Source organism: Hibiscus syriacus, unplaced genomic scaffold (genome assembly GCF_006381635.1).
Source record: "Hibiscus syriacus cultivar Baekdansim isolate YM2019G1 unplaced genomic scaffold, ASM638163v2 tig00110114_pilon, whole genome shotgun sequence".
Taxonomy (NCBI): Eukaryota; Viridiplantae; Streptophyta; class Magnoliopsida; order Malvales; family Malvaceae; genus Hibiscus; species Hibiscus syriacus.
The window spans coordinates 2,167,190-2,225,639 of NW_024062594.1; the positions used below are offsets into that span (position 1 = coordinate 2,167,190).

Genomic DNA, 58,450 nt, shown 5'->3' on the forward strand with positions numbered 1-58,450 from the left:
GAGTCGAGGGTGTACGCGGTCCTTCGGGACATATATGTATTCTTTGGAACATGTGTGAGGTCTTTTGAGACACATACTTTATCCTTGTCATATGTATATGATTCTTAAGGAATTTTCTACGTGGTCCTTAGGGATAACCTTATATGGCACTTCTGTGCATTTCTACGCGGCACTACGGTGCAATTATACGTGGCACTTCGGTGCATTTCTACGAGTTGTGGTGACAACATGAGTACACAACCTCTATAGACTCACATATCTATAGTTCTCACATGTGTACATGGGCTAATAAAGAGATAATTGTGAAATCAAAGTATGTGATATATATATATGAATTGCATGATATGATATATGTGTGATATGGGTTATTGTATTTGTTACATGAATATATGTTGATGTATATGTGAGTGAGTATAAATGACTTATATATGATGATATAAGAATCTGTTATAAGTTATAGAATATGAATGTAAGAGATCATATGAATAAGAAATAAGAGATATGAAGTATAATAGTATAGGAGCAGGATAAAAACATAAATGATGATATGTATGTAATTGTTATATGAAAAGAATATGAGTGAGATGATTTGATATGATGTATATGATATGATAATAACAGTTGTTCCTGCATGATTACAAGTTAGAGTTTAAATTATATATTTATTCGCCTCACTAATTCATAGACTTAGCGTGTGAGTGTTTCACACGCAGGTTCTTACAAGTTTATGGATTGTTGAGGTTCAAGTCAGGTCAGCATTTTTCCTTACAAAGTTTCAGATCAGAAAATAGATGATTTAAATGTATTTTATGGTATAAAAGTCTAGTTGGCATGTATTTAAAAGATTTGAATTGTATAAGCTCTGAATAGTTCTGTAAACATTTTGAATAAGGTATATGTTATAAAAGTTTTTAAATTACTCACTATTTTATACAAGTAAATATTTTAAAAGTCAATGTGACACCTCAGACTCGGATCCAGGTCGGATTCGGGTTGGAGGTGTTATAGAGCTGGAACATTATCGTCTCTCATTCACTCCACAATCTTGGATGAGTTGAGAGTTTGATGTATCCGTCTTCTATGATATTCCATGCTCCCATGTCACTTGTTTGAATAAAGTACATCATTCTATTCTTTCAATATGCATAATTAGCTCAATTGAAGAAAGGAGGCTTGTTGACGGGCAACGAATCAAGACCGAAGTCGTGGTTTGAAGTGGAGGCCATTGATGACTTGATTATCGATGTAACTCTTCCCGAATCGACTTAACATGCGATTAAAACTTCAAATGAGTGAGGCTCTGATACCAATTATTGAGTAAATCGATCGATGGAATCGGCCAAGAGGGGGTGAATTGGCAATAAAAATTTGATGGAAGCTTTTGCAGAAAATTGAAAATATTTACACAGCGATTTAAAGTGGTTCGACTTTCTCAACCAAAGTCTACGTCCACTACCTTAGCTATCCATACTAAGGATTTTCCATAAATTCACTAATTTGTCTTTCTTTTGAGAACAAAGAGTAACCTTACAAATCCCTCAAGAATTATACCCCAAATTCTTGAGAACACTCTCTCCCAAAGAGAACAATACAAATTTTGCAAACTTACAAGAAAATCCTCACAAGGAAAGATGTTTGCACAATTCTAGAACAAAGAAAGAACACTTAAGAATAATACAATTGAGCACAATAAGTGTTCTTGAAAGAAAAATTAAATATTAAATGTAATAGACTTGAAAATGCTCAAACTTGAGGTTTGATGCTTTCTCTTTGATTCTCTCTTGATTCTTGATAATTGTTGTTCATCAATGACTTCTAAGCTTGTTTAAATACTCCTTAGATCATTTTTGAACGTTGGGGATCATTAGTGGAGTTAATAGAGTCGTTATTGTGTGAAAACAATTAATAAAATAGCTTGGAGCGTTGGGGGGTATCGGTACCCCTACATAGGGTATCGGTGTCCTGCTGTGTAAAATTCAAATATTTCGACCGTTATGAGATGGGGGTATCAGTACCTCCTGTGGGTATCGGTACCCTCCAAGCAATCTGTTATTTCTCGGAGCCAAATCTTACATAGGGGTATCGGTACCCTCTTGGGGGGTATCGATACCCTCTGGGCAATCTGGTTTTTCGGTTTAAGATTTATTAAATAATATTTTTGGCTCGATTAAAGACTCAAAATACTTTGTAAAATTGTTTAAAGGATTAAAACACGCTTTTACACTTGAGTAAGGATTGAATTTGACATTTAAAAAATTTGGAGTAATATTTTGATATTCGAATAGTTTGATCGAATATATATTTTAAAATGATTAGAAAATCATGGAATCCAACAAAATTTAATTTGTTATATCGAAACATCAAAATGTTTTCAACATTATCACATGCCCTTTTTATGTCTGGTGGTGAAAAACCCGTTGGTCTTCCCGATATTATTGAGGTAATTACAATATTGATTTCGTATATTAATAATTTTATTTAGTATATAATATAAATTATTTCATTGAATAGGTGGTCTACTGCAAGGAAAGATAATTGGGATTTACCTGATGAATAAGAATAAATTGGGCTACTCATTGATCAGAAGGCTGTCATAGAGGTATTTATTTAAATAACAAAATGTACTTTTAATTATCATTTTGGTAAGAATTAAATATATTTGTATGTATTTCATTACCCACCTAAAAATCTCGACAATTTATTTAAATACATACATTACACATTCAAAACGCACACATCGATAGATTCATACATTTCATTATTTTTGTATTTACCAACAATTGTAATTTTTATTTAATTATTTACCTTTTATTACTTAATTTATTTTGTTTGTTAATTTTTTATTACTTAATTCAAGCAAATGCTTTTATTATTTAGTGCTTTTTAAGCCATTTTGTTGTATCGTTTTATTGTTTAACTAATTAATGATGCTCAAATGACTTTAACTTAAAGTAAATGAAAATTAAATTACAAAAAATTAGCTTTTGTAAACAACAACTACATCAAGCACAACATCAACAGTTACTTGTGTAACATCCCGAAATTCAGGGTCAGTGACTAAATTGCAAATTTTGAAAACTATGTGCTTGATTTTGAAATAAGTTAAAAGTTCATGGATTTAATAGTAAAACTGGAAAGTAACAAGCGTATTATGGTCTTTTCTAAGAGAAGATTTTTATTCTCTCTTTTTAAGGAATATAAAAACGTAGGAAATGAGGAAATCTATCCAGAGTCTTCTTCTCTAGCTTCTTTTTCTCCCCGTAAGCCTCAGTTAAAGGTGAGTTTAATTTCAGCTGTTTAATTCTTGGATTTATAAGTTGATTTTGATTCTTTGAGTATTATGTAAGCTTAAGGAAAGCTTATATAATCTTTAAACATCAAGAAAAGAGAATTAAAAAGGAAATTATATGAAGGGTGTAGAAATGATTATAGAAAGGTTTTTGAAGTTCTAAAGATGGATTTGACTTGTCAAGGGTCTAATTAAGAAGTTAGAAGCAATAGAATTGAATTTGGAACATGTTGAAAATTTAGTGTAATTCTTGAATTACATATAGAGAATAGGATTTTTATGTTAAAGAGGTGATTAATGAATATAAACGAGTTTGAATATGAGTATGTAAGTTAAGAATAAGAAAGAGGATGATATATGAAGTTATTAAGCTGAAAAGAGTAGATTTTCGGGCATAAAAATGAATTATGGGCTATGTGCATCGATGCACATTCAATGTGTACCGATGCATCACGGGTATTTCCAAAAATTGTTCAGTGTGTATCGATGCACCCATTAAAAATGGAAACATCGAATGCAGTTAGTGCATCGATGCACCCCTTTAAAATGAAAACATCGAAGGTGATTTGTGCATCGATGCATGGGTAGTGCATCGATGCACAAGTTAAAGAATGCCTCGATGCACTGTAGAATGTATCGATGCACTTCAAGGGGAAATTGAAATAGACATTTCTTTTGGTCTAAGAAATGATAGATTAGAGTATATCAATGGGATACTGATATGTATCAACGTATGATTATGTAGATATCGAACATGAACAAGATTCGGAACGATTATCGAGTTAAGCTTCGATCGAAAGAGAGGAAATCATAAAAGTGGATTGGAACTTAGTGAGGCCAAGGTGAGTGCATTTTATTTGTATAAGATTATACGGAAATTGAACTTGTGATAAGTTTATTTCCTATAGTAATATCTTATTAAGTCTTGATTATAAGTATGTTAACAATATGAAGTGTATGTATGTTTGATTATATGAATTGATATGTTTTTGTATGTGCTATGTGGTTTATGTAAAAACACTATTAAGTGTTAATGAGAGAATATAAAATAAGTTATGAAATTATAGGAATATAGAAGATAAGTCAAGAGATGTATGGAAATGGAAATAGATGTTTATGAAGAGTCATAGGAGAACAAATATAGGTCATATGATAATGAAATATAAGACTATGTGAATACATGGTTATGAGATAAAATATGTAATAATATAAAAATATGATGAAAGTGAGTTCATGAGAAGTGATAGGAACTAGGTAAACATGGGTAACAATATATGCATAATGGAAACATGAGTTGGACAAGTACATAGTGGTATGATCCATTATGAGAATTAGTATAATAGAGCTTTTTGATTTAATGAGAGTTAAGGGAACTAAATAAGATTGAATTATAGAATTAAATGGGAATATTATATCAATTAGGAAACTTGAATATAAAGGGACGATACGAATATGAAAGATAAGTTATATGCTAAATATCTATGGAGCTATATGAAAAAATTATAATGAATATATGAAATTGAATTAAGTAAATAGATTAAATTAATACATAAATAAAAATACTATTAAATGATATATGTTTAGAAATACGACATAATTTATATAATCTAAGGGAATATAAAGAAATGGAGTATAAGGTAGATTATATGATATAAGTTATTATATACATATATGATATATGTTATCAAGTAATATGAAAGGACTCTGAAAATTGATATAAGCTATGTGAAAGTGTTCTAGGTGTTTCTATGTGTTATATGAAGTATATATGGTCATATGTGAACAAGATATGATATGTATGTTTACATGAATACCTGAGAAATGATCTAAGCTATATGATATGATATACGTGATTATATGCACTTTGGATATATGTTATATGACATGGATCTATGTGACTACGTGAGAAAGTATATAAACTATGTGACATGTAAATGTGAATCATATGAAAATGTTATATACGTAAGTGAACTATGTGTATATATGAGTATGTGGAATGAAATAAATGACAATGCCCATGTTATGTGTCTTGAGAGCTAGAGGTATAGTTGGCATGCCAAGAGTCGAGGGTCTACGCGGTCATTCGAGACATATATGTATTCCTTGGAACATGTGTGATGTCTTTTGAGACACATACTTGATCCTTTGTATATGTATATGATTCTTAAGGAATTTTCTACGTGGTCTTTTGGGACATTTTATATAGAACTTCGGTGTAATTCTACGTGGCATTTCGGTGCATTTATACGAGCTGTGGTGACAACATTAGTGTACAACCTCTATAGACTCACATATCCATAGTTTTTACATGTGTACATGGGCTAATAAAGAAATAATAACAAATATATAGTACATGTGACTTGTATGCTTTTGTGCTATGAATGATATTATATGATTTATATGATGATATGTGGATTGTATGATTAAATGAGTCAAATATTGGTTAAAAGGCTAGGTATAATAGGATATGTATTAAGTGATATAAACGATAATAATATTGATAATGAAATAAGGCTAATGATGAAAATGATGGGTGATGAGTAAATGTGTGTGTATATGTTCTTACATGTAATGATATATTGCATAGATGTTATAGGGATTTGTTACATGAATAAGGGTATAGGCGATAGCAGTAATTGGTCATACATGATTACAAGCTATAGTTTATATTATATGCTTATTTGCCTCGCTAAGTCATAGACTTAGCGTGTGATTATTTCACACGTAAGTTACAGAAGTGAGCAGAGTAAAGAGCAAAGTGGAGCAAGACAGGTCAGTTACTTCTTACCGAATATCAGATCAGAAAAGATGTCTTGAATTAGATGTATTATGTACATTGAAAATAGTTGGCATGTAATTAATGTTTTGAATTGTATATGCTCTGATCGGTTTTGCAAGAACATTTTAACTCTGAATAGTTCTGGAAATCTTTTGAATAAGTTACATGTATAAAAGTTTTAAATTACTCACTATTTTATACAAGTAAATATTTTGAAAAGTCAATGTGACACCTCGGACTCGGATCCGGGTCAGGTACGGGTTGGGGTGTTACATTTAATAGTATCAGAGCTAAAGTTTAGCCGATTCTAGGCTTAAACCGAAGTCAACTGAGGTTTAAAAATGTATACATGCCAACTAAAAGTGAAAATTTCTGATCTGATAGTGTAAGAAGTATGTTGTCTTGCTAATATAATAAGATTTGTATGATATAGTAGAAATTGATTATAGAAATTGTCGAAGTAAATCGATAACTGACAAATCTAATGGTGATAGCAATTCACGTGCTCTGGCCATGCAGGATGAAGAGAGGAAGTCTCAGAAAGTGTCTTATAAGATTAAAGGTTGATTTCAGAATGTTGAAATCATATCTGAATAATGATAGAAAGTTTTTCACTGTTTTGAATCGGAAAAGTGATATGGAGTAGTTTTATTATTTCATGGATAAGATAGAATATGGTGAACAAGTGTCACTATAAGAGCGTTAAAAGATCAAATGATGCAGTGAGAATTGGTAGAAAGAATAAGTGTATCAGTGACAAGCGTATAAGATATAGAAAGCCAGAGTTTATGTGTTGAAACAAATAATAGTGTTGTACATAAGCCAAAGTGTGGATATGATAAGAGATTGTATTTTAGAAGGAAAAAGTTAGCGTTGGCTAACAAGAATATGTGATGGGAATGTAATGGAAGTATAAGATTATAATATATTTTCAGGATATGATAACCAAATATGAAATGGATCTGAATACATTTGTATATTTGAGTAAAGTTACGGATTGATAAGAAGAGTTTAAGAATGGGTATATCGATGATCAGTTTATAAGACAAAGGAAGTCAGAATATTTAGTTTGAGCAACGGAAATTACAGGATGTATGAGAATAGAGGTGAAATTGATAAGCTAAATAAACTAATTTTGAGATAATTCCGATTGGAAAGGATGTCTATGATTGGTTGACTAGGGCTTGTGCCCTAGATTGAATAGATGTTATTGACTAGTTGCTAAAGTAAAGGTGATAGAGTTATAAGATTTGAGGAAAAGATAAAGTTGAGTTAATTGATTATGAAGTGAATCTGAATATAGTTGTATATTCTGATTAGATGGCTATGATGTAGAAAAGGAGATAAATATTTGCATGGAAACTTAAGGAAGAAAAATACAAGTATAAGAAATGATAAAGAATGAAGTTCTATATAGGTAAATGGGTTATCAAAGTTATGAGGATGCAATGAAGATTGGTACATAGAGATGAGTATAGATGGTAAGACAAGAGTATGTGAACATGAAAGGAAAGATATGATTTGGGTATAAGGAATAAATAAAGGAATAATGGAATAAAGAAATGAAAGAGATGAGTTCAAGGATCAGATATGATAAAGGTTATATGGAAAGTGTATATGATAATTTTGATATAGAAGTAAGAAAAATGTGCAAGGTGATGTGAAAAGACTCTTTAAAGTGTATGTTGAATCATATTTAAAGAAGATTTAAGGTCGTGTTCTTAGTTAAATGATGATGGAAAAAAGAGTTTGGTTATGGTTATAAGGTAATTAGAGATGGATGTTACTGCCTACGTGATTAATGACATTATTTGAAATTTCAGAAATAGTCGAAGGAAAATGCATAATGGAAGGAGATAAAAGAAAGAAATGGATTAAAGTTACTAGTTATTGTTTATATGATAAGTGGCAGTATATGAATGTATAAAGGAAAAAGACAATTGAAGAAATAAAGGAAGGAAAGATTAAGTAAAGGACGTAGCATGAGAACATTAGAAGATATGTTCTTATTGATATGTTCAGTGAAAATTCGAGGACGAATTTTCATTAAAGGAGGGGAGATTTATAACATCCTGAAATTCAGGGTCAATGACTAAATTACAAATTTTGAAAACTATGTGCTTGATTTCGAAATAAGTTAAAATAGTAAAGCTGGAAAGTAACAAGGGTATTATGGTATTTTCTAAGAGAAGATTTTTATTCTCTCTTTTTAAGGAATATAAAAATGTGGGAAATGAGGAAATGTATCCAGAGTCTTCTTCTCCAGCTTCTTCTTCTCCCCGTAAGCCTCAGTTAAAGGTGAGTTTAATTTCAGCTATTTAATTCTTGGATTTATAATTTGATTTTGATTCTTTGAGTATTATATAAGCTTAAGGAAAGCTTATATAAGCTTTAAACATCAAGAATAGAGAATTAAAAAGGAAATTATATGAAGGGTGTAGAAATGAACTTTTGTTATATAAAGGTTTTTGAAGTTCTAAAGATGGATTTGACTTGTCAAGGGTCTAATTAAGAAGTTAGAAACAATTGAATTGAATTTGGAACATGTTGAAAATTTCGTGTAATTCTTGAATTACATATGGAGAATAGGATTTTTATGTTAAAGAGGTGATTAATAAATAGAAATGAGTTTGAATATGAGTATGTAAGTTAAGAATAAGAAAGGGGATGATATATGAAGTTATTAAGTTGAAAAGAGTGGATTTTCGGGCATAAAAATGAATTCTGGGCTATGTGCATCAATGCACATTCAATGTGTACCGATGCATCAAGGGTATTTCCAGAAATTGTTCAGTGTGTATCGATGCACAGGAAGTGCATTGATGCACCCATTAAAAATGGAAATATCGAATGCAGTTAGTGCATCAATGCATAAGGAGTGCATCGATGCACCCCCTTAAAATGAAAACATCGAAGGTGATTTGTGTATCGATGCATGGGTAGTGCATCGATGCACATGTTAAAGAATGCATTGATGCACTGTAGAATATTCGATGCACTTCAAGGGGAAATTGAAATAGACAATTCTTTTGGTTTAAGAAATGATAGATTAGGGTATATCAATGTGATACTGATATGTATCAATGTATGATTATATAGATATCGAACATGAACAAGTTCTAGAACAATTATCGAGTTAAGATTCGATCGAAAGAGAGGAAATCATAAAAGTGGATTGAAACTTAGTGAGGCTAAGGTGAGTGCATCTTATTTGTATAAGATTATACGGAAATTGGACTTGTGATAAGTCTATTTCCTATAGTAATAACTAATTAAGTCTTGATTATAAGTATGTTAACAATATGAAATGTATGTATGTTTGATTATATGAATTGATATGTTTTTGTATGTTCTATATGGTTTATGTAAAAACACTATTAAGTGTTAATGAGAGAATATAAAATAAGTTATGAAATTATAGGAATATAAAAGATAAGTCAAGAGATGTATGGAAATTGAAATAGATGTTTATGAAGAGTCATAGGAGAACAAATATAAGTCATATGATAATAAAATATAAGACTATGTGAATACATGGTTATGAGATAAAATATGTAATAATAAGAAAATCTGATGATAGTGAGTTCATGAGAAGTGATAGGAACTAGGTAAACATGGGTAACAATATATGCATAATGGAAACATGAGTTGGACAAGTACATAGTGGTATGATCCATTATGAGAATTATTATAATAGAGCTTTTTGATTTAATGAGAGTTAAGGGAACTAAATAAGATTGAATTATAGAATGAAATGGGAATAGTATATCAATTAGGAAACTTGAATATAAAGGGACGATACGAATATGTAAGATAAGTTATATGCTAAATATCTATGGAGCTATATGAAAAGATTATAATGAATATATGAAATTGAATTAAGTAAATAGATTAAATTAATACATAAAAAATACTATTAAATGATATATGTTTAGAAATACGACATAATTTATATAATCTAAGGGAAAACAAAGAAATGGAGTATAAGGTAGATGATATGATATAAGTTATTATATACATATATGATATATGTTATCAAGTAATATGAAAGGACTCTGAAAATTGATATAAGCTATGTGAAAGTGTTCTAGGTGTTTCTATGTGTTATATGAAGCATATATGGTCATATGTGAACAAGATATGATATGTATGTTTACATGAATACCTGAGAAATGATCTAAGCTATATGATATGATATACGTGATTATATGAACGTTGGATATATGTTATATGACATGGATCTATGTGACTACGTGAGAAAGTATATAAGCTATGTGATATGTAAATGTGAATTATATGAAAATATTCTACGCTTAAGTGAACTATGTGTATATATGAATATGTGAAATGACATAAATGACAATGCCCATGTTATGTGTCTTGAGAGCTAGAGGTATAGTTGGCATGCCAAGAGTCGAGGGTCTACGCGGTCCTTCGGAACATATATGTATTCCTTGGAACATGTGTGATGTCTTTTGAGACAAATACTTGATCATTTGTATATGTATATGATTCTTAAGGAATTTTCTACGTGGTCCTTAGGGACATTTTATATGGCACTCCAGTGTAATTCTACGTGACACTTCGGTGTATTTATACGAGCTGTGGTGACGGCATTAATGCACAACCTCTATAGACTCACATATCCATAGTTCTCACATGTGTGCATGGGCTAATAAAGAAATAACAACAAACATATAGTACATGTGACTTGTATGCTTTTGTGCTATGAATGATATTATATGATTTATATGATGATATGTGGATTGTATGATTAAATGAGTTAAATGTTGGTTAAAAGGCTAGGTATAAGAGGATATGTATTAAGTGATATAAACGATAATAATATTGATAACGAAATAAGGCTAATGATGGAAATGATGGGTGATGAGTATATGTATGTGTATATGTTCTTACATGTAATGATATATTGCATAGATGTTATAGGGATTTGTTACATGAATAAAGGTATGAGTGATAGCAGTAATTGGTCATGCATGATTACAAGCTATAATTTATATTATATGCTTATTTGCCTCACTAAGTCATAGACTTAGTGTGTGATTGTTTCACACGTAGGTTACAGAAGTGAGAAGAGTAAATAACAAAGTGGAGCAAGACAGGTCAGTTACTTCTTACCGAAGATCAGATCAGAAAAGATGTCTTGAATTAGATGTATTATGTACATTGAAAATAGTTGGCATGTAATTAATGTTTTGAATTGTATATGCTCTGATCAGTTTCGCAAAAACATTTAAGCTCTGAATAGTTCTGGAAATCTTTTGAATAAGTTACATGTATAAAAATTTTAAATTACTCACTATTTTATACAAGTAAATGTTTTGAAAAGTCAATGTGACACATCGGACTCGGATCTGGCTCGGGTACGGGTTGGGGGTGTTACAACTTGATGACAAAAGAGATGAGCATTTTTTCCTACTGTGTCCTATATTTCTATAATGGCCACATCTTTTGTTTTCTCTAGATTTTTCTCGAATATCCAATCACAATGAATTCAAGTAGATTCTGGACGATTGTGCTCCCTTAATAAGGACGGATCTGGTATAATCGGAAGCCAATTATGAACCTCATTAGGGTTTTTTCTCATTACCTATGGGGGAAACTCAAATTCATATACCTTTAACACTTCTGAAAGTAGGTATACGGGATCCACAAAATGGTTATAGTCTTGACGGGTATGTGAGCAAGTTGTTATGACATGAGAGCATGGATAATTTAGAGCTTGAAAAAACCCACAGTCGCATCATCTGTCTCGTAGATTAACTCTGAATGAGTAAAATTGAATCCCTTGAAGAGGTCGCGAAATCTATGTGACACAAAACAATTAATAAGCTTTAGAGAAGCTTGTTACTGATATTCAATTTGATGCATCATTTTTTTTAGATCTGTAACTAATATAGGGTGATAGACATAACTATTTTGCATCCTAGTTTGAGCTTGTCCCCCGAGCTTGGCAAAAAGCGCTCCCAAACCAAAATATGCCGTTTTACCAAAGTCAAGTTGGTTGTAATGTGTCCATATCGATATCCACCATCATATGCATTTTTTCACATTTCTTTATTGATGAGGTTGATGTAATCGCATCCTTCCTCGTTCTTTCCTCGCAACTCTTGAAGCATGGACTCAAATGTTTGAGGTAGTAGTTCATAACCTGAGCATCAAATGTAGAACTTACTAACTTTGTTTCCATAAAAATGCAAATGATTGACAAATAAAAAATAGCATTTTGAAATACCCATACGCACAAGTAATTGGCGTTAATCATTCTTCTTAAACATTCCATGATAGTTTACAACAATGTGTCAGATACAGTACCGATGTTGGACATAGGGTGGTTGCCACATTGGACCCAAAGAATTCATTGTTGCTTTAATCCCAGCTTCGCGATCTGAAATGACATAGATTTTCCCTCGTGATAACATGTAAGCGTAAGTTTATGAGAAAAAAACAAAAGAATTTGTATCTCTCATTCAACAAAGGCAAAAACAACTGAAAGTATGTTGCGATTATCATCTTGGACAACTGCCAATAGTAAAACTTGCTTGTATTTTTCATACAAGAATGTCCCGTTGATTTGGACCACGGGCTTGCAGTATTTCACAACATTAATGCACTATGGGTAAGTCTAAAAAATCCCGTATAATTGGCATTGATCACGAAGTACTCAATCATTATTGTATGCATGAAAAGTTTCGAAGTCGATAATTGTCCCATGATTCAATCTATGCAACATCCTAACCCAACTTGGTAGTTCGTTGTAAGATGTATCTCATTCACCGTAAAGTTTTTAATGACATTCTGCTTTGTATTCCATACTTTCCTTTACGAGACGGTATACACATACTACGATTGTATAGCTGAAATCAGCACAACAATAGCTATATAGGAGCTTGCTTTTACTATGGGCATGATGGCTTGGCAGATTATGTTGGAGTCCAAGTTGGGATGATCCTGGTTGATCCCTCCAGTACAGTGTGTGAGGACCGTTATATATTGTTAGTTCTCATATATTATTTTTCCTTTTCCTCTTCGATATGCGAACTATCCAATTGTATCCATTATCACGTTGGACACAGTGGCAGACATACTTTTTGGTAGTAGAGCGGTCGACTCTAGACTGGACAAAATTACGAATATTGTAATTCTTAATTGCCATCACCGCTTCTTCTTTGCATGAAAACTTTATTCCTTTATATAACTCACAATCATTGATTGATGAGTTAAATTCATAGTCACCGACATTAGGCATATCCATAAATTCTGGCCCGTACATTGCACGATAGTCAGCTCCATATATGTGTGTTGGAGTTTCAGTGTGTACTGTATTTGTCGGAACTTCATCTACATCATCATCATCGGAGTTTATGTTGAACTATGGTGATTCTAGGTGAACGAATAGTCTAGTATCAGCACCATCCGTACCTGGCTCACGAAGAGGTTCTTCTGGTGGAGATAAGGGTTCCTCCACACTGTCGATATTTAGGTCGAACAAGCTGGTAGTTGCATGCCTTCCCCTTGAACTTGAAGGCATCTCAATATTGAGGTCGAAGAAGCTCGCAGTTGAATGCATCCCCTAGAGCTTGAAGGCATCATGTTAAATGAGTATTGCACATATTGCTGCGTCAAGGGCATCTCCATATTCATGTCAAAGAAATTGGCATATGAATGCATTCCCCTTAAACTGGACGCGATGTTTTCATATGAATATTTGTGGAGCCACCTCGGTACAGATCGTAAGAAGTTTATGATGAATGTCTCCCCATTGAACTTGATGGGATGTCACCATGATGTGAATTTCCCATTAACGATTTAAAATCATTACATATTACTTGATTTGGGCTGTCAACTTGATCAGCTTGTTAAGCCAGCCAATAGTGGGAGCATAATGACATACCACGAACATCACACACTTCAACAAATTTCGCATACATCTCTATATTGGTGTCTGCATAATGATTTTGAGAATAAACCATTATTGCAACATCGTCATCCTTCGATAGTTCGAAAGATGTATAAGTTAACGGAAACACCGATGTTGGAAATCTGTACTGAAGTGAGGACAGTCTTCTAGTTCTTCCAACACGAACCTTTCATGAAATCTTCTTTATCAGCTCCTCAAGAGTTATGTTTATCTTGAAGGATATTTTGACATAATGATTTGATGCGAACACGACACCGGTTTCATCTTCCCGAATTTCTCTATCATAGAAAACAATAGTTGAAATACGCATCATTTCGAGAGTTTGAAAGATTGAGAGTCTTATATCTGCAAAAAACAATAGCTAAAATACACCTAATTAAATAAATAATATATGAATTAAAATATAACCTAATAAAAAATTTAAAAATTTTCATAATAATTTAAATAATATAATTTTATATTGTTACCTTATCTATAAAAATGTCTCGACGAATGATCCGACTTTCTAATTTTACAACCGTAAAAATAATAGAAAATAATTAGTACAATAATTTTTTTCCAAATAATCATATATAAAATAAATATAATATTTAATCAAAAATTTAACTTACAACAAAAAATCGAAGGAATTGGTGAAGCAAATATAGAAGGAATTGATGTGGTGATGTTTACGGTTGAAAGGGTGTTATTTATAGGCGAGGGGAGAGTTTAAAGGTCGAGATATTCGGAACCAATAATGAAAGGCGCCTTTTATATACCCATAAAGGAGTGGATGAGGATCCGCGCCTGTCATTACGTGCCGCCAGCTCGGATAAGGCGCGGATGGTCATCCGCATCTTTCATGACGTGGTGCCAACTCAGACGAAACCCCGCAAAGGCACGGATAGTGATCCGCGTCTTTTCAGAAAGGATGCTAAATCGATAAAATTTGGCAAAACGGTGCCTGACATATAATTATTTACTGTCAGGATGATTTTTGGGTAAAAGCGCCTACATTATTCTCCTTCACCTTTTTTTTATTCAGAATAATCATAATCAAATTATTATTTGATATATTAACGATATAAAATTTATTTTATACAATAGTTTTATTTTAATTTTGAATTTTATAAACTAAAATCCAAACCTTAGTTTCTAAATTATATAACCTAAAATATTAAATCTTAGATATAACACATAATATATTAAATTATATAACACATATACAATCATAATCGTAAATTAAACACATAATTAGAACAATTTCCTATAATCATTAAAACAAAACTAGCAACATAAGGACCATACAAGGAAAAATTAAAAATCTAACTAAGAAAACTAGAATAAATATATATACAAACAGATATGATCGTATCGACAAATGAACCATAAAAGGGGATCAAGTTACTGAAAGATCACCAACAAACCGCAAATCAGAATCAAGTGACGTGAAAAGTTATCAACGAACGCATAACGGATATCCAAATCCAATCCGAAGATCCAAAGCATGGAAGATCAACAATATATTAGATACGTATCATATTGATCAGTCGTGGCAATGTCTAATTAACCCTTAAAAAAATAAATGAAAACAACGAACAAATGATCGAAAAATGTGCCAAAAGGCATAAGAAAACATGTCATAAAGACAGAGAAAAATGTGTCATACAGGAATACTTATTGAAAATAAAAAATAAGAGAAAATAAAATGATAATAAAGAATATCAAGAATCGACAACCAATTAAAGTTGGTGTCACTGTCGATCAACAAAGATAAAAAGAAAAAGATATAATTGGCTTATCAATGAGAGAAAATTGAGAGAGAAAATGAGATATAACACATAATATTAAAATAAATAGATTTATATAAACAAAATTTTACATAACATATATATTAAATATTTTTCAATTATAATTATAAATGATATTTTTTTATATAATTATAACTAAAATCAAACATCATAATTTATACATAGATAAATTATAATATACAATTAGTTGGACCGGATAAGAGACTTTTTGTTAATAAAAACTTCATTTCAACCAAAAATACTTTTAACCATTTTATCATGACCTTAGTTGACCACCCATATCATTTACACATAACAAATTTAAATATTGTATTTATTTATATAAAATTATTTGATATATAAATATTTAAATTTTACAAGTTTTTTACTAGAATTTTTTAAAGTTTAAGGGTCCTATCTAAAATTTAGAGGTTAAAATTTAAAGTTTAAGATTTAAAAATTAAACTTGTAAATTTTAAAATTTAAGATTTAAGATTAAAATAGATAAATTGAGTAATAAAACAAAATTTATATCATTTATATATATATAAAAATTATCTATAGTGATTTTCTTATATATTTAACCATTTCCCTATTTATATATTTTGTTTTTTATTTTTGATGTAGGAATGGGGGAATATAGTATAATCGTAATAAAGCGTGTTTAGTAACTGTAAAGGACCAAAAGAAAAAGGTTTCACACGTGACTTCCTTGCCTTTTTACTAAAATATTATATATTAAATGATAAGAAAATTATAGTTAATGTATTCTTAAATAAATAAAAGTATTTTATTTACCGTATAATTTTATGAATAATAAATTAATTTAATGAGAAGAGACATTAGATTTTTAAGTAAAATTAAAGATTCGATTAGATCAGAGTAAATTAAAAAAAGTCACCTTCATAATAAGATTTTACAAAACTTGAATTATATGGTTTATCAATAGATTTGATTGTAGTAATTAATTAAAAAAATCCTAAAATTTTTAATAGTAAATGAGTAATCGCTCTAGGCGCTGGCCTTCATACACTTGTAAAGAGCGGCTTTTAAATATTTTAATTATTTTAATAAAATAAAAATTTGAGAGCCCAAATAAATTTAATAAAAACTTAAGAATTTAAATTATTAAATTATTAAAGTTGAGATGAAAAAGTCATTACTTATATAAAAGCAGCTTTTACTTCTGTGTAAAAATGTCGTTTAATGCTTTTTAATTTGATGATTATTTAAAAATATGATTCTTATAACATGAATATACCACTTTCAAGTCAATTACGTATATATTCATTCATCTATTTTTGTAGTTTTGTTTTAATTATATAGTGTTTTTAAAATTTATATTTAACGTTACGTTTAAAGATCTATCATTAAAAAAATTAATAATGATATTAATGTGTTATTATAAGATAATATCTCATCATTATTAAAAAATTAAAAATTTTAACATCAATAATTTTGTTTATTTTGTAGCTACGAATGATAAAATATAACAAAAACATAACATTTGATATGATTTAAAAAAATAATAATTAAACTACTAAAACAAATTACAAAAAAATATGTAGGTGATATAATACGTAGTTTACATCTTGTAATTATTTATATGATTACTTTAATTTCGATATCCATTACTTTAAGTTCACAACTTGATAATTACTTTTGAATTTTATATTCAATTTCTTATTATTGATAGGGTTTAGCATTACTACAGTAGTTTTTAAGTTGCCTCTTTAATTTTACATACATGGACGAATATAGATTTTTTTTATAGGGAGAATTTTTAAAATTTTAGGAAATAAAAATAATTTATTAATAAATAAATTTAAAATATATGATTATTTTAATTTTTCTGGATCCTTTTTAGGTATGTATTCAATTTATACATAAGGAGTTAGGGGTATTTAATCGGCTAATTCGGTATAGAACCGAACTATCCAAGATATATTAACCGGAATTTTTTTTTTCTTTAACCGTTAACCGAATCGAAATTTTTTCGAATATTTTTAACCGAACCGAACTAAGTTCGGTTAATTTGGTCGGTTAATAGAAATTTATATATAATATATATTAAGTATTAAATATTTTTGGTTAATTCACTTACAACCAAAGTTTAAACATCCCTAAAGCTAAGTAATATATAAATAATATATTAAATATTTAATAATTTCGGTTAATTAACCGATTTCCAATCGAATCAACCGAAAGCTAAAGTTTGAAAAAAACATTAATTGTTAACCAACCAAACTCAAAATTAATCAGCCAATTAATAAAAAAATCGATTCGATTGGATAATTCAATTTTAACTGAATTATGAACACGTCTGTAAGGAGTGCGATAGGTGCGAATTTTAATTGTTGAAAATTCCATATAAAACTTCAGACTTTCATATAATATGTCGTCTAATTTAACGTGTTGAATAATATAAAAGAATTAGAAACAGTGGATCTACTTTCCTTAACAAAGAAGTTCAATTCAGCATTTTCCAAACCAACAAAAGAAGAAAACTATGAGCAAATTCTTCAACGTTCACTTGACCAGCCATTCACCAATCACCATTAACCACGTCCTTGCATTATAAGTGATATCTATTATTTCTTAAGGTTTAAGAATTACTTTAGCTCTTCCATTTTTTTTATTTTGACCCTTTCACTATTTTTAATTAATTTTAATTATCAACTTTCAATTTATTATCACTTTTAGTCTCTTAATTTTAAAAATATTCATTATATGTGATTAAATTTCTAAAATTTTAGAAATAGAAGAATTTATAAAATTCTAAGAATTTTTTTTCAATAGAAAATATAAAAAAAAGTTAAAATATACGATAGTTTTAAAATTTAAAGGGTAAAACTGCCTTCACCCGTCCTCATTCGATACATCTCTGACTATATTAGTCGAGTGTCAGTATTCTTCAACGGATTCACTCGGAAGATATAAAAGTATATAATTACTTGTAATTAGAATGACATGTTTAAATAATTATCATAATTAATAAATTTTATTTAATTAAATATACTCTAAACATTCAAATTATATTTTTTTTCAATTTTTAAAATTGAATGTGAAATTAAATAATTAATTAAAAGGAGAGGGCATTAGCCCCGAAGGCCATAGATTCATTCAAATTCGACGGCTGTTGAAGGGAAGGAGAAATAATATAGATTCCCAAAATTGAAGGGCAGCTCCAAAATTAAAAACATGGGGCCCATGCTTTCTCATAATTGCCCAAAGTTTCATGCCTTCATTTAGCCTTAGACGTAGGGGTTGGTGTGCTTAGATTAGCAACCTTTCCCTTTCATTTCTAGTTTTTCCTTCCATCAATTATTTTCCTTTTGAATTCGCTTCTATTTCATTTTAAAAATTATAAATTCTTAGATAAAAATAAATTTCTTTAAAAATCTTCATTAAAACACACTTTAAATATAAATTCCTTTTTTCTTTTTCTAACACTTGCCAGTTGCCTGAAAGATTAAAAGGAAGATCAACTAATTCCAAGAATGTGCTTTTTTTTTGGGGGGGACCCCTAAAACTGAAAGAATTATTGACTCCCTCGTAAAATAAATATAAATATAAATATAAATAAATAATTGACTTCGTCAGAGGTTTTTTCATCTTCATTAAATGACATCATCTTCCAATAGTATAAGAAATAACTAATAAAAAATAAAGGACAAGTGGCAAAGCACTGTGCATTAATCCAATGTCCAAACATAGCCTAAATATATATTTTAATATTAAGTGATTATAAAATTATAACTATTTATAATGTTTTTAACTTGTTGACAAAATTCACACTATAGCTATTTAAACTCATGTCTTTAAATAATAATAATAATAATAACAACGTTTCTTTATATCATTGAAATCACTAAATAAATTCTCAATTTCACATACTTAAATGAACAAAAAAAGTTATATACTAAATTAAAATGTTCAAATTTTAATATTAAATTTTAAAAAATAAGAATCAAATTTCACATAAAAATAAAGTATAAATACTAAAATAATATTTATTTATTTCACAAAACAGCCCATATTTTTTAGCATGGTTTGTTCAACAAATCGAATCCCTTTAGATTCATGTTAAATTTCGAATGGAGGTAATTTGTAGGTAGTTCTGTTGACTCTAGCCCCTCACCTTGTAGTTAGGTGGAGGAGATATCGAGAGGGTTAGGCCTTGCTACACTATCATTACTTGCTATTATTATCAAAATAAATATATAAAAAGTTGACAGTCATCCTATTAATACAACGGTTTATAATATTATCACGATAATTTACATTGAGTGATGATGTAATAGAGGAAACTTTCATATTCATATATTTAAGTGAGAGATGAAACCCAAATAAGTTTAAAAATCCAATAAAATAGTATGATAAATAGACCGTAGGTGCCAAAATAAAATAAAAATATATCAAAAACATATGTTAACATAAACATATATTGAACCGAACAGATTACGATGCAGCATAAATCTTACTTTCGATCACTTAAAATTATATTTAAACACTAAAAAATATATGTATATTCGATTAATATAAGATATATTTCTTTTTATTACCAACGTATGTATACACTGCACAAAATTCAATTACATTTTCCTGATATATATATATATATATACACTTGTTCAATATATACACATATACTACACCAGAATACAACTATACAAATTTACCTCAAAGTCGGATACTGATACATGTATTGATAGGAGCATGGACTTCCAAAATAAGCCCTACTTTGTGGAATACCATGCGAGTCGAATCACACGAAAATACTATCCTACTTTTATTGTTATGCCTCTTGACTAAGGTTGTTTGTGTCGGATAATGCAGAAAAGGTTGGAAGCCATAGTTCTACACGAGTTCCACCTGCTCCAAGCGCAGCATCGGTGGTCCGGGGTGATATGACACGGACAACACAGCCGTAACTTTCAAGTATTTCACGTGCCACAGTCAGTCCGGCAACAAAATTCCATGTCATGTTGTCTTCAATCATGTTTTCCGAGAAGAGTTCGGCACCAAATGGTGTGAGGGAATGCATCTGTGTCTGCAAATACATATAACAGCAGAACAAATCATTTATGGTGAGCATGAGATAAAACACAAAAGCAAGAAATATCGTCTTCTCAAAACTTAAAAGCTTTCAGATTTCACAGAGGCATCCTAGTGGAGGAACTACAGAGAATAAGACATCATCCAAAATAAGACAGAAAAATAATCAATTTAGAATCTTGACTAGCAACAAAAAGGAGGTACCAATTGCATTCCATAGTATCTAATCTGAACAAGAAAACAAAGGCTATCACAGAGGAAAAGAAATTCCGGCAATACCATATAGTGCATATCTGGTCCGTCGTCATCAATTACCAGTAAAGCACCACCTGCTGGTGCACTGGTTGAAACAATTTCAACCTTCCCCCCAACCCGGGTTCGTAATAATGCACCCTCTATCAAATTGCTCAAGGCTTGGCGCAAAGCAGGTTCTTCAATAGTCACTTGCAAAGGCTGTGAGAGTTCCCTAAATTCCACCAAGCGTTGCTGCATATGAGCAAGAGGTCTCACAGCATCAACTAAATCAGTGAGTACATCAGAAATATTGCAGGAATTCCTGACAAAAGAGAACAAGCATAATCAAAATAATAATAAAAATACTGCTAAATGAAATCAAAAGTAGAAATATATTGCATGTCCAATAAGGGATGGGGCCGGATGGCATTCAATTGAAATGCAACCAAGTAATCTATTCTCAAGGCTATTTAGAGGAAAGATAAACAGTTTAGCCTATATTCAGCTTTAGATTACAACATAGGCTCACAATATGAGTTCAGGCTATAATTTCTATAGTATCCAATGATTAGCATCATAAACAATTTTCTACATGATTTCTAAAATCAAATTTGAACAGTAAATGAGGTGTCTACAACTGGAATATAATTGATATATTAAGCACTATTCTAGTATTCCTTTTTTATGAGGTGATGGACAAGTAATTTCCTGAATGATATTCCATACCTGATCCCATTTTCTCGTAACGGGGCAAGAGCCAATGGTGGCATTGGCATCTCTAAATCCTTGCCTGTTGTACTTAGAGATAGTAGTAAACCAGAGGTTTCTGACTTATTGCTGGAACTATCCCCGGAGAAATCATGCAACAATTGAGATCTCAGAGGCTCAGGGCGGGAATGAGTAGAATTACGCATCTTTTTCAAAGATTCTTCATTGTAGCGCATTATATTAGCCTAAAGAAAAGTTGGATGGGAAAGTTAATAGAAGTGCAAATGTTGCATTCATATAAAAATAATATATTAGTAACACAATAAAAATATTACAGAAGTCAAATCCATGAGAAGGTTGATGGGAAAATTACCTTTGTCAAGTGAACAGCATCTTGTAGTTCTTCAAGGGTGTCCTTGATACGGTCACCTTGCACTAATATGTCTTCAACAATGTCACGAGAAATCTGCAAGATATGCTTTCGTAAATTAAAGAAACAAAGTGAAAAGATTAGCAGCATGAAACCCTTAAAACCAAAAAGAAGGTCCAACATTTTTCGAATGGTCTAAGAAATAACCTCATTTTCTTTGACATGAGTGGATAGCATTTTACTCAAAGTCCGTATGCTAGAAATAGGACCACGAATCTGTAAGAAAATTTTGAAGTACAGTGAAAAATCACGATACCTTGAGCAAGAAAAAATGTATCTACAGCAGGAAACAAATTTTACCTGCTCAACAAGAGCACCCATTCTGACATTGTTTTGCCATGTTGATTGCTGTAGTAGAATAGCTTTCTGTGGAAGAAATTCCGTTAATACCAATTTTCTATGCAACTTGGAATGCACTAAAAAGTCACAAAATGTAGAGAGACATTCTAGACATATAACCAAAAAAATTTGGCAAAATGAGAAAACAATGACGTAGAATCACTCCTCAAAACAAATTCAGCAAAAAATACCATAAGAAAGTTTTCCTTGGTATATAATCACTCCTCAAAAACAAAACACAAATCCCTCTTTCCCAACAGAAAGCAACAACAGTAAAACTAGAGTTTGAACCATCAAAATTGCAGTAAATTGAATACTTAACCGAATGACGTAGAATAGACTAGAATATTTCACATCCATGGACGACTTTTAAGACTCAATTTACCCGAGTGCAGATGAAGAGAGATGAGCTTCTTAATGCACAAAACCGATATGCTTTCTAAAACTAGGGGAACAGGAATTGTGAAGCAATTGAGAATATTGAGGACAGAACTTAGGAGAGTTGAAGTCTGCTAAGGAGAGTTTTTCAATCAGAAATCAAGGGGAATTGGGTAGATGAGTTTTTCATGGTGACTTGGCAAGATGTATCCAATTCCTACCCGAGCCATACGATATTTTAACAGATCAAACATGATGTTATTCAACCAAACTCGACTACTAGTTATCTAAACTTTATTAGCTCTGTTAGAATAGAGTTGCATGCACAGGTTACTCCAGAGGGGAATGATCATTGCAGGAAACAGCGTGGTTTGCTCAGAGTTGGAATCTAGGGCTTTGATACCAAAGTGGAGCATTCATATACATTATTGGTAGTATGAAAGATAACAGACAAATGTGACGAGAGTGATTAACCTGATCCATAACATAAGCCACAGCTAAAGTACGAGATATATTGATGGCATTGGATCTTTGGTCAACAGTAAATATGTAATTTTGCCTCATGGATTTATTCTCAAGAGACTGAATTTCCCATGTTTTTTTCATAGGTATTCCTGGAGAAGGAGAAGACAACGCATACGTCTCCTCTGGAGTCGGGCAATGAAGCATGTCCCCACTTTCAGTCCCCTGCGGCATCTTCTCCATCTCCGGGAGCTCCGCCACCAAGAACCCGACCACGAACGGTTGCTTCACCATAGGAAACACAACCGCTCTATGTTCCCTCACAACCTCCATCTGTTGACTCGAAAGCGCGGCTTCAGCAGCCCGCAGTCCGGTGGGGACAGTGAAATTTCCGACTAAAAACACAATGTTGGCGGTTTTGACACCTGGATACGACGTAACTCGACGCAGCTCGAGCTGGTCCATGACGTAGCTACCGGCTGGCCTGACGTAAACGGAGAGAACCGCTTTCGGATCAACGATTCGGCGAAAAAGGTCGAGTTGTTCAAGGCAGAGGCGCTGGAAGTCGGGGGTAGGCATGATTAATTTGTGGTTGTGGTGGTCGTTTTTCTCGATCCGTTGAGAGAAGTCCACGGGGGAGGTGGAGGCTCTGCGGATGGAAGCGGAGACGGCAGAGGCGGAGGAGACCAGGGCGGGTTGGGGTTCATTGTCGTCGGAGAGGGTGGGAGCGGAGACGGGGCGGAGGGAGGTGGAGTTGAAGTTGAGGGGATTGAGAGAGGGTCTGGGAGGAGGGACGGAGGAGAGGTGGTGGTGGAGGGCACGTGGAAGGGTTTGATTGGTGGAGGAGTTAGGCGAAGAGAGAAGCAGTTGGGGAGTTATTGCAGAGAGAAGCATTGTAATGGAAGTGAACAACTGGTGTAACCACCGATGCTTTCAATGTGTGGAGTGGATAACAACAAAATTTAAAGGGTAAGTTACACTTATCAACCACCCAATTAACCTTATTCTAATTTCAGTCGCTTAATTGTGAAGATTGATTTTCTTATCACTTCATCATTATTATTATTTTTTGGATATTGGGCGTCAGATCTTCTATTTGGATCTTCTATTTGGAGATCCCAACAGTAGAGAGTCACCTCTTGGGCATGAGCAACATATCTCCATTTGGATTTTTATCTAATAGCAAACCAAGAAAATAAAAGAATAAGAAATTAAAGCGTTCAACACTATATTTATGAAGTTTGAGGTGTTTTTTATTTAAAAAAAACTAAATTTACATTTAAGAGGACGAAGCAAGTTGATGAAAAAAATTTGAGGCTCCTTAGTCGTCAATGATGACAAGTAAAATTTAGGTTGGTTCGGATAAAGAAAGAAAAAAGAAAAAAAACGCAAAAACGAAAAGAAAAATAACAACTTTCATAAGGATTCAAAAAAATTATATAAAGTTAACTTTTTAAAGATATCAAAATGATATTACTTTAGTATAAATTGTTATGTCATCACCGTTTATGATTTAATAGTGAAATGATAAAAAAAATAATTAATCTTAAAAGTTGAATGATAAGATTGACAAATTTTAAAGTTGTTGATTAGAATAAAGATACGGAAAAAGTTGAGTGATGGAAAGCATAATTGATCAAAAATTAGAATCAAATGATGAGGGTGTTTAGGGCTGCAATTCAATCCGCGTTTCAGCCTTGTCTCTCGCATTCTCATGAAATGTCTATCCTTTACATCTTCCAACATCTATAACGAGAACCGTCCATGAGAGGAATGTGTTCCTTTGGTTATTATAGTTATGGAAGTCTATGCAAAGTCATTCCAATCTCAAGTCAATGCATTATTATATTTAATGATTTTATATTTATGTGTATTTTCTTTCGTATTTTTCCTACTAATTATAATTCTTTAAAATGATTATTGATATATCACGTAATTTATTAGAGTTAAATTTACTATTGTTTCCTCTAAGCAAAGATTCATACTTTCAACCAAAATCACCCTTCCTCAACAGCTCCAAGTTTTATCGTAAAACTAATGTATGGTGGAAGTCTAAAGATAATAAACAATGTTCCCTATGAGTCGGGAATCCTAATGTGAAAACTGAAAAAATTCAGATATAAATAAATTTATGATTTTATGTTAGAAGATAAATTTTTAAAAATTTAAAATGAATCATTTATAAAATTCTATGAGACATAATTTAAAATTTTCAAGTCAGTCCCCAAATTCAAAAACGATGAGCAATCATTTGAGTAGAGATGATTGAGATGACAATCGATCGAAATTCAACACTTTGAACATAAAAGAATAGCCATAGTGCAAAATGCTATCCGCTGTATACGTACTGCGTGGCTGCATACATAGCAAAACACATGGACATCGGAGAACCGTGTAACCATTGTTCCTCACTTCGCAGCCTGGAAATCTGTGAGGAAGACGACAACCCTATTAGGAATCAGATTCCATTGTGATTTTCTGGATTCCCAGATTTATGGTATAGCCACCTGCAACCCTTCATAGCTAAAATGTATGTAAATTACGATATTCTGATCGGAAGGATTGTAATTGAATAGTGTGTAAAAATTATTTCATTACTTTTCTGTTGAAGTTGGGCCAATCATTAGAAGCAACGATGTACTTTATGAATAGGTGATTAGACAAGTGACGTAAGAAGAAGATAGTCTTGTTCAAAGCAAGCAGCCAAAAATATAAATTTCATGGGAGATTTTTTTTTAATAGTAAATAATTAAATATTATTATGTTTCGTCTTATAATTTACATAATATTATGAGTATAGTATTTTAAATTAAATTAAATTTGAATTCTTAAGTTTCATTATAAAGATAACTAATTAATAGATTAGGTATTGATTTAGGGTGTTAATCATTCCCCACGCGTAATCGACTCTCGAACTCGACTTTTTGATAACGCATACCTCAAGTTTGTTGTTTTAATTAAAATAAAGAAATGAAGAGATATCACTATTTCGTCTTAAAATTCAATATTGATTCGAGAGAAAACGATAATATCTAATTGTTTCCAGTCGAGAATAAATGACCTATCATGCCTTAAAACAGTTATTTATTACTCCAATCGAAATGAAGACATATCACTATTTGTCTTAAAAGTCAATATTAATATGAGAGAATGGTAATATCTAATTATTTTCAATCGAGAATAAATGACCTCGTGTTCAAGATTTTGTTCCTATATATCAAAGAACTACTCTTTTTTTGTTCTGATCACAATTGTTAATCATGCACGATCCGATTGGAATTCCGTCTTGCTTTTCGTTTAGTGATCACCAGAGGCTGCCTGATGAGCCAATCAACGTAGGCAGATCGGGGCAGAGTGTTTTCGAGTCGGTGTATCGAACAAAGCTTGCCGGTGAGTGTCGCTTGATTGCGGTCACGTGGTGCAGGAACCTTTTACTTCGTGGTCTATCCGTTTCAATTCAAGGATTGGATGGCGACGAGCATTGTAGGTGCAAAGTTGAGCTGAAGCCGTGGTGTTTCTGGAGAAAACAAGGCTCCAAGCATTTCATTGTCGATGGGACAACCGTCTATGTGGTTTGGGACCTCAAGGCAGCCAAGTTCAACGGAGAGACTGAGCCACAATCGGATTACTATGTCGTCATCGTGTGCGAAGACGAGGTCATTTTACTCTTGGGAGATCAAAAGAAAGATGCTTATAGAAAGGTTGCAGGACATCTATTATTGAACCAATCTTTATCTCCAGGGGGGAACATATATTTGGCAAGAGGAAGTTCACAACTAGGGTTAAGTTTAACGACAAAGGAACCTTTCATGATGTCTCGGTCGAATGCAACTCTGACGGAGTCAATCCGGTATTGGAGATAAGAGTCGACGGGAAACTTGCAGTTAAAGTTAAGCATCTGCAGTGGAACTTCAGGGGTAATGAATCCATTAATGTTGGCAAAAATGGATTACAAGTTTTCTGGGATGTTCATGATTGGCTCTTTGGTTCGGCTCCGAGACCGAGACATGGGCTTTTCATATTTAACCCGATTCCATCATCCCCTCCGTCATCGTCACTGTCGAATCAGGAACATGATTCTGCATCAGGAGATTTTGGTTATGCAATGGATTCCTCCAAGTTCTGCTTATTTCTCTATGCCTGGAAAGTCGAATGAAAATGCACATTCATGCTTGTTTACTTTATTAATCATCATTTTCTGAGAATTAAAGCTCTTTTCAACATGATTGAGAATTGAGAGGTTCCATTGGAACACAAGGGCCCGGAACAAAGCTGGAAGACAAGATTTGACAAGCCAGATTAGAGGACTTTTGGAAGTTTTTCCAATAATGCTTCGATCTCCACTGCCAAATCAACATTTTTCCCTTTGTTTTCTAATGTAGTTTTAGTTTATTCAGATAAATCTTTAAAATCTTGTGTGTGTATGGGGATATATTGTATGCAGTTGTTGTTGATGATGATGTATACGAGTTTTTGGCCTGCAAATCAATAATCTCGTGCTCGTAAGTTACTTGAATTATGCTCAAGTCAAGTCAATCTTTGATCAATTGGAATTCAAGCATAATTAATCGAGTTCGAAATCGAATTACACGGAAATGATATGTGAGAGCTTATAGACAAGTTTTGGTCATAGGAAGTGGGGATCTGAAAGAGAGGCAGATAGCCCTCCAAAATCCTATTCGCCACCCAATAGTTTGCAGCTTCAGTATAATGAACGCCGTCCCAACTAATGTATTTAGAAGGCTCACTGCAAGAAGCCCCAAATATTTCAGTCCCGTCCACCACAGCCGTCCTCCCGCATATGACACGATGATCACCACAACAAGATACAAAAGGATTGACAAAGCCTGCAGTCGCAGAGTCGAAATTGGTAGTAACTGATGAAAATATGAGAAGAAAATGTTACAGAACCATAAAACATACCATATTTATTTGCTTCACTAATCAGAGAATATTTAACCGAGTAGATATCCACATATATAAGCCTTGCACCATGGAGCTTGGCCCTGAGTTGAGAAATCCTGTCTTTAAGCTGCTTGTTGAACTCTTGAGCCAACTCATTGTAAGACTTAATGCAGCTGATTTGGTCGGCGTTCCGAGGCATTGGAGGGGAACGTAAAACGAGAAAAGGCAAGCAGCCAAGGGGACCGGTATTATGTATCCAAAAGAATCTTGCTCCATGTTGAAAGAGCTTCTGAAAATACAGGAAAATGTGAAAAAAACAGCACAATATGTGTTCTCGACTTCGTGTCTCTTAAATCGAAATGGATATAAAAGAATACCTCGATTGCCATGGCAAAGTGTCTGATTAGACTGGGAATGGATGCCTTAACCTGCTCCTCTGTAGATGTTGTAATGCCATAAGCCAGATCATTTTGCCCACAATCTAATATGTAAAGGGCCTTTGAGAATTCCTCCGGTCTTGGGAGCCTATATGTAAAATCCGGATTCTTGGCTGAAAAAACAAGCAAGTACAATGTTAATTCATTTTCTTAGAAACTGCATATCAGTTTCTGCATTTCTAACCTTGATCATAAAGATCATTGGTTCGTTGTTTGAGTTGTTGAAACTGCTCGAGTTGTATGTCAAGCGATAAAGGATTGAAACCGACATCGACTAAGTTACCATCGGCTGGTTGAACCGTCGATCCACAAGATGCGAAATTCGCTCCATGTCTGAAGTTTGAACCTATTGCATCAAGGTATGAACTCACCAATGGCAATTTCAACTCATTAGCTGCACAGAATGTTAACAAAAGAAGTTCCATGACATGGTGACATAACATTCTATGTAAAAATAAGGGTTCCCAAACATCTGTGCCAAGTGAATTAAGCCACCCTTACCTATAAAATCTATGATCAGACGCCCATCAGAGACCCTACCGGAAGGTTTACCGAAAAAGGTCTCACCGTAAGGGAGATGAACCGGACCAAATGTTGCGGAGAAACTTCCAGTATCAGAGTTCGAATCACCAAAACTGTAAATTGCTGGAAACTCGCAAGCAGAAGATGAACCAAGCAATGAAGCAGCAACAAGTAATAAACTGGTTGCCACTGCCATTACACCCTTGCTGCAAATACTAGCAAGGCTTCCCTAGAATTAATCACCTCTCTCAAAAAATGAGCATTAAATAGTACAGTAAGCTTTAAGATCACTAACATGCATCACCACCATGAAATTTAAATCATATTTATGTCTTTTTTGCTTGAAGACGTATAGAAATGGACCGAAGGAGTCAAATTTTCAAATTTTATAAATTTACCGTCTAGCATAAAACATTATATTTGTTGCTGAAAATGTATATGATTGGAACGTCATATTTTCCCATAAAAACATTAATGGCAGCTTTGCTTGTGTTGATGTATAAGAACTTATTATTAGTTGACACTGGTAAAAGTGTATGATACTCCATCGTTGCTTCACTAGCAGCCAACTTTGAAAATTACACCATGAAAGCTACATCTCAACTCCCAGTCATATCACACCAAATTTAAATAAATGTAAGTACCAATAATTTTAGCCAAATATCACGTAAAACATTTTAGAGGAATCTAGAACAATGAGCTTTCTGTTTCTTCAGGTTCAAACAGTGTTTTACGTGAAATTCTATATATTCGAACTCTTTGCGATTTTTATGTTTATAGTGGATTTTTTTTTCATATGTGAAATAAGTAGGGTCAAATCACGTAAATCTCATCATTTCTATGTGATTTCTTCATTTTGTTCTAGTTTTAATTGTTTTTTTATTCTTATAAATTTCTAACGACTGATATCAAAGATATAGTTTGAGTCTCATGATGATGTGATCATGGATCAATCATTTAATTTTAGGTGAATGTGTTGGTGTGGATTGTTGTTAGGATTGATGAAGCTCTATTGGTTAATCGAAAAAATGCTAAAAAGGGGTGAATTGACTTTTTGAAAATTTTGGTATGGAGTAAAAAGAGAGACAATTTGCACAAGGATTTATAGTGGTTGACCTATAAACTAAGTCTACATCCGCTACCTTAGCTCCACACTAAAGATTTTCTAATAAATTCACTAATTGTTTTCTTTCTTTTTCTAGGCTCAAGAGTAACCTTTACAAAATTCTTAGATTTTCAATGTCTAAACTAGAATCACTCCCCTTTTACAAAGGTTGAAAGATGTAAACAAGAAAACCTCACAAAGGTATGTGTTTACAATAATTAAGCTCACTAGAAATACAATTGAAAGATTTGCAATGAGCTGAAAACACATATGTACAAGAGAAAAGGGAAAATAAAGAGTGAAAGAGCTTTTCTCTTGATTTCTGTTGCTTGGGATAGGTGTTGTAACTTTCTTCAATTGTCATCAACTTGTTTTTATATGTTGAAATGAGTTTGTGACCGTTTATAATAGTTGGGGATGAAATTTCTGCAAAAATAAAACATCCCAAAACACATATACAAACACTCGCACTAATAATTAACCTATTTAATTAACAATAATACAACCTATAAATATAACTAATAATAATATATATAATCATAACTAAAAATGATAATAATTAATAACCAACCCATATATAAATATATATATATATATATATTACTAATTAGTTTAAATACAAGAGATTATTGGACTAATCATTTAGTTATATATAGTGTGCATGTTATATGGGTATATATTACTGTATTTAAACTAATTAGTAATATATATATATGAAAATACAAATGAAACTTGGATAAAGCCCAAAACAAAATGAGCATCTACAGTATTGATACTACTGTGTAAAGTAGTATCGGTACCAATTTTGCATTCTGAAATTTGAACAGTTTGAAAAACAACTAGTAGTATTGTTACTACCAAGAGAGTATCGATACTTCTCTTACTTTTGGTATTGAGACTACTCATGTAGTATCGATACTGTAAGAACAATAACGATACTACTTACCCAGAAAACTGTTTTGAGTTCAAATTCTAGTTTAATGGACTTTGAATTATTTTTGAAAACTTTGAACAAATTCAATCAAGTCCAAAAAACATTTTGCCTTAATTTATTATATCAAAATATTATAAAACATGGTTCAACAATTGTACTATCAAGATTGAAGACATAAAAGAAGAGTTTGTTTCAATGGGTTTTCAGTTACAAAGGAAGTAATTCTTAATTGATCCAATGATACTTCAATAAGTATTTAATTTACTTAAGAATTGAAGTCGTGTAGACTTTAATGTTAATTCTCTAACAGAATTTATGTCAAAAGAGATTATTATGCATTAACTCAAATTCCAACAAGAATTGAAGTCGTGGTTGAAGATTACTCTGTAATTAAGTTTAATTAGATGTCATTTGTATATAATAAGATTTTTTTGTATATCAATCTTCAAAATTATGAGATTCTATTTTACTCTTAATAATACAATAGATGCGATAATTTAGTTGGTGAAGACTGCAATGCAATTAGGCGTTTAAACAATGAAAAAGAGTAGAGTTCGATGCATGCTCAATGGGAAATAAAAAATTATAAATACGATGCATGAATATAGACAATATTTTATGTTAGAGTAACGAATTTATGAAACTTTAGGTTTCATTATCTATATGTATATCAACTGATATGATTATATATCATGATTTAAACTTTGCATTATTTTATAAACATTTTACAAACTACATCTTTGCACATATTTTGGTATGTTGTAATTTTGTTGTAGAGTTTGCACTATTTAGTTTCAAAATAGAAAAAAGTAATAGATTGGTGACTAAAGGTGTAATCTACCCAATAAATAAATGACGTCCCAATGATTTGAGTCTCAACAACAATATATCTGTAAACATTTCAAAAGGAACCTCAACAACGTATGCTTAATAAAATTGGGAGTGGAAATAAGTGTACAAAAGAAAGGCCATTTTACATAGTTTCAAAGATAAGATTATGGCAGAGTTCAGTATCCCTATACTGAAGAATCATTGCTCCACATTACCAGAGCCAAAAACAAGAGAACAATCAAAACAAGTCACGAGGCAACAAAAGTATTATTGGTTCCGGCTGTCAAAAGTTTGAGGCCAGAATTTAACAAACCAACGCCAATTCCGGGGCTCACCATCTCTCCCTTGACATTGGCCTGCCAATTAGAAAACAACATAATTTTCATTAACCATGCAACTCTGTCTGATTTCTATGAGCACGTATGTACGATCTAATATTACAATAGCCATCTTTAGCTATGGAAGAGCAACATAAGCCAATATTTGGCTAGACATCTCAGAAGATGATGTGCAGATCAACGAAAGCAACGGTAAATATTTCACTTCATCAGGATGTATCAGTTTTACACAGGGATGAGAAAGAACAGAAAGGCAACAGAGAATTAACCGGTGACGTTTTATATCCTTACCTATCCAAATCTCTGTTTCCTCGAAATCCTCTATCCCATCCACCTTGAAATCCTCCCTGAAATTCTCTTCGGTCATCAGCAGGTCTTGTCCACGCATCTACAGAACCACGAGACCTAGGCCTATCTATGAACTCCATATTTCTAGAACCATAACTAGAACCAGACAGAGAGGGTGGTCTATCAGAGAAGCTGCCACTCCTGCCAGATCCAGAACCAGGCCTTTCGAAACCTTTCTGCCCAAATCTAACTTTGTTCTCCATATCTCGGATAAGTTTCTCTAATTCCCTTTCGTTGTGATGAAGTGTCTCACGTAAAGTGAACTGGTCCCCAGTAGATTCTGAATCTGGAGTTGAATCTTTCTCAAGCTCCTTTAGATCATCTATTTCTTGTTTCAATATCTTTTCCTCCTGTGTTTCTGGCCTGAAACATTTCTTCATTAGAAACGAACATGATGGTACAAGGCAATATATTAAAAAGTTGATTGTGAGCAAGAAAGGGTCAAGATGGAATTGGGAGCAAGAACAAAGAACAGTTGTGGCATCTGAAACAATCTAGATGACAACCTTATAGAAAATCATTATGAATCATATAACTACAACAAAGCATTCGATTACCACTGAAAAATGGAAAATCAGAAAGGAAGTTGATAAAGAAGCAGTAACATGCAATTTTGTTACATTAATAATCTGGCAATTGGGAAAAAATGATGTTGGATTAAGGCAACCCAAAGAGAGACAACACTAAACAGAAGTACACAAACCCAAATATCACCAAAGGTTTAAGATGCCCAAAAGGAGCAAGGTTGAAAGTAGAGGATGATAGTAAAAATAGATTAAACCTAAAATGAATAAGAACTTCAAGAACCTTAAAGAAACATAGAAGTCTGGCAGATTGTTAGAATAAAATGCCGGGATGGGAAGAAAGTGTAGCAAGATAATCATAAAGTTTTGACTGATGAAAAAATATTAGTTGGCAACTTTTTCCTATATGACTAATGGTGCATATGCTACGTACACAAACTGCTTCTGAACTGTGTTAAGGATAGTGTATTTTTGTTGATCTCCTGCACATGAAAGCAATCAAGTGGCAGAGATAACAAACTAAAAGCTACATTGAAATTTTACATTTTTCTATTTGACAAATGTATAACCAAATTTTGGAACATAGATAGAGCTAACTAAGCTTTTCTGTCAAGAAAAAGAAAATAGAAAGAAGCATCCCCAGCCCTGGCAAGAAAAGGACAGGATTTTTTTAAAAAATTTCTCCTCTAACTACAAAACAAATGAATTAACAGTAGTTTTGTATTCAACATGTCCCTAGACTTACGGTACCATAACGAAGACAATACTTCAGTCATACTAGACCAAGCAACATTTTCATAAATGAAACAATTTTACATGTAAATTTAATGTATGAAAAAAGCTGCTTAAACTTTGAGAAGCAACACATCTGTTGGGAACTCATACATAATCCAAAATTAGTTTCCAAAATGGAGCCCTAGGTTCCAATATCAACTACTTTAGTCACTACGGTATCATTTTTTTAAAAAAGTATTCTGCTCAAATAACTACATAATCTGTTAGGGTACAGGAGAAATTCAAACCTCTACAGAGAAAAGACAGAAGAATGTTATGGTACCAGAGAAATTCACATGCCACCTAAAATTTAGGGGTCAGCAAAACTCGATTCGATTAGAAAACTCGAAAATTTGATTCGGTTCGAAAATTTGAACAGAAACTCGAAAACTTGACTCTATTTGACTAGACTTGAATTTCATAAACTTGACTCAACTTGAAAAAGTTTCAAATAAAATTTGAATCTCGTCAACTTCACTAACTCAATTTTGTTTACTCAACTTGATCAAATGCTCACCCCTAGTTAAATTCATGACAATAAGCTGATCATGAACTATGGTCAAGGGTCCAAAGAATGATTGTGCAGCATCATTCCATAAACCTAAGATGATAATCAAAAGTCATCATATGGTTTATTTGAACTGTCCTAAATCAATTTCAAAGTCTTAGTAACACATGTTTTCTGATGGACAACATAGTATGCCCACTAATTAGGGAGTATAAAGCAATCAGCAATGACAGCAAAGTGGTAACAACAAGGCAATTTAACCAAGCAAATACGCTAAGAACTTGAGCAACACTGAAACCATCATATTACCAACAGCATTAAAGGAAACTGATCAAAATCAATTCAATCAAAACCATATAACGACTATTTCGAAATTAAATTATGAATAAAATGATTAGAGAAACGACATGGAAACCTGTCTGTTCTTCGAGGTTCTAACTCAAGATCAATCTTCCGCCAATCTTTCCCCCGCTCTTCCAGCAAAACTTCTCTAGGCTTAGCATCTGCAAACGGATTGACCTTTGGCCTGTGCTTAACTACATTTTCAATCCCTTGAAGCTGGGGACCTTCAGACCTGCTGGATTGTGCACTCGATGGCCTGCTGGAGTGAGAGCTTGTAGGCCTGCTAGATACCTTCTTTGATTCAATATCAGAATCTAGTTTCTTCCAATCCAATCCTTTCTCCGCCAACACCTGTTCCCTTGGCCTCGCTGCCCCAAAAGGATTAGGTTTATTCGTCTTAACAGCTGACTCATTCACTTCCCCTCTAGGAGGATCCAAAACTAATCTAGGCCTTTCCTCCCTGAATCCACCCCCACCACCACCTCGGATCCATCTATCAGGCTCCGGTCCAGAGTCACGAAAACCTGAACCAAACGTTGAAGGTCGAGCCTGAATTGGCCGTTTTCCAGCAGCCCAATTATCAGCCTCATCAGCCTTAGAGTTTCCAACACCTCCCCCAGTTCCAAGTCCACCGTATCGGTTTTGACAGCCCGAATCAAATAAAGGAGTTGTTTTCTTCGCCACTGCCCAATTATCCGCCTCATCAGCACGCGATGGCTGATCGTAATCAGAAACCCTAGAAGGTGGACCGCGTCGTTCTTCATCAAAACCTCCGAACTGCCTTCGTCCGGAGCCCCATAACCCGTCGTTTCCGTCACGTTCACGCATACCCCGACCCGCAGATGGACCGGGCCTACCATAAGACGAAAATCCTCCTCCCAGACGGCCATAATGCATTTCACCAGCCGTACGTTCTTTGGGTCGGGTCGGGAGGAGCATCATCTCTTCGGGTGTCAGCTTGTTGTAATCCGTTACCCTAGCACCCACACCGACGCCGCCGCCTCCGGACGACGAATTAGTCACCCTGTTGAACTCCGAGAGAGTCATTTTCTTCTTCTTGGGTTTCGCACTAACGGCTTCCTTTAGGTTAGGAAAACTCCACGAATCAGCCATGGGAGCAGAAGCAGCCGCTGCTTCCGCAGCTCGACGTTCCTCCGCCTCTTCTCGCTCGGCCTCGGCGGCCCACGCGCCGAGGCCACCCCAGGGTTTAGACATTTTCGGAAAAAAGTTATATAATTTCCTCTTATTTTTTTAATTACTTTGTTCAGTTGAGATCTGATTTAAAAAAAAAATAGGACAGAGATCTAAAAGGGAGTGAAATTTGTGGATAATTGAACAGGGCTCCGTTAAGGTAGCCGGAACTCCGACTGCATGCGAAGAAGGTTAGAGCGTATTACAGTTTCTTTTTTCCCCTTCTTGTTCGAGGAAATTCGTACCAAGGAAACTAAAATTTTTGAGCATAATGCCTTTTATTGGAGCGAAGGGGAATGGACTGATAGAATGTTAAGCGCGCTACAAGGGAAGTGAAATGCACGGACCAATAAGAGATAAGAGAGGAGGATTCTTGGTGTGCGATTTATGTTAGGTGGAATCATATTCTGTTTGACTTCAACATTTTGAACGGTCGGGATGAAGCTCTTGAGAATCTGGCCTTTCCAGTATTCCAAAATTTAACCACTAATTTTTCATTAATATTTCTTCTTTTTCTATTTATTACTTTAAATAAAAATATTATAATCTTAAGAAAATGGAAAATGGAATTACTAATGTTAAAAAATAACCATTAATTCAAATGAATAAATGACTTTAATTGCAACACATGTCCTTAAAGTATAACTCTTATTTTAAATTAGTCTCTAAACTTTTAAACATTTCAATTTCATCCCTAAACCATCCATATCATTCTAAATTAATCCTCAAACTTCTGAATATTTCAAAGTCATCTCAAACTATGACATTCATTCTAATTAGTCCCCCAAACTTTTTGTGCATTTTAATTTCATCGAAATGTTCATCCCAAACTATATGTATATACTAATCACATCACTAATCACATCCCTTGTATTTTATTATTATATGTTTGGAAAAAAATTTAGGTTAAATTATGATTAAAACTAATTACATATTTGGATGAAACTAAAATATTTAAAAGTTTAGGGACCATCTTAGAAATAGATTCATGGTTTAGGGATAAAATTAAAATATACAAAAATTTAAGGACTAATTTAAAATGAGTCATAATTTAGAGATGAAATTAGAATATTCAAAAGTTTAAAGATCAATTTAAAATGAGGAATATAGTTTCTCTCTCTATATAATGAAATATTTTAATTAACCATATATTATATATAAATTATAAATTTAAGCCACTCATTTTTATTTGATATTTTTAATTTATATTATTTTATACAACAACATGAGGATTGTCCTAGATATAGAACACAATTACATAAGAGACGTGTTTTCATTGGGGGGGGGGGGAACTCTTACACTAAACACAGTTTAAAACAAACAAAAAACAGCCATGCTTCTCCACTGCTATCGATACTGATCGTCACTCCAGACCGTCCACTCCAAATTTCATGGTACTTGCATGATACTCCTTGCATGTTTTTCCATGGAAATATCTTTGCAACGTCTGCCAGGTTTGCAGATATCACATTCATCTCTGGGCTCAAATTGAAAAACGCTAGATGTATTTCTCCTGTGAAAAAATATACGAAGACGATAAGCTTCAAATACGCCAACATACAATGGTGCCGTGCTTGAATCTGCGGTATAAATTGAAAAAGAACGACGGTCTAAAATATATCGAACCTCCTCTCCCAGTTGCAATCCATGAACGAGCTTCACTCGAACCAACATCATCTGCATGAACAATCAAAATGTACTTGGAAATTAAAGAAAAATGTAACTCGCAAAGAAAAGATGAAGAAAATAACAGGTAACAAGACCTTGAAGATTTCTGTAACATTCGGTTAACATTAAATGTAGCACCATTAGCATTCAACTCCCACATCTGTGAAATCCAGAACGAATGCATTAGGTTCCAAGACTTATTTCGCCGAACCTAGCTTAGAAAAGCTGTCATCAATAACAAGATACTGAAATTCATCGGAAATGTTTGTATATAAATGCTAGTGGTCTTATAAAGGTCATATATGCATCATGATTCTATATTTATCAATCACCTTTGGCCAATTTTCAATAATTATATCAACTGTGTTTTCTTCCTTTGGTTTTAAACGCGCATCCGACTTCTGTGTTCCGTAATTTTACAAATAAATGATACCTGATTAGCATCCGGCTTGCAAGGTGAGAAAGAACCTCCCCCAAACTCTTTCGATGTAAGCCTCCTTCTTGGAGAAGCATCCAAGCATAATTCCATACCATCACTTGCTAATAAATGGAGTGTTCCCTCGTTTTGTTGCTTGTAGATCATCTCTACGCCCCTGTACAAGTTATTCAACAATGAATAAGAAAACTGCAGGAGTTAAAAATATATATACAGGAAACAAGCTATATATAAAAGTAATTACCTAGAAAGAAGAGGCTTTCTCTTGTAAAGGCATGGAGGTTCCTCCAATCTCTCTCTCCAGCAGATTTGTTCAAGATCTTGATCGAGAGCTTTAGTTGACCAGCCATTTGCTTTGGGATCCTTGCAGGTAGTCAGTCCCAAAGCTCGTTTACCTAACATGCCCCCTTCGGAAAAATCCCAGGAGAGAACCTTTTGTTTTCTTCTAGATCTTCTGCTCAAAATATAAGGAAACTGTAAAAACAACAAAATAGCAAGTAATTATTAGTTAAAAAAAAGGATCAATTTCCCACACTATGTCCATGGAAGTTTACATGCCTCCATATTGTTTAGGCTAAAAGAGTTTATCTCGAGCAGTGTAGGGTGCGTGATCAGGTTATATGTTGTTTCATCCAACTTTCTGAGATCTCCTCCGAACATAAGAGGTGACTTGGCCATGGACCATAAAGTCATCTGTGAAAATAAATTGACAAGGTCAATATAAATGTGTACTTTTGGTGCTAAGTAATAAAAGAGTAAATCGTAGGTCTCGTAAACACACCTGAGTTCTTTGCTCATCGATATTAAGATTAGAAGTTCTATGTGGACCTTCATTTGAACCTATAATGCAGGAAAGTTTACAATTATTTGTGGTTCTTCACTGATTCTAGCTAAGCCCTCACATATAACGGCCCGGAACAAAACAAATGCTTTACATTTAAAATGGTCCTTAACACAAACAAATTAGTTGCGATTTTCTCATCAACAAATTAGTTTTGGAGCCTATTAAGATTTTTATGTTTCAGAATTTGATGCCAGAGACAATCAAAGGCCAAATACATTTCTGTTGAATAATGATTTCATGTCAAGGACTGAATCTATCTCAATCATATTCTTCAAGAAATCCTGTAAAGGTCGACTGCATGTGAGCAAGCAACAAAAAATTTCCCAACTGAGAAAACTTAACAGCAAGCATCACATTGTCACTATAATTAATTGATATGATTTAAAAAATATATATGGTTTTGCTTTAATCACTCTTGTCACCTACTTGGAGTAGAACGGTAGGTTCAACAAGTGCATGAAAAGAACAGCTATTTTTCGGGGCTTATAACCTGGATCAGTGAGCCATCCCAATGGTAACATATCCAAGTCAGGCCACGACCTCCCCAGCAAACCGTTGGCACCTATCATTTTAGCATTAGAGAAGTCTCTGAAATCAAAATCAAATCTATCAGGTTACATAAAGAGATAATGACGCAAAGTGCAATGAAATGTAAAGAAAAAAGTTGGAAAATTCATTTGAAATGTAAACTCTTAATCCTATGGAATGTTAGACCCACCAGGTAACATCAAAGTGGGACATGACATCTCTCCATGTATCCCAATCATCCCCGGTAATCCTGTACATGTTGACTAATCCACTAACTTCTTTAGCCATAGCTGGTGCCACACTGGTACCAGGGGACAATGAATATAAAATGGGACGATCAAGCTTTTGCAGAACCTGCAGAAGGTATACCATTTCAGAAATTGTAACATCAATATGACTAGTTTACCACAGGTTGTTCCATACCTCTGGTACAAATGTTATCTCATCTTTATCCAAATCATCACCAAATACAGTCATTTTTCACTGTAAACAGAAAAATCAACGGAAATTATAAGAAATAACATCAAAAGGATTCCGATTATGGTACCATAGAAAGGAATTTTATCTGGTCAATTTGTCCATTTGTGATTAAAAATATAACAATTTATGTCTCTCATTAGCGAGGAATTTGGTTATTATTCTACTCAGGATTTCCCATTTATACCCCTTAGGCCATTTCTAAGATTAGCAGAGTATTACCAACTCAAGCTTTTAAGGAAGGGGAAAGATTCTAGCCAGCTGGAAAAAAATGCAAGGAAACAAATTTACCATTGTTCGAGCTATTGAAAACACAGTTTAAAATTACACTTCCCAGGGAATTCAGTCATTTTATTTTCACAATTAAAAGTCCATAATGAAACAGATTGTGCAAAGACTTTAACATAAGTGTTAACATTACCAAAATCAACACCCCACTCAGCATATTGGAGATAAAGTGACCTCAAGAAAGCTCTTCCAGCCTCTAGCTTGGTGTTTACACTCATGAAACCATGTGACATCCAAGCACAAGCCCTCTCCTTGAGCCCTATATCTTTTGCCCTCCACTGTCTGCCAGACTCTACATATGCAGATCCCTGATACAAGACAAAAGAAAGAAAATTCAAACACAAGTTTAAATGCTAATGCTCCGAATTTCTCGAGTTTCCTGAAATGTACATTCAACATTTCCAAATTTCCTTTGGTTATTCAACGTTTTTATTAAGTCGCCATGTAGACTTTTTTTAAGAGTGCTTTGTGGTGGATGTAAGTGTTATTACCTTGGCAGTGTCTAAGATGGGGGTGTTTGCATTAAAAGCTTGCAGGCTTATCCCCCTCATAACATGTATTCCAAACTTCAAACCCATGTTGTGTACTATTTTAGCTACTTCTGAAAAACCTTTCCCGCCTTTGGATGAGGGCCATCTTCCTGGGTCAGGAATTGGCCTCCCCCATTCATCCATCACATCGAATCCAAGAGAATCAACTTAAGCACCTGGAACCTTCCTTCTATACCAAAGGTAATCCACCACTACATACTGCGAACAAGTGAGGAGATAAAATGAAGAGAGTAAGTTTTCTTTTCCTTTTTATATTCACATATTCCGTAGTACTCAATAGAGAGCATGAGCCATGTCGCCTCATATCCATGTGACTTAAGACGGTTAGAAACAATTTCAGCATTTTGCAAGAATTCTTCCTCGGAAATTGTCCAGCAAAAGGAATCATAAGAGTTCCAACCTCTCGGTGGGGCGCTAGCATGTTCGGCCCCTAAATATGTTTTAGATGGTACCCTGAAATAAGTAATCATCGTGATCATCACTTGGGCGCTGAAAACAAGTGGAGAATCATTATCCACATCGTCTAATTTAATGAAATGGTGAGTCATGTAGCAATAAGCCAACAACATTCATCATTGCTGACATTAAACAAACAATATCTTTCTAAAAGAAAAAGAAATGACCAAAAACTAAAACAAAACAGATGTCCGATGAATCTAGTTTAACAATCTTCTTTCGATCTTGCAAGGAATCCATAAGTTAAGCTGAATAGTTCATATTAGCCCAAGTTATTGCATTTACACTACATGGTTAAGGAAATTCCATATACCTAATATGACACTCAATACTAATACCATCTTACAAGAATTGAAAAATAGCTTTTTGACAGTATCATCAGCTAATATAAGCATCATTCTTTCATCCCCTTCAATCATCTGATAAAAATAGCGTTTTGTAACTTGCTGTGAATTGCTTCTCATCAGTTTCATGAGCTGGAATTTTCAAACTAATTTACTGCTAAAATGCAAAAGCAAGATCCTATGGGGGGGAATCCGCAAATAAGATGGCCAAATAGTCATTTTTTTCCCTTTTTCTTTAAAACAACAAGAATAGAGATGCAGTGGGGAAATTCATGGCGTCTCTAAATTGGGTCCCTTTATCCTAGTTTGGAGCTACTATTGAGATTCATACAGTTCAAAGTTAAACAGAAACATCGATTAAAAAATGATGAATGAACCGTAATAATCAATCAAAGTTAATAAAGTTGAGCAAATGGCCAACCCATCGGCAATGGAATGAAAAAGGGCGCACCTGCAGAGAGAAGGAGCGAAGAGGAGGAAGAAGAAGAAGGAGAAAGAGAAGAAACCCAGGACCGATATCTTCATTGCTGATGCAGTGATGCTTCCTTGTCGTGTCAGGAGAGTGAGTCTTGCTGCTGCCTTTAATAGATAAACACACTTGTGCTACACTTATCATCGGTTAAAATGACTCATTCAACTTTTGGATATAATTTTCTTTTAGGGAACTTTTGGATATTTTTTTCAAGATTATGGGTAGGTTATGTTTTTATTTTAGGGTAAAATATATATTTAGTTACTCAATCATCACTTTGGGGTCATTTAATTATTTTTTTTAAATTATGTCCAATGTTAAAAATATAAACAAAGCTATCGATGTGGCAATTTTATTATTTAATGATGACATATTATTACTTATAGTAACATGTTAGTACCATAGTTAATTTTTTAACGACGGCCAACCAAAACATAATTTTAAGTATGATTTTGAAAAAAATCGATGACCAAAACGAAATCAAAGTGGTAGTTAGTGACTAATTATAATAATTATATATAAGACATTATTTTTCTTTGGATTTTTTTAATTTATTTATTTAATTACACGTGATACCATCAATAAAATTATTGAAAGTTGATGATTTTTTTGGGTAAAAAAATGAAACTACATAATTATTTAAACCTAATTGCCTTCTTCATTCAAGAGTTGGCTTATATCAGCAGGAGGTTACTATATGAGTCTGGTTTGGGTATCTTCGAAGTTAACGCTCTTTGTTAGTTTATCTGCGACTTTATTTCCCTCTGTGGACATGTTGCAGTCTGACATTCCAAGCTCAGTTCATCGGTTCCTTTACATATGTTGTTATGGTAGTGTTCCATCTTTGTTTGGGATATTCTTTAGTATTTGTACTGCTCCGAGGCTGTCTACTTCAACTATGAGTTGTTGGATTCTTGTTTCCATGCACACAGTAGCCCTGTGTATACTCCCCATAATTCTGCTTCCATTGTAGAGCATATTCCTATGAATTTTTTGAAACCGACCCTCCATTCTCCATTCGTATCTCTGATTACCCTCCACATGCTGCTTTTCCATCTGTATTTCTACGAGCTGCATATGTGTTAAGTTTGTTCCATCCCTCTGGTGGAGGTAGCCAAACCGTTGGACCAACCAATTCATAGGTTGTGATTTGTTCGCCTGGTCTTTGTTTATCGAATTTGTCATATTGCGGCTTCATTCTAGTATTCTTGTGTTATCTTCCATGGGATTGTTAAAACAATCGAGTTTCTCGTAGTCCATATGTTCCACAATATCGTGCCAAATAGGATTTCCAGTCTTTACTTTCTTTAGAAAACATGTTTGGTCTTGTTAAATTCACTTCAATCCAATTACTTATGTCCATTGTTAGGAAATTTGTATGCTCTCATTTTCACCAGTGTTGTCCAGATGGGGGTCACAACAATGCAGTGCCAAAAAATATGGTTTATATTCTCTGTTTGTGTCGCACAAATAAGGCAACTTCCATCGACCGTAAGATGTCGTCGAAACCTTTATGCATTTGTCAGGATTTTACCCTTGCAAACCACCATAGAAAGTTTTCACTTTATGGGTTCCTTTGTATGCATGAATTGTCTTCCATATCGGTTTTTGAGTATTTTCACTTTGTTTTATTCGTACTTCATAAGCAATTTTGACAGAGAATTGGCGATCATCTCTCTTTAACCATCCAATTCTATCGTTGTTTCCTGTTGGGTGCGATCATTTGATTGCTACCAATCTCATAAGTATATGCAGTGGTAATAGGTGTTCAATCTGCCTCCATTTCCAATTACCTTCTTCATTAGTCATGCTTTTTATGGTTGTTTTTTCCACCTGATCATGGTCACGTTGATTGACAAAGTTTATAAATGGCCCTACTTCTAAAATCCATTGGTCCTCCAAAAATCGGTTTGTGTCCCGTTTCCTATTATTATGGTTATGTTGCTTCGGACATCCTCCCATACCATGCTTATCCCTCTCCATAGTTTGGAGCAGTTTTGGCTTCGGATGTTAGTCGGTATCTCGTCTTTGCATTTGTATTTCACCTTGAGAACCCGAACCCATAGTGCGTCTTTCTTGGCTAGTAGATTAAAAGTCACTTTCATTATAAATGCTTCATTGTGCTCGTTTATCTTTCTAAATCCAATACCTCCAACCGATACTTTTTGATATACTTCATCCCATTTTACTAATGGTAATCCTCATTTTCCATCTATTTTACCCCATACGAATTGTCTGATGATTTTTTTTCCAATTCTCCACAAAATTTTTTGGGTAATATCGTTGTTTGCATGGTGTATGTTAGAATAGCTTAACCTAATATTTCCTCCACAATTAATGCAATTAATCTGAATTTTAGGTTATGGCTTTTTATTTAAACTTCATCCAAAATGTTATATTATTAATTATTTAACAAATCGAAGAGTTTAGAACAATGATTAAATAAATAAAGTATTTTTTAGAGGATATAGGCTCATATCTCATATTTTTCAACTAAATTTTATTTTATTTTTTAAATTGAATAGGTGATGACATGTTATCATTGTATGATAACACAAGTCAATAATAAAAACTAATTATGAGTGATTAAAATGAAAAAAAAATATCAACCAAATATTATAAAAACAAAAAAAAGGATACAAATACATAAAAGATACAGAGAAATAAGAGAAATACAAATAGAAAGTGGACGTTTTGAAAACAAAAATAAGATTAGGATTTTTATTTGAAGATCTCGACGATTCTTTTAGGGTAAGGAACAATATATATTTGTTTGGACTTCTTCTAACGACGAACAAAAAAAGTATGAAAAAGTGAAACAACACAATTTACACTATATTGTGAAGTTTGGAGTATTTTTTTATTAAACAAACATGATATTAATGTTAAGGACTAGGAAACAAATCTGGTGAAAAAATTTGAGACTCATCAGTTGCCTTCAACGAGAATCAATCACTTGATCACGACGAACGATGATTGAAATCTAGATAACTTAAGAGAAAAATAGAGAAAGAAAAAAGAATAGAAGAAAAGAATAAATAAATAAATATGTTCTATAAGAATCTAAAATAATGTTATTTTGATGTCAATTTGATTCAAAATGATATACTTTTAGTATTGTCTATTATGCAACAAGGTCATTAAATAATAACGAAGTGATCAAAACACAAATAATTCAAAATTAAATGATTAAATTGGAAATTTTTATAATTTAATAACTAAAATAGGACGTCAAATCATATTAGGTCAACTGTGTCTTATCCTAAAAAGCAGAAAGGCAGCCCCAAAACAAGTGATCTAATAACCCAATACCATATAATATTTTGGGCCCCCGATCGTGAACGCCCCTTCCTCCTCCATAGCCGAAATAACAATAAAAAAATCGAAACATTTCACTCAACCTTTATTCTTTAGGTGGCGTTTGGTTCGTTGGAATGTTTATGACAGAATTGGAATCTGTCAGGAATTGAAATCCAATTCTATATTCTGTTTGATTGGCAGGAAATGAAAATGGAATTGAAATTCAATTCTATATTATGTTTGGTTCGCAGACTGTCAGATGAATTTGATTTTAGTAATGTAAAATGACAGAATTGCCCTTCTTATTTTTTTGCTTTATTTTAGTTTGTTTTACAACTTACATGTAGTAATATTAAAAAATTAAAAATATTAAAATTTCATTTTATTAATCGATTATTCATTTCAATAAATTATAAAAATCATGCTAATAAACATCATAAGTTAAAATCATCGCAATTAAAATATGTTAATAAGTTACCAAAAGATAGAGCAATATTTCGATACATTCCAATCGAAGTATGTTAATTAGTTACCAAAAAATATATCAAAAACTATTTTTATTCAATATATGAATTAGAAACCCGACCCGACACGGCACGAAATAATAAAAAATTATTTTTATTCAATAAAAACATTGACTTAATTGGAAAAAAACAATTATATATAGAAGGGTATTATTGTAATTATTCTTAAATATATAAGGTAAAATTATATATTTTTTTCGGGTCGGGTCTATTTTTTCACCCTAAACCCGACCCGAATATCACATTTAAAAAATTCGACCCGACTCGAATATCACACTTAAAAAACCCGACCCGACCCGAACAAAATAAAGTTTCACCCGACCCGAATATATAAATTAGAAATCCGACTCGACCCGAAATAATAATAAAACATTGACTTAATTAAAAAAAAAATTATATATAGAGAGATATTATTGTACTTATTCCTAAATATATAAGGTAAAATTATATATATTTTCGGGTTGGATATTTTTCACCCTAAACCCTAACTCGACCCGAATATCACACTTAAAAAAACCGACCCGACCAAAATAAAGTTTCACCCGACCCGAATATATAAATTAGAAACCCGACCCGAAATAATAAAAAAATATTTTTATTCAATATATAAATAAATTACTAAAAGATTGATGAAGGTAGTATGGTCAAATTTCAATTCCCTACAACAAGGGAATTGAATTACATCCATTATTGGATGGAATTCACTTTCTCTCATTTGATGGAAAGTTGAAATCACGAGAGATTCCAATTCCCTTGGAAAACTTAAACCAAACATGAAAAAGTGGTGGAATTAGATTCCAATTCCCACCAATTCCAAGCTATTCATGCCAACCAAACACATCTTATTTTCCTCCAGATGCTTTTTCGGCATCGTTTCTGGCTGGGTCTCAATCTCTTAGGAGGTGTTTGGTTTAAGGATTGTAGGATTCTCATGGGATGAGAATCCCACATTCCCATGTTTGGTTGGGCGGAAATCTCATTCCCGATAATGTTTTATTACCAATAGTAGATTTTTTGGGGTATATTACCGGAATGTCATTACCTCTTCCCTTAGGTATTGTAACATTACCGGCGTTTTGGACTAAAATGCCCTTAATTTTTATTTTCAAAAATATCATTCGTCTGTCTTTAAATAATAAAAATTCTACGAATATTAAATTATAAATTTATCCTTAAATTATTTTAAATTTACAAAGTATAATTAAAATTTTATATAAAGTTCAGGGGTTAAAATTTTTTTAATCAATATACAAGTACAACATTCCCATAATCTTATTGATAATCTTTTATTCCAACTGATAATCTTACCTTATTTAAAAACGTACCTTAAGATCCATGTGATATGCCTTTGTCTCTGATATGTATCACGCTCTAGGCACGACCCGCCTACTGTAACGTGTTCAAATCTCAAGGCTCGTTAAACCGGCCTCATCGACCAAGCCATCAAACTGTTCAACAAAATGACCCAATCAGATTGCCGCGTCTTGGCAATTATAACCGCTTTATCGGCGTCCTCCTCCGCACTTCTCGCTTCGACTTAGCCGAACGCTATTACTTCCAGATATTCCCTCAGGGTTTCTCTCTCACTCCCTTCACTTACTTTCGCTTTATCTCCGCTTTATGCTCTGTCAAAACTTTAATCTTATCCAGCTTCTTTAGACGACATGGATAGATTGAATTATGTTCCCGATATTGGGCTTCAACATTATTTGAATCTTGTGTGTAGAGAAAAAAATGATAGATTTAGCTTTAGAGGTTTTCCATAGCATGGTTAAGAAAGGGAGAGACCCAGAGTTGTAACGTATAATATATGATTGATGGATGTGTAAAGCCCGGAGGCTTGATGTTGCTGTTGGCCTCTAGAAAGAAATGGTAGGGAAAGGTTTTCATCCTTATAATAAAGCGTGTTGTGCACTTGCTGTTGGCTGTGTGACGGTGGAAGTTGATTGGCTTATGACTTGTTGTTGAGATGATTAAGGGTGGAAATATCAAATTTAGTACTTTGCTCTATAATGCGTTGATTAGTGGGTTTTGTAGAATAAAGAGAATTGATAAGGCTCAGGCCATCAGGTTGTTTATGACGAAAATGGGCATGAGCCAGATTGGTTACATATAACGTGTTTTGAATTACTTTTGTAATGAGCTTATGTTGCAGGAAGCAGAGAAGCTGTTAAAGAATATGGAGAGGATTGGAACTGGTCCTGATGTGTATAGTTATAACCAGATGATTAAGGGCTTTGTAATGCTAATAAGCCAGATAAAGCATATTTTATGGTGAAAAAGATGGAGGTGGATGGGTTGGCTGATGTTGTTTCTTTAATACCATTATCAAACATTTTGCAAGGACGGTAGTATTGGAAAGGCTTACAAGTTGTTTGAGGAAATGGGTAGGAAGGGGATTGCACCTGACGTGGTGACATTCACTCTATAAAAGCTTTTCTTAACAAAGGTAATTCTGATATTGCAAGAACCCTTCTTGATAGGTCAGGATGAGTCTGTTGCCTGATCATGTTTTCTATACTACAATTATTGACCACCTGTGCAAAAGAGGGGGAAGTTGAAATGGCTTGGGTATTTTAATGATATGATAATGCAGGGATTGACTCTGATGTGATCTCATACAATGCCCTCATAAATGGGTTTTGCAAGTCTGACAGAGTAAATGACGCTGTACATCTATATGAAGAAATGCAGAGTAACGGACTCTCTCCGATGAGACAACTTTCAAATTGATAATTGGAGGGCTCATACATGAAAGAAGCTCTCTAATGCTTGTCAAGTATGGAATCAGATGATGGAAAAGGGATTTATTCTTCATAGAGCTGTTTCTGAAAGACTGATCAATGCTATCCATTCAATAGACTCTGCATGGTAGTAATTTGCATTTCAAATTACATTATTTCATTCTATGTGAATCTTTTGGGTGGTTTTTTACATCAGTTCCTTTGCAGTTACTTGATGGTTTGTTCTGAGAGCAATGCATGGGTGATTTATCTTTTGACTACTAGTCTAGTGCAAACTACATTTCATGCAATTCTGCTGGATGCTGATTCCAATTCTACTGTAGTTTTGTTTGCAACAATTCTATGAACGCAGAAACTAGCTTACAGGCATTTAAAATTTGACATGATATCAAGCTGCTAGAAGACTTTTGATATCGCATTGCAGGTAGTGTTTACAATTGAAATCTTAGTCACATCATTGCAATGATATGACACATGAAAAGGAAGTTATCTTGTGGCATTGTAACATTGTTATAAGCCACCATGTTGCAACATTTTGTCCTGTGGCATGGTATTGAATGCAGCCATCTTATCCCGTGCTTGCGTATTGGCTTGAAATTTTACATAACTTATAATTTGCATCTGTGTACCGATTGAATTGTTCTGTCTGGATGATAGAGTATTAATGCATGGTTGATTATTTTGCAATTTCTACTGCTCTGTGCTCTGTGCTTTCTTAGGCAACCGGTCCTGCCTCATTTTAATATAAATTTGTCTTTTCAGGTGAATTAATTGGTCTTGATGTTAAATGGCCATATAATTGGTCGTTTGGTTAAGGCTTTCATTCCTCTGTTCTTGCCACTATTTTACCCTGCCTGCAGAGACTCGGCACTATAAATCTCAGGTTTGTGCTGTTTGCTTTTTGAATATCTATAAATGAATTCTATACCATCTGGATAATTTCTGTTAGTTATATAATCATAAAAAAGATTGCTGTTAGGAAAAATGGCATGCTGTCTGCCAATGGGAAGGCCCCTGTATTTTAAATATCATCATAATTTAGTGTAAGAGAGCATGGTTGTAGCATCAATTTTGGATTTAGCCATGGTACTATTTTTTTGTTTGAAACTCCTCTTCTATGGGGTTCAGTTAGCTGCTCAATATCTTTCTGCATGCACATGTGTTTTGGCAGTTGAATCTATTATGCGGTCCTTGAAATTGGACTGAATGCTTCCAAGAGCTTTGACTCACAATTGTATGTTAATCTCTCTGAAGTTCATAATACTTTCACTAAATGATTCATATTTATTTCACGTATCTAATTCCCCCTGGTCCTCTTTTCCATCTCTTAGCTTCAGCTGGAATCTGTCTCATTGGCGGATCTACATTAACCATCTGTTGTTTTGTTTGGAGGCAATGGAAGTGGGCAAGCTTCAGGCTTCATGTTTTATGGTAAGTTCTTTAACTTTATTCAGTCCAATATTTTTTTGAATCATATATTACATCCCATATCTTGTAATTGCATATGTACGTACATACTAGGTTCATAACTCTCATATATATATATGTATATTGTATCCTTAGTATGGCTGCATAGCGTATGAATGCATATGATATAATCCTATTTAGGTTTCATAAAAGATGTTTCCATTGTAGAATATAATTTAAAAAGTTCTTAATCCATTAAATATCAAACGTGTTATCTGTTATAGTAACTACTGGAGTAAATTGAGCTATCAAAAGCTGATCTATGATCGAATGGCACCCGGATTTAAGATTTTCTTCCCCTAGTTGATGAGATCACTAAATGTCAAACCTTGAAAACAGGCAGTAAAACCTGCTTCTTTTGTCTGTTTTTTATTCATCCTATCATATATTTTAGTTATGAAGAATTTATTAAATGATTATTGCAGTTATGTTTTACAACATGTCAATTGGGCCGTGACGGTTTTCAATTGAAATGGGGTGCCAAATTTGAGCCGAGAATTCAGATAAGGTATCTCTTCCATTCAGTGCACCATGGAAGGCTCCCTATTTTCAAATTATCTTTTCTGTAATTTATATTCACTAATGTATATAGAGAAGACGAGAAGTATGTAAAACTATAGCTCAACACAGAAATTTAAAATGAAACCTTCTATTGACCTAAGTTGCCACCATCTTGTCCAGGTTTTCAGAGGATTATAAAATTAAAGACGAGATGGTTCTGTCAGGTGATGCTTTACATGTAGAATAGCTCCGACCTTAACAAATTCGTGATCAATTTGTATCTTCAATACACTAAACATGGCCCAAAGGTCATTAACGTGTAACTATTGCTGATTGTTTTCAGCCACTTGAGAGCATCTTTCAAGGTTAAGCTCCCACTGATGATATTGACATTCTGATTGCTTTAACAAAAGATAATTTGGTATATCTATCTATCTGTTTCTACCATCTAAATTGTACATTCTGCATCTATAAAGAAGAATTATAATCGATGAAGGTTTTGCTTCGAATTAATGTTGCCTTTTCATATTGAAAATCCATAAAGAAAAACTGCAAGTGCCTCGAAAAGAACAGTAACAATTAGAAATAGGAAAAACAAAAGTTGGAACGTTTTGCTGTTCTAGTCGTAAGCTTTTAGTTGTTGTAATTTTGTTTCCTTTCGTTGGGATGAGATGAAATGTTTTTTTGCAGGTGGTTTTGGCCTTTGCCCAAACACAAATATTCCTCGCACAAGAAATCCGTGAAAGAAACTGGAAAGGTGTAGTTTTAGCCTTGACGGTTCATTTTAGAAAAAAGGGGGAAAATTAAAGAAAAGGAATCAAGAATGATTACTGCCTCCCTTACTCAGTTTATGTTTGATTCTTGCCTTTACATGAATCCTTCTCCTATATGAATTTCCCTTCAAGTCATCCCCTTGGCATCATCACTCATCTAATTTTCCCTTTCTTTCATATATTTATTGATAACTTTAATAATAATATTATACTTTTAGTGTTATATAATATATTTAATTTATTATAATAATATAATATTATATTTTTATTTTAATAATTAATAAATATATTTATTGTAAAAATATATTTTAATAACAATATTAACATAAATAATATTAAATATTATTTTAATATATTATAATAATAATATTAATTTTAATAAAATAATATTTTTATCATATTCAATATTTATAATAATTATTTTAAAAAAATTATCAATTAGTGAAAAATAATTTATATATATATATATTAATCTAAAGAAAGTAAATTTTCATTGAACACCGTGAGAACAAACTAATCCACAATTGGCGATTTTTCTTTTTCGAACCGCCTCCAAGGTATTGCTCATTGCTTGCTAACATTGACACTATTTGGAACGTGCCGCCAGACAGTTAAACCTATTTGGAACGTGCCGAAGCGTTTAACTTTATTTCTTCTCCGTTGGCTCATTCTAGTTCCATCGGCCTTGTTCGTTCTATTGCCTGCCCAATGACGAAGCCTTGGTTGCCGGACTTTGTCATCATTCGTCGTGAAGCGAATGCCGCGGCCAACTGCCTTGCCAAACTTCCTACAACCATTGATGACCTGATCCGTATCTTGCATGGTCCTGCATGGTCCTGGTTTTATTCGTTTTTAATCTCCCTTTTGTAGTGGCCACTTGCCTCTTTTATATTCAAAAAAAGGAAAAAAAATAGTACAATAATTTTGTGGCCCAGTTTCACTTTGATTTGTGGTCTGAGCTTCCGAGCTTCCATACTTATTAAATGTATGCCAAACTATAAGTTTAGTACTTAATTATCATTTTATTCTATTTGGTCATTCAATATTTTATTCCAAAATCATATAATTTGATTTTATTTGATCATCTATCATTAAAAAATAATAGAACTGTTGACGTGACATCATTTTTAAATGATTATGTGTCATTCTCTTATGGTAATACGTCGGTATCACCATTAATTTTTGACGGTGGGTGACGAAAATGAAACGAAAATGTTCTGTTAAGTGTGATTTGAAACAAAAATAATTAGGTGATCAAAATTGAATAAAAGTAATAGTTAGGATACTAAATGAGAATTTACCCTAAATCTTATTAATACCGACAGAATCGTTAGAAGTCTGTTATACTAGAGTACTGATTCTTTAATCATTTGCAGTGAGAAAGAAAATCAAACTCCTGATTTGCAGTCTTCTTCCCCGATTCTCATAAACAATGTTGCTGATTCCCTTTCTCTTATTGCTCTCTTCGTTATGGTTAATCATCAAGAAGTTAACCACGAAAAGGGTAATCTTCCAAGCCCCCCAAGCTTCCTTCTGGGTAACTTGCATCAACTCGGTGCATTCCCACACGTCAACATGGAAACTCTCCAAGAAATACGGCCGGCTGCTTCTTCAACTTGGTTCGACGCCGACCGTCTTCGTATCGTCGTCCATCACCGCGAAGAGATATTGAAAACTCACGACTTCGAATGTTGCAATCGACCTCCATTAACTGGCCCTAAAAGGCTTACTTAAATTCCAAGACATTGCTTCGCACCCTACGGACATTACTGGAGAGAGAGCGAAAACTATGTGTTACTGAGCTTTTCAGCATGAAAAGGGTGCAATCTTTTAAATCGTAGGAAGAAGAGGTCGATTCGTTAATCAAATCGATCTCGGAGTCGGCTACATTAGCTAATCCAGTCGATCTCAGCAAAGCTTCCTTTTCGCTCACGGCTAGCAATCTTTAGAATTGCTTTCGGGAAAAGATTTCAGGGGAGTGAACTGATAACGATAAGCTACAGAAACTGGTATTTGAGGTTGAAAATATGGGGAGCTTTTGCTTCGGTTTCTCCCATATGTGGGAAAAGTGGTTGACTGTTTACTGATCTCCATAGAAGGCTGAAGATAGCTTTCGTGAACTTGATGCTGTTTTCCAGCAGGTTATCGATGAACATCTCGAATCTGGAACGGTTGTGCACAACGAAGATGACATGGTCAATGTACTGTTGAGAATGGAGAAAGATCAAACCGAGAATAGTGCTATTCATCTTACCAGAGATCATATCAGGCAATCCTCATGGTAAGTAACCAAACCTCTAGTTTTCTTTTCAATATTTCTGTAGAAATTACGTGACCAAGTCTAATTTCATCATTCTTGTTAAATATTATCTTGAACTTTTGATATTATCTTTAAAAATCACTAATTTTTCATTAGTCAAGATCTTTAAAATATTGATTTGTTATGACCTCTTAGAAGCGTATCTTTGAGACATAAGCCTCTGAATTAAATATACTATATGCTTGACATCATCTGTGAAGAGTTATTATAAATATATTCAATCAAAATTTAAAAGAGGTTCGAACCTTTTATCAAGTACACATAATCTCCGTCCTGTTAAGCATCGGTCAACGACCGTTATCTACTGACTCGACTCTCCTCCACAAGGGAAGAATTAAACGACTAACGGCCAACAATAACAGTTTATTCCCATCATCACGACTCAAATTCTTTTGCACTTCTATAACTTTAAGATTCACATTACAAGATCGGTTTGTAAGCATATTGTGAAAATGATGCGAGATACTCCATATTTTTATAGATACTGAATTTAGGATATATAAGATATTATTTTTCATAATCCTATAGTTAATTATTATTAGAGGTACGTAAGACTGAAACACATTATATCTTGTCTTTTTTACATATCTTATTTAAAGTTGATATCATATTATTTGTTTTTCTGCTCCCAAATTACTTACTGTTTATCAGGACATATTCGTCAGGATATATTCGTAGCTGGAATCGACACAAGTGCTATTACCATGATCTGGGCATGACAGAGCTAGCAAGGAATCCAACAGCGATGAAGAAAGCACAAAATGAGATTAGAACTCGCGTTGGGAAGAAAGGAAACTAACAGAAAATGATGTCAGTGACTTAAATACCTCAACATGATCATTAAAGAAACTTTCAGATTACATCTTCCAACTGTACTTCTTCTTCCAAGGGAAACTGCGTCCCAAATAAGGATCGGAGATTATGATATATACCCGAAGACCAGAATTGCAGTGAATGCTTGGGCAATAGGGCGGGATTCTGATATCTGGGACAACCCCGAAGAGTTCATTCCCGAAAGGTTCGTTGATGATCAGATTGATTTCAGGGGGCAACATTTCGAGCTATTGCCGTTCGGGCTGGTAGAAGAATTTGCCCTGGAATCAACATGGGAATGGCTGTTTACAGTTGGCATTGGCGAATCTGCTGTATTTTGACTGGGAAGTACCAAGGGGATGGACATTGAGTGGAAGAGAAAGTAAGTTTAGCAGTTGGTAAAAAACTGCACTTATATGAAGCCTACAAGTATAACATCTGGGAAGAAAAAGATGAGGCATGGCAGAAACACATGATTTTATAATTCCGAATTGTATGATTATGAATAAAAATAAATGGATGGAAACAATTATCTATCTATCCATTTGGAATGATTTTACAATCATTAAAAAATCCAGACCAATATATGAGTTTTCAATCAGCCGACCAAAGTGAAGAGGTTAATTAACATTACCGTGGTGGTGATGGGGTACGAAAGGTATAAGGCAGTAGCCACACTAAGGGTAACATATGTATAACTCTGAAAAATCTCAATTGCATCTCAAAACTACATACAAATCTAATTATAAAACACCGAAAGCGAATCTATTAAAAACTTTTCATTGTCTAAGCAAGTCGGGTTAGATGTTTCATGAATCTTTATTTTCCCTAAAATACAAATATGACGCATATTCAAACACGAGTATGGAAATCATCCAAATTTCTACAAGAAATGTATATATCCTATACTCACTTGAGTCCCGATAACATTGTCGTTACAGAGCATTGGAGCAAAATAGGTTAGAATGACAAAATGCAGACTACCATAACGAAAAGAAAAAGGAGGAGCTGCATCATCTGCGAACATCTATTGTTATAAGAGAGAGTACCCTGAGAATGAAAGAACATTAACAAAAAGCACCGGAAAGTACCTTGAGAATGAAAGAACTCCATCGAGTCATTTGTTCATTGAGAATTCACCAATGTTCTCCCTGTAGAGAGACAATTATGTTCCACTTTCTACTTGCCACACAGGAAATCAGCTATTGCGACTGTGAGTTAATCGGTTGCTCTTCCTCACCTGTCCTAATGGTTAGAAATGAACAGAAAAATGCATCTCTCAACGATGATCAAAGCCCTGAATGTGGGAGGGATAAAAGAGGGGAAAATAAATGAAAAGAGTAAAATCCAACAATGATATTAATAAGAAAACAGATTGGAAAGGAAACCAGATAGTTACACATAGATTAGCTTGATTAGAAAGACTGGTCGCCATGAAGTATGAACAAGAAAGATTCAACTCTAGGATATCAGTGCATGTCAAAATTAAAAACTGAAAAACCCATTGCAAATGAAGGGGCTTTGAAGAATGAAGTTACTATGAACTGATTTTACACAGAACAAAGAGTAAAGTATAATTAGAGAAGTGGTTTTTTTTTTTTGATAGGAATGTAGGCTCATTAAAAACCCCCTTGAATAAGGAACTATAATGAGTTCCTTCATCAGAGGAAGGAGGAAAGAGTGCCTTAAACTTCATTAATGAAAATACATAAGATTACAACAAGAAGATAAGCCCCTTACAACAATTTGAAAATCCCAACAAAAATACCCTAAGACACACGGAATTAGCCAATGGCGGATTTAGCCAACCCATCAGCCTCAATATTGGCTGTCGAGCAACCCATAATAACACCCTCAACTTCTTTTAGCTTAATTGTTAGTTCCTTACAAGAATGACAAAAATCTGAGGGCAGAAAGTCCATTCTTAACCCAATCCACTGCCAATTTGCAGTCTGATTCTAACAACAAACGACCATTAATACCTCCTTTCACTGAATCAAAGAAAATTAAGCCCTTCTGAATAGCCCTTAGCTCCATCATAATAGGTGGACCTGGACCCGTGGCCTCCTTAAAAGATCTAGAATAAGACCTTCCTCATCTCTTAGAATACCCGCAACTCCACTGCTGTTCCAATCAGAATTTGTAGCTGCATCATTCAATTTTACAAAGCCTTAGGAGGGGGACCAAGGAATTGTAGTAACAATCGATTTGTTGAGAGGAAAATGAATCCCCAGAGAAGGGTCCCCGATAGAGAATCCATTAAAATAACGAATCTGCAAACTTAGCTGAGAACCAAGATGCAAGTCGTACTCTTGCTAGGAAAATAGATTAAGATGGTCAAACTTCCCCTATCAAAACAATATCATTTCTTACTTTCCAAACAGTCCAAATAACAACGGCAGAATGAACTTCCAAATAGTAGACCTAATTAGATCTTCCCAAGCTTGAAGAAACTTCTGCGCATTTGTATGAAAAACCACAGAAAGACTCCAAATGCACAAATTTGTTCCAAAGTGACCACACAACTGAACACGAGAAAAATAAATGAGAAGAAGATTCCCTCCAAATTACATAGAGGACAAGAAAGATCTTATACCGTAACCCCTCTCTAACCATTCAGACCTCACTGGCAGTTTTTGAAAGACTACATGCCACATGAATACCTCGACTCTTGGTGGCACCAGACCTTTCCACACAAATCTTCCAAACATAATCCTTCTGAGCCAAAGAACAAGTCTTCACACATGAATTAGCAGAATAGACACCAGTTCCGTTTCCTTTCCAAATCATACCATCGATGCCTCTTAGACAGACAAAAATTAGAAATGATAGCCATCAGGTTAGCCCACTGTTCAATTCCCAATCGGCTAAGCTTCTCCTCAACTGAATATTCCAGATCATCCCAAAGAACTGAACTCGCCAAATTCAATCAGTTTTCCAAACTGGTTGTAGAGATTGCGAACAGCCTCGGAAAGAAACCTTAAGAGGGCAGTCCATTGCCATTTGTCCTGCCAAAAATAAATGACCATTCCCAACTCCTAGTCGAACATGCTGCGGAAATAGCAACCAAAAGAGTTTCTTAAAATAAGAATTCACCGAGCTCTAAATCCAAGAAGCTTGAGCTGAGATTTTGCTATTGAACAAAAAAAAAAAGGATCAATATTGTATTTGAAAGATCATTCTCCTCAAACAACATCCTTGTCATTAGCAAATCTCCAAGACCATTTCCCCAATAGTGCTCTGTCATATTGCTAATATTTAACACTCCTACCAGCCTCCTTTGGCTTGCACACGTAAGCAACTAAAATGAATCTTATTTTTCTCCACCTCCCAGAACTTAGACAGATTGAGTTGAGTTTAGAAGTTACGGATGAGGATAGTTAGTAGAGAACAGAGAACCGATTAATCAAAACTATCCCTGCCAAGGAAAGGTGGCAGCTTTCCAACTGCTAGTTTGTTGTTAAATTTTGAAACAACCGGATCCCAAAGAGAGGTTGAATTCCGTTGCACCAAGCGGCAGACCTAGATAATCAGAAGGAAATTTCCCCACTGCACAGCCAATAGACGACGCCACTCCACCTCCTCTGTAGCCGTATAACACCAAATAACTGCTTTTCTTAAGATTCACTGCAGACCAGACATAACTTCAAACACTCTTAAGACCCTTTTAACATTTGAAATCTCCATTTTCGAAGCCCCAGAAATAATAGGTCGTCTGCAAATTGCAGATGAGATAAGTTGAAAGCAGTCTCATTCCTCCCAATATGCAGACCAAAAACAATCCATCAGAGACAGCC

At 33.6% G+C, this 58,450-nt stretch overlaps 4 protein-coding genes, 2 long non-coding RNA genes and 2 pseudogenes across 6 annotated transcripts; 3 read left to right on the forward strand and 5 right to left on the reverse strand.

Annotated features, from left to right (window-relative positions):
- Positions 1-15,214: 15,214 nt before the first annotated feature.
- Positions 15,215-27,544, forward strand: LOC120215134. The gene is made up of 3 exons (XM_039212895.1): positions 15,215-15,226; positions 26,612-27,238; positions 27,304-27,544. The coding sequence occupies exons 2-3, from the start codon at positions 26,649-26,651 to the stop codon at positions 27,542-27,544; spliced, it is 831 nt and encodes a 276-aa protein (XP_039068826.1). The 5' UTR covers positions 15,215-15,226; positions 26,612-26,648.
- Positions 20,411-24,325, reverse strand: LOC120215294 (chloroplast sensor kinase, chloroplastic). Its single transcript, XM_039213013.1, has 7 exons — positions 23,401-24,325; positions 22,510-22,575; positions 22,357-22,425; positions 22,153-22,245; positions 21,798-22,024; positions 21,117-21,393; positions 20,411-20,832 (listed from the first exon to the last, which is right to left on the reverse strand). Exons 1-7 carry the CDS (start codon positions 24,280-24,282, stop codon positions 20,578-20,580), a joined length of 1,869 nt encoding a protein of 622 aa, XP_039068944.1. The 5' UTR covers positions 24,283-24,325; the 3' UTR covers positions 20,411-20,577.
- Positions 27,545-27,978: 434 nt separating the features above from the next.
- Positions 27,979-29,510, reverse strand: LOC120215295 (annotated as a pseudogene).
- Positions 29,511-32,198: 2,688 nt separating this feature from the next.
- Positions 32,199-36,396, reverse strand: LOC120215296 (eukaryotic translation initiation factor 4B2-like). The gene is made up of 3 exons (XM_039213015.1): positions 35,030-36,396; positions 32,752-33,171; positions 32,199-32,478 (listed from the first exon to the last, which is right to left on the reverse strand). Exons 1-3 carry the CDS (start codon positions 36,169-36,171, stop codon positions 32,454-32,456), a joined length of 1,587 nt encoding a protein of 528 aa, XP_039068946.1. The 5' UTR covers positions 36,172-36,396; the 3' UTR covers positions 32,199-32,453.
- Positions 36,397-37,493: 1,097 nt separating this feature from the next.
- Positions 37,494-42,298, reverse strand: LOC120215298 (annotated as a pseudogene).
- A 7,272-nt stretch (positions 42,299-49,570) lies between these two features.
- Positions 49,571-51,106, forward strand: LOC120215299. Its single transcript, XM_039213017.1, has 3 exons — positions 49,571-50,210; positions 50,672-50,754; positions 50,928-51,106. Exons 1-3 carry the CDS (start codon positions 49,986-49,988, stop codon positions 50,992-50,994), a joined length of 375 nt encoding a protein of 124 aa, XP_039068948.1. The 5' UTR covers positions 49,571-49,985; the 3' UTR covers positions 50,995-51,106.
- Positions 51,107-52,902: 1,796 nt separating this feature from the next.
- Positions 52,903-54,780, forward strand: LOC120215301. Its single transcript, XR_005524930.1, has 2 exons — positions 52,903-53,801; positions 54,506-54,780. It is a non-coding gene; the product is annotated as an uncharacterized LOC120215301 (long non-coding RNA).
- On the reverse strand, positions 54,497-56,238 carry LOC120215300. The gene is made up of 3 exons (XR_005524929.1): positions 55,745-56,238; positions 54,668-55,076; positions 54,497-54,564 (listed from the first exon to the last, which is right to left on the reverse strand). It is a non-coding gene; the product is annotated as an uncharacterized LOC120215300 (long non-coding RNA).
- Between the last annotated feature and the right edge of the window lie 2,212 nt (positions 56,239-58,450).

Excerpts from the sequence above, each read along its gene's own strand:
- LOC120215294 (XM_039213013.1), bottom strand. The coding sequence starts at position 24,282 with ATGCTTCTCTCTGCAATAACTCCCCAACTGCTTCTCTCTTCGCCTAAC. Across the intron at positions 22,025-22,152 it reads ATGCTGTTCACTTGACAAAG|GCTAATATAATGCGCTACAA; the intron begins GTAATTTTCCCA and ends ACTTTTCTTTAG. Across the intron at positions 21,394-21,797 it reads TTACGAGAAAATGGGATCAG|GAATTCCTGCAATATTTCTG; the intron begins GTATGGAATATC and ends CTCTTTTGTCAG.
- LOC120215134 (XM_039212895.1), top strand. The coding sequence starts at position 26,649 with ATGCACGATCCGATTGGAATTCCGTCTTGCTTTTCGTTTAGTGATCAC. Across the intron at positions 27,239-27,303 it reads ACTCTGACGGAGTCAATCCG|GGGTAATGAATCCATTAATG; the intron begins GTATTGGAGATA and ends GTGGAACTTCAG.
- LOC120215296 (XM_039213015.1), bottom strand. The coding sequence starts at position 36,171 with ATGTCTAAACCCTGGGGTGGCCTCGGCGCGTGGGCCGCCGAGGCCGAG. Across the intron at positions 33,172-35,029 it reads GAACCTCGAAGAACAGACAG|GCCAGAAACACAGGAGGAAA; the intron begins GTTTCCATGTCG and ends GAAATGTTTCAG. Across the intron at positions 32,479-32,751 it reads GGAAACAGAGATTTGGATAG|GCCAATGTCAAGGGAGAGAT; the intron begins GTAAGGATATAA and ends TCTAATTGGCAG.
- LOC120215299 (XM_039213017.1), top strand. The coding sequence starts at position 49,986 with ATGCTTCCAAGAGCTTTGACTCACAATTGTATGTTAATCTCTCTGAAG. Across the intron at positions 50,211-50,671 it reads TTCAGGCTTCATGTTTTATG|TTATGTTTTACAACATGTCA; the intron begins GTAAGTTCTTTA and ends TGATTATTGCAG. Across the intron at positions 50,755-50,927 it reads GAGCCGAGAATTCAGATAAG|GTTTTCAGAGGATTATAAAA; the intron begins GTATCTCTTCCA and ends CATCTTGTCCAG.